The 70,512-nt window shown below is 52.1% G+C and overlaps 1 protein-coding gene across 1 annotated transcript; it reads left to right on the top strand.

Moving 5' to 3' along the window:
- The first annotated feature begins 43,359 nt into the window (after positions 1-43,359).
- On the top strand, positions 43,360-65,010 carry TNS4 (tensin 4). The gene is made up of 13 exons (XM_045986492.1): positions 43,360-43,479; positions 45,989-46,519; positions 52,890-53,304; positions 54,751-55,175; positions 57,236-57,322; positions 57,663-57,788; positions 59,073-59,165; positions 59,273-59,350; positions 60,320-60,385; positions 61,222-61,390; positions 62,299-62,367; positions 62,621-62,647; positions 63,163-65,010. The coding sequence occupies exons 2-13, from the start codon at positions 46,081-46,083 to the stop codon at positions 63,302-63,304; spliced, it is 2,136 nt and encodes a 711-aa protein (XP_045842448.1). The 5' UTR covers positions 43,360-43,479; positions 45,989-46,080; the 3' UTR covers positions 63,305-65,010.
- The last annotated feature ends 5,502 nt before the right edge of the window (positions 65,011-70,512 follow it).

The following is a 70,512-nucleotide window of genomic DNA, read 5'->3' as shown; positions in this document are numbered from 1 at the left end:
CCCTACGTGTCCACCGCAGCCTACACCCTCCCTGTCCCAGACCATGCGGCTCTGCTCTGGCAAGCACTGTCCCTCCTGTCCTGTGGCCAGGCCCTTAAGGAGCAACTTCCCTCGCCCCCATTTATAGTCCCTGTCCTTGCCCATGAGTCCAGGAGAATGAGGTACAAAGAAAAGAAATGTGGCAGCCGGTCCAAGGGAATTCAGGCAACTGATCTTTTTTAAGAAAGGATCCTCTCTGAGAGTCAGATTTATTTCTGTACTGAAGGTAAATAGTTGGAGGGAGAAGAAACAGGCCTTTGGAGGCGGGGTGGGAGTCGAGGCAAATGAGATGGGGAGTGGAGGGGAGCAGAAGGAAGAGGAAGGTGGGGCAGGGGTGCATTCTAGGGGCAACCCAGCTAGGGCCCGACTTGGAGGGCATTGTCAGTGGGTGGAACCAGTCAGGTGGGGAGAAAGGAGCTATATTAGTCTTAGAGACAGGGGGGCTCATGGCCTTCTTTGCCAGGAGGGGGTTAGAAATGGCCCAGTTTCCCTGGTCTGAGCCCCTAGAAAAACCCCAGGGAATAAAAGTGGGGGTTCTTCTCCGAGCTCAAAAGAGCAACCCAGCGAGCCCTCCTGGCCTCCTCTCTGCGAGAGCAGATGTGTGAGAGGCGCCGCAGGGAGTAGAAATCTCATCACACACATGCACGAGCACGCACACACACACACACGTGCGCGTGCACACACCACCCCCCAGCTCTGTCGTGTGTTTTGTCAGGGGCCTAGAAAGAGACACAGACAAGGGGTCTGCTGCAGAAAATGCTACACAGCCCCTTGCTCAGCCAAAGCAGCTCTAGTCTGACACATCTTAACTGATCTCCTCCTAAATCAGAAATGGGGACCCATGAATGCTCCCACGGATTCGTGTGTGTGTGTGTGTGTGTGTGCACGCACGCACTTGCACGTGTGCGTGGCCCAGTTCAGACTGTTCTTCCTCCCGCCTTCACAGGGAGGATAGATATTACCTTATTTTTGTCTCTTGTTCCCTAACCCCAAGGAGTTCACTGGCTGGGTTCCTCCATGTGTCATAATAACCACCGCACAGGGCGGCCTCTGGGTTCTCGTCTCCGTGTAAACAAACACAGGCCTGCACGAGCAGGCCTTGCCGGATTCTGGCCCTCTCCACTCCCTCCTGGGGCGCAAGGTCTCGAGGTCAGACATCCGTCCCCTTAGCTAGAGGGCTGGGGAAGAAACACGTCTTGCCCCCGACCCCTCTCGTGCCTGGGTCAGAGCCTGCTCAGGGCTGCAGAGTTCATGTTTATTCCGAGTAAAGAGCTGACATTGGGAAGTTCCGCGGATGCCTCAGATGAAATGTCCCAAATCCTTTCCCAGCGTTTAAAAGGAGGCCTGGAACTGCACGCACATTTATCTTTTCTGGTTTGTGCAAACAGTACTCGAGTAACGGAAACAGGAACACGGCCGCATGTGAAGGCCAAGTGCTGCATTCTTCCCAGGCCCAGGAGGCGTTTTCTGTGGCCGTGCCAGGGGCCAGGGGTTGCCCACGGTGGCACCAGCTCTGTCTCTTGCCTGGAAGCTTGGGCTTCGTCCCCGGTAGCTAACTCCCGGGACACTGCTGTTTGGTCTGCACTAACACCTCTTTCCGCCACCTGCCTTCAGGGACACTCAGCTGCCAAGGTGTGTGGCAGGCCACCTCCGGCCTTGGGAGTCCAGGGAAAGGGAGCGGGAAGAACAATGGGAAGCTCTGAGCCTTCGGGGGTTCAGGGAGTCCCCCCTCTGCCTTTACCTTCATCTTCAGATCAGGACACAGGTCTGGACACACCTAGAAGCCGCAGTCCCTGTCAAAGGCAGAACTTGGATTTTGTCCAAGAGCTACACCTGCCCTGCCTTCTTCTCAGTTACTCCACCCCCAGCCACGTCTCCCTACCCCCTAACTCAGGGAGACTGTGGACTGCCAGGAGCTGGTGAGACTTCATTGATGGGAGCGTCTGAGGCTGGGCGACACCAGGGCGGGGGGGCTGTCACAAAAGGACTGCAGGAATCACAGAGCCTCAGGGTAGAAAAGAACTTGCCTAGGAGGGGAGACAGGCTTTTATTTACTGAGTGCCTGTGGTGTGCCAGGGACGGTGCTGGGGATGGCACCTGCCGCTGTATTCTCTGGACAACAGGTGAAGATATTGTGGTTTATAGGAAGTTTGTGTGACTTCCCTGAGGTGACACAGCTAGGGAGAATGACTACAACCTTACCCCAACTGGATTATGTACTCCACACCATGTGGAGCGATACATCTTCACTCATTTCATCCTCACACCAACTCTGCTAGAGTCCCATTTTACAGATGGGAACGGCGGCTCAGAGAGGTTAAGCAACTACGCCACAACACACAGCTACTCCGTGGTCAATCTACTAAGTGATCTGGGCCAGTTCTAGCTGGCCTCCAAAGCCCGTGTTCTTGCCACCCGACTGCACGAGCCAACTAAATACTCTTCATTCATTACCAAATATGCACGGAGCCCCGACAGCGTGCCAGGCGTCGTGCCAACATTCCCAAAATGGACCAGCCAACATTTTGCAAGGCTGACTGGACACAAAGCTCGGACCTGGGAGGAGGAAGGATCAAATAACAAAGAAAGAGCCCCCACCCACTAGGGGAATGGGACCCCGTGGCCCCACGGCAACCAGGCTTTGCTGCTCCTTAAGGGCTTGGTCTCCCCTTCTCTTCTCCAGGCCCTGCTTCCCACCCAGACTTCCTTCAGAGGCCAGCTCCGCAGGGCTGCACGCTCTGGGAGGAAAGTGTCTTGACTCTGCCCCAGATGTACTGGGCAACGCTGGCAAGCGGTTTTCCCTCTCTGGGCCTCCAGCTCCTTAACTGGTAGGTGGGGGAGCTGGGCCAAATGATTTCCACCATTGCTTCCAGCTCCAACGGGCTGCAGTACCTCGTCTGGGTGGGTGGGGTCAGCCGGGCAGGGCTCCGCGCTCGCTGATGCCTGGAAGGGGTACTGGGTGAGTGGGTGAGGGGCTGAGGAAGCTGCCCCACCCCCAGCTGTGGTTTCTGGTGGGGCCACCCTGGCAGCAGGTGGAGGGAAGTGTTTGTCACCGTTCCAACAAAGCGCTAAAACAAAGGCCTCCCAGGGCACTATGGGAGCAGGCGGCAAAGGCGCGCTAAACGCCAAAAATAAAACACACCTTCCCTTTGATAGACACCAGCAGCTGCCGAGGGGCCTGGCCTGGGGGTGGTGAGGAAAAGGCTCAGATTTCGTGCCCGAGAGCGCGCCCACGCCCAGTGTCACACACTGACACACACCATACAGGCAGCACTCACGTACACATCTACAAGCTGTACACGCTCATATACACAACCAGCATCACGGCCGGAGACCCGTGCGGTCCCGCGGAGCCAGCCCTCAGAAGGGCCCACACTTGATTTAAGGCCCCGCGATCTCTGTCGTGAACTTTTTTTTTTTTTTTAAGATTTCATTTATTTATTTGAGAGAGAGAGAGAGCACAAGCACGGGGAGGGTGAGAGGGAAAAGCAGGCTCCCCGCTGAGCAGGGAGCCCAATGCAGGGGCTTGATCCCAGGACCCTGAGGTCATGGCCTGAGCCGAAGGCAGAGGCTTAACCCACTGAGCCACCCAGGTGCCCTTGTCTTGAACTTTTTAATAATTTTTTTTAACAAGAGGCTCAGCATTTTCATTTTGCCCTGGACCTACAAGTTCTGGCCCTAATCCCGCTGGTGTGCATTCATCTGTACGTACACTCACATTATGCTTAAGACATACACAAGCATTTCCATACAAGAGTGCAAATACTGCACACACACAAGTACAAATTCGTGTACACACCCCCACATACAGCAACAGTCCCCTCCTCCCCCATCCACACTCACTGCAGCACACATATGACCCAAAGGAACGTGACCCCTCCCCAGCACCTCTCAGACATCCGCAGCTCACCCACAACCTGGCGGCAGGTCTGATTAGCTCAACATTGCTGGGCAGCAGAACAAAGCTCTAGGGAAGGGGCATGGGGGAAAGCAGACTCATTTCCTCTATCCCCTAGAATCCCCAGAGCTACAGCTGGCTTCTCTCATCAACCTGAGACCAGCAGCTGGGACCAGACGAAAGGTAGAGCTTGCGAAGAGGAGGGATCCGTGGGAAGGGAGCAGACCATGGAGTGGAGAGGGGGACAGACAGCTAGAAAGAATGAGAACAATAATGGAGTCTCCAGGTCCCCCAAGAAATTTAAAAGATCTTGGACTCAGAAAAGTAATAGCCGTGTCCTCCCCCAAAAGCACGCCCACCCAAACCTGGAGAGGCAGTCAGAGGAGCCCCACCCCCTCTTCTCACTGGCTACGTGCCCCCTCCCCCCGCCACCCACACCCCCCCCGCGGGAAATCCACTCAACTTGCCAGCCTCAGCTTCCTTTTCCTCCTAACGGAGAAAACAATGTCCGCATTGGAGGGCTACAAGGTGCACCCGGATACGGCGGCCTCGCCTCTGGGATTCTCCCCAGCATTCAACACCTTATCTCCTTGTCAGGCCTTGCAATCTGATCCTTGGTTCAGAAACTCCAGACCCCTCATTCACGACAGATGTTCAGACGTATTTGTTTCCCACCTTCTCCTCCCCTCCTTTCCTGGCCAGACGCGGACGCGACAGGTAGACACAGTCCATCGCCCGCCATCCCCTCAAGGACTTTCAGCGCCCTGAGGCCCCTTTGGATCCCACTGCACAGACACCCTCAAACTAAGCAGGACCTCAAGGCCTTGAGCCTTTTCTTCCTCTTCTATTTTCTGTCCCCAGTCCTCACCTCCCCTGTTAAAGATTGTTCCAGGCTCTGCCACTTCCCTAAGGGCCCAATAAGCTGTTAGGTGGTACCAGACATTAAGGAGAAAACCGGGAAACAAATGCTCCAAGCAGTGTCTCTTTCTCCCTGAGATATAGAAACTAGCTCCCTTGACACAGAACAGAAGTCCCTTACTTGGGTTGCAGAGTGAGCGCAAAAGCCGTGACCCCATTGCAACCCATCCATGCGGAGGGAGGAACAGCCTGGATTTCATCAGAATTCTGACATGGGCATGGGTCCCTCCGATTGCCACACACAATCCCCTGGCTTACAGAGAAGGAAACTGAGGCATCCACGTGTAAAATGATAGGGGAGAGGGGCCTGTGGTCTTTCTGCCACGCAGCCCCCATGAAATGAAATACAGAGCGTCCTTTCCCACCGGCCCCAGCTCTCTCACACACAGCTGGTTCCCATTCCTCCGGCAGGTTGGAGGCCAGCCAGGGAAGGGGGGTGGGGTGTGATCTGGTCACCAGGTGCCTTGACAGGGAGGAGGGGACCAAGAGAGGCATCTGGCACCCGATTCCCATTCTGTTTCACCATTTACTGTCTGTGGAGCCCTGACAACTGCCTGACCCTCCACAACCTCGGTTTGTCCCTCTGAAGGTGGGCATAATGTTCCAACAACCTTCCTACAACTGTTGGGAGAATTGCATTCATTGAGAGAGGGGATGCAGGAGCGCTTTGTACCAGTAGAGTGAGGTGAAAATAAAGACTTTTTTTTTTTACTGGCTTGCTTAATGAAGGTAGAAGAAAGGCCTCGACTTGGTGGTGGTGATGATGGATATAAAGCCTCTTGCCTGGAGAGCACCTTGGGGGCAGCTAGCAAAGACGCCCTTCCCAACACAACGACGGGAATAGTCCCCTCTCTGGGCTGGGTACATGCCTTGACCATTTAGGGGTAATTTTTTCCCCGAGAGATTTGGGAACTAGCTCCCTAGTCACATGAGAACAGAAATCACTCGGCTTTGTTGCAAAGCAAGGGCAGCAACGCTGGGGAACCTGTGGCGTTCCTGGGTCACGTGGTCCTCAGCGGGTCCTTGCTGTGCCCCCTTCATGAGCACAGCTCCTTCCAGAAAGGGAAGCTCCAGCCAGTAAACTTAACAGGTACAGACCAATTCCTGATGGGCTGGTCTAGCCCAGGATCTGGCATAGAATAGGTCAAAAATGTATGTGGAAGAAATGTATGAATGGTGAATTTGGGGTCTTTCCACACCCTTGACTCATAAGGTTAAAAATCTACCCAAAATCCCCTTCGCTGCAGAGTTAATGCCCAGCAGGCTGGCCCCTCTGTGGGAAAAGCCATGAGTCAAGGCTAAAGGTAAGCAAGCCCTTTCAGACGTGCCCTCCTGGAAGGGTTCCAGACAGTAAACAGATGACCTTGCCCTCGAATGCCTGCCCCCAGCCCCCACCAGCACGGGGTCCAGGCTCTGACGCAGGAGCCTCTGCAAATAGATGCCGTTTCCATGGGAACTGAAACCCCAGTTTGTTTTTCCCTCCAAGGCACTCTGTAATTTCCAGCACATTTCTGTGCAACGTCAGCATCGTAAGCTCACGGCAAGCTGCTCCTCTGAGTGTGAGTCCAGAGCAGGGCAGCTGAGCTGACCCGGAGAGACCACAAGGAGGCTCCTCTCCCAGGAGGGTCTCTAAGGGCAGCGGGCGCCAGCCTCGGCCTGCCTCCCCACTGCACAGTGGTGCCCAGCAGGGGGGTAGGGCCAGAGATGAGTCCTCAGACCTCCCCTGGGAGGCCGGATGGGGGGTGGGGGTGGACAGGGGCTCATTTCCAGTAAGAAGTAGGAGGGAGGCACAAGGTCTCAGTCTGGCAACCTGGGCCCCAGCGATGGGTAACAGATGATTTCTGGCTGCAGGGGGAGGGGAGGCTGTTTCTCCACGGTTGGATCCTCACCCTCTATTGTCTGAGCCTCTTGAGTGGAGGACAGGGGAGCTGGAGGGCAGTGGTGATCTTAAAGGCCAGGATGAGAAGTATATTGTGGGGGTGGGGTGGCTTGCCTGAAGATGGTCTGCTTTCTGTCCTCTGGCCATTCGGGCCGAGGGTCTGGGTGGCAGGTCCTTCCCAAGTTGAGCCCGAGATGACTGGAGTGTGGGAAAGATCTAGAGCTGAAGGACCCAGCTAAGCCCGCCTGGGTTTATGGCCCAGGGTGGCTATGGTTCTGCTTCCTAGCCCCCCCACTACCCAAAAGGGCAACAGGTGCATGGCCCAGGGGCCCCAGAAGAGGAGTGTGAGGAAAGGGCAGGAGTTTGGATGCCTTTGAACTAGGTCGTTGACCTCACTCTCTCTCTCTCTGAGCGCCCTCAGCAGCATAACAATAACGCCCACTCCTGCCCCTTCCAAAGGCGTTGTGGGCGAGGTGAGGAAGCTGGTGTGAAAGTGCTCCGTGCCCTCTTTGCTCCCGTTGTTATTACCTGCGGGGGGAGCTCCACGCCACCCTGCTTCAACCCCAGAGCTCTCCACCCTGCCCACCCCTCCTGCGGAGCCCTGGCCACAAGACAAGGTGACTGCCTGCCCACCCGCCACGGGCCCAGTTCCCCGATTACTCAGCACGGTCACCCACGTAGGCTTCAGCCCTAGGCCGATGGCCGAGGCCTCAAGGAAAGGGGGAGGGATGCTGAAAAGGAATCGGGATGTGGCCTGTGTGTCCTTTCCCCAGATGGGCAGCCATGCCGCTGCTTTCTGGAGACCCCATAGTCTGGAGCGCCCCTGACCCCAGCCTCCCCCTCCTGCCCTCACACGTCAGCACTTGGAGGCCACGGCCGCTCATGCCACCTGCCCACAGCACCGTGTGGTTAACGACAACAGTCAAACCACTGACCTGATTTTCTGCAAAAAGGGAAAGATAATAGGACGCTTCCACGTGGGTGGTGGTGTACACACGCACGCGCACACTCACGCACACACAGTGGAAACTTTCTCTGTCTCCTTGACAGGAACCCAGGCCCGAGAGAGAAAGGGAGAGACCAAAGTCTGTGTACCCGGAGCTTCCTGGAGTACAAAGCTCGGTGTGTACCTGCTGTGAGAGGCCTGAATTCCCCGAGCCCTCCCACATAAGCACGGCGGGTCTGGCGGGATTCACTGGCGGGACACATTGCCTCCAACGTGATCTGAGATTCCGGGAGGTGTGGACTGTTCTGCCAGGACATGAAGCTCAGGCAGAGTGGGGGAGGGGCATGTGCCATGGCCCCCATGGATCCCCAGCTCTGGCACTGTGTTGGGGCCCGACAAAGGGATTAATAAGACCCCCAACCCCAAAAGGGGGTATAGGGCCCCAAACAGCCCTCACCGGCCTAGGGCCCAGAGATCCCAGCCTCCCCTTCTGCCCATCCCCCCGCCCCAGAGAGGTTCTGAGTGGAAATACTTGTCAAAGAAGATAATGTTTCCATCCCTGCAGTCTCTCTAAACCCAGAGTCCCAAGGACCCAAAAAAAATATCTTGGGGCCAGATTCTGCCACTTAGAAGTGTCCAAGTCTCCTCACAGTAAGTTCTCAGGGCTGGGTCACTTACTATTCTGAATCAACCATCAGAGGGCAGCTGCCTTCCCCTGCCTGCCTGGAATGGCACCCAGGGGAGCCGCTGAGCGGGTGAGCTCAGCACTTTGGCCACCCACTACCATGTGGTCTTAGCGACAGACAGTGTCAGAGGGGAAGGGACACCAGAGGTAACTGGTCAGCACCATAGGGACATCCCTCGGGCCTGGAGAGCCCCCAGCACCCCACTCCCTGTTATCTACCCTTGCCACTCCAACGTGATCCTGAACCAGCAACACCAGCCGCACCTGGGAGCTGATAGGGAATGCAGATGCTTGGGCCCAGACCTTTGGAATCAAAATCTGCATTTTGACAATATCCCCCGTGGACTTCCCAGCCCAGGCCCAGGCCTCCTCGGAGTTGTTTTCTGCCCAAGAGAGGCTGCAGTCAGCCCACCTCAGTCACCACCGCCTTCTTTCCCCGGAGAAAAGAGTCCGCCAAGGCGAAGTAGGCGTAACCTCAGAGGGTCCTAGCTTCCTACATTGAAGATGGACAGGAGAAGCTCCACGGCCTATCCTGCCTCTCAGCCCAGCTCTCTCTCCACCTTCCAGACTCAGCCCTTCTGGAAGCATGGAGCGGTGGTGGGCAGTGGGCCACATGCCGGGTCTCATCGGGTCTGACCAAACCCCTGAAGTTCTTCTAGCTCACCCACTCTCTAGCCATCGACGGTCACAAAGGTGACCCAGGGCTCCAACTGTGCCTACCCCTGACCTTTGGCATGTGTCCCCTGGTTAGCCCTATTCCGGACCCCCTTAGTTGGCTCCCGAAGCCCAGGCAGGAGCCAAAACTCAGGCCTCTGCTTCCTGCAGGCAATCAGTCCTCCAGCTGAGCTCCAGCTGGCTTCCGGGAGGGGAGTTCGGTAGGTAAGAAGACCGTTTGGCTGAACCGGAAGGTCCTTAACTGCTATGGAGTCCCTGAGGATATGAATATCATCGATTCCTTTATTGCTACTAACATCTTCATGGGAATTAGCTGCTGGCAGAGGTGGGATGGGACATCTGCCTGTGATGTGTTAGGAGACCTGGTCTCAGGAAAGGGAAAGCACAGGTCCAGCTCGTTCCTCGCCTCGTGCCCTCCTCCAGCCAGCCACTCCTGCTAGGGCAAAGGATGGCAGTCTCCACCCAGAGGTCTGTGCCCCTCTCTCCTGACATGGGATTTCAAGGGGTTGTATGAGGAGCGGAGCTGCCCCTCTCTCCCCACGTGTCTCCTGCCTCACTGCTTGCCTTCAAGGCAGCCATCAGATTGCCCAGAATGCAAGGAAGGGAGGAAAACTGATATTGAAGGGGTTCCTGATATGTGTTGGCCACCACGCTGCCCTCGGAAGCAGGAGCTCACGGGGTTCTCACAGCACCACGAGCAGACACTGTTATATTCTCATTTTACAGTCAAGGAAGCTGAGGCAGGAGGCAGTTAATAATGTGCACAAGGTCACCCGGCTGATCGGCGGCAGAGCCGGGATTAGAACCAAGCTCCGTCTGACTCCCCCACTCCCTGCCAGGTCCAGCCAGGCGGGGTCCTGAGTACGTGCGCGTTCACCCTGAGACCAGCCAAACCGGGCAGCAGGTCAAAAAGGGCCCTCCTCGTGGATTTTGGACCAAAACTGGCAAAATGAAACTCCACCCGGAAGCCTCCTCCCCTCTTTAACACTATTCCCGGAGAGAGTTTACAAAAGGAGAGAGAGATGGCAAGCCAGCCTGAGGAGCTCCCGCTGGTGCCCCAGACCCAGTGGCTGTGCCACCATGGGCTCGGGGCCCAGAGATCCCAGCACCCCCAACCCCGGAGCCTCATGCCCAGGTGATCACAAGCCCCTGGTGCTGCAGAGCTCCGGCAGGCCACATGTCACAATGGCCAGAACGGTGCAGGTCGGGGGGTCCTGGCCGTCCTACCAGGCAGGACGGCCCGTGACAGAGCCAGCTAGGGCTGGGAAGGGCGCAGGGCCTCCAGCTGCGACCCTCTTTCCCCCAACCAGAGCAAGCACAGGGTGAAAAGGAGCGGGGTTAGTTTCACCAGGCTGGCCTGCCGGCAGCACTGAAGAATAAATCCTCCCCCTCCCCCACCCATGCCGATCCCAATATTTGGGAAACTAATATTTATTGAAGTAAGCCAGGATGATCGTCTTCTTTTACCCATGAGCAATAGGTGCTGTCATGTTCCTGTCACTTTGAGGAAACTGAGGCCCAGAGGGGTTTACCAGCATGCCAAAAGTCCCACAGGGGGTTGGGGGGTGCAGAAGCCAAGAGGCAAGCCCAGGCTTCTACAGCTCTCTCTCCATTCTGGGCTGATACTTCCTCCTGGACCTCAGTCCTTACTTTTTTTTTTTTTTTTTAAAGATTTTATTTATTTATTTGAGAGAGAGAGAGCAAGCACGCAAGAAGGAGCACGCACAAGCAAGGGGAGGGGCAGAGGGAAAGAGAAAAGCAGGCTCTTCGCTGAGCAGGGAGCCCGATGCTCAATCCCAGGACCCTGAGATCATGACCTGAGCCCAAGACAGACGCTTAACCGCACTAACCGACTGAGCCACCCATGCGCCCCGGGGGAGCCCAGTCCTTTAAAAGTGAGCTGGACTTGACTCTTGAGACCAGAAGCAGCATCTCCAGCTCCCCAGTCCTCCGGCCACTTCCGTGTGGTCAGCACCACTCCAGGCCTGACTTCTACACTGCCCTGCAGGCTGGTGGAGCGTCCCACCATGGACCGAGGGCAGCTGGAAATGTGTCCCCCACATAAAGAGAAGGCACCAGTTACCTCATCATCCTTCCTCTGCTCAGAAGCTCTGCGAGGGTCCCATTGCCTGGGTGAATCCCAGCCTTCATGTACGAGCCTTCCTCAGTCTAACCCCACCTTCCTCTGTGTTCCCCTGACTCCCCATCACCCCCTTTGTTTTGGCTAGACTGGACTGGCCTGTGTTCCCCCACAGAGGCCTGAATTTCCCTTCTTCTCCTCCTTTGCTGGATTCTTTCTTCCCCCGACATCCCTGCCCAGGTACCTTCACCTATCAGAGTCCTGTATCTCCTCCGTGACCTATCGCAAACGCCACTTCCTCCAACGCACACATGAACGTGAATTCCCCTTCCCGCAGCTCCCTGGGGGTCTCCTTCACCAGGTTTACAGTTCTTTAAAGAATATCACGTTCCCCCAGTCTGCTGTGAGCTCCTAAGGCAGAGTCCCATTTGCTTTCTCAAAAGCGTGTCTTCCGGGTGCCCCCGTGCGGTGCTGGGCACACAGCAGGTGCCTAGCAGGCCTGGGTGGACCAGAATGACCACGGCATGTCTCTGGAGACAGGTCTTGCACCCAGAGAGCCAGGGTGACTCAAAAGGAGACTGGGATTTCTTGGGGTGCGGGGTGTTCCTGAGCAAGGCTCTGCCCCTCTCTGAGGCTGGTTAGAGGGGCTAGCTCTGTCACCAGGAATCATGAGAAATCTGGGAACAGTGAGTAGAGCCAAGGAATGTCCCACCCACGGCATCTGGAGCCACTTCCTTCCTGGAAGGAGAACAAAGCAGAAAGAGGCGATAACCCCCTCCCCCCCCAGAAAGTGTGGAGGGCTGGGCCCCAAGTGGGCAGATCTCCAAGAAATAAGACTGCCAGGTGACAACTGGGGAACCTGAGAGGCCCCTGGGAGAAGGGTGGGGATTAGGTCAGCCCAGGACCCCTTTTCCTCTGTTTTTTTTTTTTTCCAGCCTGTCCTCTGGGAACCCCAGACATTCCTCCCCCACCTCCTTTGTCTTTCTCCTTTTTCACCTCCTCCCCTATCTCTCCCTCTCGTCTCCATGACCACTTACTCCCCTGGACTCCGCTGCAGAAAGACCATGCATGATTCTGCATTTCCACCCCCTTATCTTGACATTCCAGGCCTTCCTAGAGGGCTGCCAACACACCTCTCCACCCCTTCCCGCCTCCAGTTCTCCCCTCCCCAAGCTTTCCTCCCTCCCGACTCTGTTCATGTGATTCCCACAGGCCACACTGAGCTTTCTCCATCTCCCCCTGTGGCTGTCCTGCCTCTCCAAGACCCCTCAGTCCTCACTGCCACACACACACACACACGTCACAAGTCAGAAGTCAGAATACACCACCCCCTTTGCTAGGCTCCCACTGTGCTTTCATTCCCCCCCAGTGCTCACCACACTCTGCCCTGGGGGCGAATAGCAATAATAATCGTAATAGAAATCCTTGTTTACCAGAGTCCGCCTCCCCTTCGGTCGCACACAGAGCCAACACTGGGGAGTGGCTGCCCACCCAGGATGACTTTGCCCGACTCCCATGGCATTAAGATGAGGCCATGTCACAAACCAACAGAATGTGAGCAGAAGTGCACTCCAGGGCCAAGGCGGTAAGAGGCTTACCGCACCCATGGCCTGCATGTCCGTGACCAAAGCAAGCTCGGAAGCTACACGTTGAAGATGGCAGAGTTGTCAGCACCTGGTCTCCAATGAGCCCCCTGCCAGCCTGGGATTTCCTGCGACCATCACAGGAGCAAAAACCAAGCTTCTATCGTCTCTGAGCCATGACACATTCTTGGGCCTAGTTGTTACACTGGCTAGCCTAACCTGACCGATACAAGCAGCTACCAAAGTATGGAGCACCCACAATACGCCAGCAAACTTCTTGAATGTTCTCACGGTCATTATCTCAGTTAATCTCCACAGCACTTCTCTGAGGGAGCTGCTGGGAAGTCCCCATCTTATAGATGAGGAGACTAAAACTTAACAAAGATTAAGTAACTTGGGCCAAGTTACCCAGTTAATAAGCTTCATTCTAACTGGAACCAGACAGCAGTTATCTACAGCAAGTTTCATACATGTCTGATACCACTTCCCCCTCCCCCAGGTTACTGGGAGGTTCAGAGTGGCTCTCTAGTCTCCCCTTCTCCCCAACCCCCGCCCCTGCCATGGAGACAAGTTCTGAGCCACACTAGATATGGCTTAAATTACTCAAATGTAATTTAAGTTTATCTAACTTAATTACTTAAGTAATTTAAGTAACTTAAATGTAAGTTACTTAAATGTAACTGCTTTTTAGTTCCTATTTTCCAAAAGCCCACTCGGTCCCGCACAGAGTGGGGGGCACCGCACATACGTTGACTCTGACCTCCCCCAGAAACCCCACCAGGTGGCTATGTACTTTGCTGATCTGGAAGGAGGCTCCAGGAAGCTAAGTGACCCAGCCAGGTAGAAGGAGCTCTGTCCCTTGCCTCACCTCCACTCTGCCCCCAGGAGAAATACTCAGCCCTCATCCCACCTCTCCTTGTCAGGTCACTTCGGACCCTCCGGCGGGGGCGGGGGGGGGCAGTTTCCAGCAAGGCAGGGTGGAAAATGGAGGAGCATGTACCAGCACGTGGGTGTGCACACACACGGGCCTACGCAGCTAAATCAATCTCTATCACTCAGTCTGATTTCCATTTCTTCAAGAAAGAGGGTGGAGTATGACGGAAGAGTAGAAGGAAAGAACGTTCCTCAGGCTGAGGAATAAAAGATCAGAAAACAATAAGGTCGACAGAAACTAGAGATATCATGGCCAGCTCACTGGCTTATCCCAGGAGGAAACGGGCCCAAAGAAAAGGCTAGCTCAGTGAGTTGGGGTTAAAATCCTCACTTCTGGGACGCCTGGGTGGCTCAGTGGGTTAAAACCTCTGCCTTCAGCTCAGGTCATGATCCCGGAGTCCCGGGATCGAGTCCCACATTGGGCTCTCTGCTCAGCAGGGAGCCTGCTTCCCCCCCCCCTCTGCCTGCCTCTCTGCCTACTTGTAATCTCTGTCTGTCAAATAAATTTTTTAAAAAATCTTTAAAAAAAAAATCCTCGCTTCTAAAACCCTGCAAGTGCTCTTTGCACAAACCCCTCTGCCCCAAAGCTCGGGGAGGGGCTACAGCATCCACAGTTTCATGGCTCAGCTCAGCGGTCTCCTCCTCCAGGCAGTCTTCCTTGGCATCTCTACCACTTCCCTGTACTGCAATGGTTTACTCATCTGTCTCACCCACTAGACTGGGAGAGGGCAAACACAGATCCTGTCTTTGTCTCCGTTGTGTCCCCAGACCTCGGGAGACCTGGCATACAGTAGGCACTCAGTAAATATTGTGGAGCTGAATGTCCAAATGAGCGTATGGATAACCTGAGTGATTATATGTGTTCTTATACATAATAACGGCCTCCTGTCTACACAGTGCTTTCACTTCTCAAACCAGATAATCTCAGTGGAACCCCATGAGAGCCCTGTGACAAGGAGAACAGTAGCGAGCGTACGCACATATGCACACACACGCATGTGCAAATCAGCACAAGCCGTCCCCATTCATGTATATGTATAAGTAGGTAGAGACCTATCCCTTTCTAGACACTGAGGAGGATGTCACGACGTGTGATTTCCTGGTTTATCTGCAGAAATGGAGGCCTCCCCCACCTCGACACACACACACACACACACACACACACACACACACACACACACAGGCATCTGGTCCCTCACCTGGTTTTCCCCTTTGCAGGGGGAGGACAGGGAGAACAAGAGAAAGCCAGCTGTCCACAAGGGGGCATCCAGAGACTATTGGACTCAAGGACTCAAAGCCAAGATGAGACAAGGAGATCTGTGGGAACAACTCAAAAGCCTGGTGGGGTCTTCTGCAGAAGCCCAGAGGAAGAGATGGTCATCCGCTAGAGAAACAGGACTGAAGGATGAAGACAGTGCCCCAGTGCCTAGATAACAGAAATGGTAACAATGATCAATATGAGGGATAAACAGTAATATGTACTCAGTGTTTCCCATACGTTGTCTCACACGCTGACCTGATCACCTACCATGTAAGAACTCATTTAATCCTCGTTTCACCTCGGCGAGATTCAGTGTTGGCTATAATTCCCGTGTGATAAGTGACAAAAATGTCTCAGAAAGATTGAAGAGCAAAGTCAGAATTTGAATTCAGGACCTGTTGCCCACGGTTGGCACTGTTAACAGCTCGGCCCTTGTTGGCATCAGAGCTTCAGACTGCCTACTTCTCAGCGCAGGACCCCACACTACACCCCACTGGCCTCGTATGTGAGGTAGTTTGGGAAGGTCCCAGAGTTTGGGAAGGTCCCAGAAGCTGATTCCCCGGAGAGAAAAGCTTGTTGCCTTGAAGCTCCCCATTCCTGTGCTCTAAGCTGTTGATGTTGGTTGGCATGGTTCCTTTGAAAGCAATAAAGCATCTCATAGCAACACCCATAAAGCTGTTTTTCTCCCTTTGACCCAATAATCTCATCCCTAGGACTTCATTCCAAGGAAATAATTCCAACGGAAGCCCAGTGTTATCTGCATAAATGTGTACACTGGAGTCTTTTCTTTAAAGGTCAAAAATTGGGAACCAGGGTAGGAAAGTGGTTTAGTAAACTGGGACATCAACACAATGGGCAATCAGGCCTAGAGATCCGCAGCTGGGTGGCTGTGATGGGAATGGGGAAAGCTCTCACTGTTCGCTGTGCCACCAGCACGCCCCCCCCCCCCCACTAGCGAATTCAACTAATCACGTTGATCAGAGACACAGAGAGGGAGAGAAATCTCTGCTCGTGTTCAAAATAGATTCTTAGCCTCCACCGCCCCCGAGGAAATGGCAGAGAAGCTGAAATGCGGCAACAATCTCAAGCTAAATGATTCGCCGCTTTTGAGTTTCCGAGGCCCCAGATCCTGACTGACTTAGAGAAATTTCACAGGGTGATTTGGATGATTGGTTATTGGCCATTTTCACCTTTCGCACTCTGTTGTGATAGAATTAAGTGATGGGATTCTTCATATTAAATTCTGTGAAAGTGAAAAAATTTTAATGTAGTTTAACTTAATTTAAATTAATTCTGCAAAGGTTAATGGCGCGGGTTCTCTTTTCTGGCTGGACCCCGGCGGACACATACACAGACCATGGACCCTGATGTACGACATCTCTCCCTTATTAGTAAGTGGGGGGAGAAAAGAAGATTTCAGAATTAGCGTCCCCACCATGATTTCAAATTCCAAGAACGCATAGGTTAGGATGGTGACAAGTGTGGCCGGCCTTTTCCAAATCATGGTTGGTATTAGTGACCCATTACTGCAAATCACCCTAAAGCTTAAGTGTCTTTAACCAACTTCTGTTATCTCGAAGCTTCTAAAGGTCACGAATCCCAGTGCAGCTTAGCTGAGTCGTCTGTTCAGGGTCTGTCTCCCGGCCACCAAGGTGGTGTCCTGGGCAGTAGTCAACTAATCACTTGGGAAAGTGCCAAGCTCACTCACGTGGTTGTTGGCTGGATTCAGTTCTTCGTGGGCTGCTGGGCCCAAGGCCTTGGTTTCCTCCCTGCCTGTTGGTGGGAGGGCTCCTCGGCCCCTGGGCCCCTCCTAAAGCCGCAGCTGGCTTCAGCAGCACGCAAGGGAGAGAGGAGAGTCACAGAGAGTGTGTTCAAGCAAGATGGAAGTCACAGTCCTTGCTCGCCTAATCTCAAAAGTGACATTCTTTCACTTTCGCCATGTTTTATTCATTAGAAGCAAGTCACCGGGTCCAGCCCACACTCAGAGGGAGGGGACTACACGGGGACGTGCGGTAGGCCTACCACATACTTGAACACTTTTAGCATCTTCTCAATAACAAAAACAGTATTTTCAACATTACTTGTCTAATATGGAGATTTTCTAAATCTGTCGGCAAACTCCCACACCCTTTTCCCCACAGACTGCCGTCCAACCCCCCCTGCCCCCACCGAGCTAACGTCCATGCTGTCGTGGCATCTAATTCCCACCTCACCTAGCAGAAAGGCCCAACCTGCAGGGAGGGGCAGGGCAGCCGTGTGGGGGAGGGGACAACCAGATACTTGCAGAAGCCAGCAAGGCCTGGTCAGAAGTGGCCTCATCTCTCTTGGGTTCAACTCCCCCTCCCTTTTCAGCCCTCTGCACTCCAGCCACACGGGCCTCTTCCCTGGTCTCAGACAGGCCAGGCCCTTCGTCCTCCCTGCGAGAGCTTGTGCTCTTGCCTCTCCCGGACCCTGACCTGCCCCAAAGCCTCGCCGGCCTAACCCCCACTGAACCTTCAGCCTGGACGTCATCTCCTCTGCGGCGGCCTCCCCTGGGCCTCCACACTAGGCCAGGTCCCCTCCCTGGAGATTTCTGATGCTGACTCAGTAGTACATTTTCTACAAGCCCTGGGGGATTTGCTAAGGAGTACAGGTTTGGGAGACCCTGCCCGGAGCTGTCACAGGCTCCCACAGCACTTCCTTCTCCATCTCACTGGACACGTGGGAGACTAGTTAAGTAGTTGCCTGAGGGCCAGGTCCACGTGTGTCTTGTCCAAGCCCAGTGGGGGTGAATGCGGAACGGAAGGGGCAGGCCAGAGGGAGAAAGGCCAGGGGAGGAGGGAAGCAAAGGAGCACTGATCTCTCCAGAGCAGGTGAGAGGGAGGCTCAGCTTGGTCCTGGGAGAGGCAGGCCTTACAGGGCATCTGGGTTCCACTGAGAACTTGCAAGGTGCTAGGGGAGAGTCAGAGATCTAAGACAAAGAGAGATCTTCCAGAATTCCTGCAGAAAATCAGGATCTTTGGGTTCTTTCGGGTACAGGGCGGGTTGCCCACGGCCCTGAGATTAAGGGTGGCCAGATTCAGCAAATAAAAACACAGACGCCCCATTAACTTGGAATTTCAGGCGAGCAACAGATAACTTTTTGAATAGTTCTATCTCAAATAAGACACAAACATCTTGTATTTTATCTGGCAACCCTGCCAAGGTATGAACAGAGTCTGAGGCACCGAGGCTGGAGTCTATGATTGTTCTGAGGGGTTTCTAGAAAAAAGAACTAATTCTAGGGCTCCCCTCTCCAAACAGGGCCAAGCCCCAGCCAGACTGCTCAGAAAATGGCGGCAGTCACCACGATTACCTCACAACATTAGAAGCAACCCAAATATCCTTCAAGAAGGGTATTCGTGGGGAGCCTGGGTGGCTCAGTGGGTTAAGCCTCTGCCTTCGGCTCAGGTCATGATCTCAGGGTCCTGGGATCCGTGCCCTGCATCAGGCTCCCTGCTCAGCAGGGAGCCTGCCCCCCCCCAATCTCTGTCTGCCTCTCTGCCTACTTGTGATCTCTGTCTGTCAAATAAATAAATAAAATCTTAAAAAAAAAAAAAGAAGAAGAAGAAGAGTATTCGTTTCCTAGGGCTGCTGTAACAAATACCACAACCCCGGTGCCTTAAAATAAGAGAGATTCACTACCTCACAGCTCTGAAAACTAGAAGTCCAAAATCAAGGTGTTAACAGGGTCATGCTTCCTCTGGAACTCTGGGCAGAATCCTTCCTTGCCTCTTCCTAGCTTCCAGGGATGGCCGTCAATCCTTGGTGCTCCCTGGCTTGTGGCTGCGTTTCACCAGTCTCTGTCTCTGACGTCACATGACGTTCTCCCTGCATCTCCCTCTCTTGTCTTCTTCTTTTTTTTAAATATTTTTTTAAGATTTTACTTACTTATTTGACAGAGAGAGATCACAAGTAGACAGAGAGGCAGGCGGGGGGTGGGGGGAAGCAGGCTCCCTGCTGAGCAGAGAGCCGGATGTGGGGCTCGATCCCAGGACCCTGAGATCATGACCTGAGCCGAAGGCAGAGACTTAACCCACTGAGCCACCCAGGCACCCCTCCCTCTCTTGTCTTCTTATAAGGGTACCAGTCATATTGGAAGAGGGCCCATCCTAATCAAATGCGGCTTCATCGCAACTCAATCCCATCTGCAAAGATCCTATTTCTAAATAAGTTCCCATTCCAGGTACAGGGATTAGAACTTCAACATACGTTTTGGGGAGGGAGGGGTCACAAATCCACCCATAACAAAGAGAACAGATAAATTAGGAATCAGTACATGGAAGGAAATTCATTATGGACTTTTGAGTGTAAAAAAAAAAAAAAAACCAAGGCCAAGGGAAAAAGCATACATCACGTGATCCCCTTTATGATCTTCTACAAAACCTGTATTTGAGCCTTTATGTGTGATTATTACTTACATGTTAACTCATTCAACGAATAGTCACTGAGCACCCACCAGGAATGCTGCAGTGAATAAAGCACATCCCATCCCTGCCTTCCGGGAGCCTCCAACTGGGTGTGCAGCTTGATGGAAGGAAACACATCTACCCATTGCTTTTATTTCCAAGTAAGCTTGGAGAGGGAGAAGGAAAGATGTTCTCTCTTCAATTTATTTTTTCTGTACTGCTTGAATTTTTATAACAACCATGTTATTAATTTGCAACTTTCAAAAAAAAAGTGCTTAGCCATTTTTTAATCCGAAAGGTCGTCCCTTTGGAAGCTGCTGTCTTCTTGAGCACAGTGGTTCTGGCACAGTCACAAACCTTGTGGTACTGACTTGTGGGGCTGTCGGACCAGCCATCAAGGCTTTACCTGGGTGTAGATAAGTGATACCCAGGAAGAAGTCTCTATACAATCCTGTCACTCACTTACTCAAATTGTATTGATGAAGAGCGAGATATTGCAACTGTATACATTTATTTATGTGCTTATTTTATGTCTGTCTCTCCTACTAGATTCTAAACCCCAAGATGGTGGGGTCATCGCTTTTTTTTTTTTTTTTGTACAATATTGTATAACCAGCCTCCATCTCAATGTTCAACACATATTAATTAGCTCAATAAAACTGTGTTGGATGAATGAAATAATATCAAAGCTTGGGTTGGCTCCTATCCTTCACCTAGTCTAACCCACTTACTTTATAACTGGCGAAACTGAAGCCCCGAAAAGTCAAGCCACAGAGCAAGTGAGTGGTAGCAACACCTAGAAGAGACTCGTCACTCTCAATCCAACCTCTGTCCCTGAAAAACAAAATGTACGCATTTTATAGTGAGATCAAGACATAACCAATTAAGTATAGGGAAGCACTGTCTAATAATTACCAAAATTTTAAACCACTGTTTTCATCTAACTGTGGCTTTTCCCACTGGGGCTGAGCAGTCAACAGATGTTGGGTATTGCGGGTGCTAGTTAATCACACCCCTCGATTTTCCAAGTTCTGGTCCAATAGAGAAATAGTCACAGGAGACAAGTAGGGATTAAAATGTCAGCTTTATTGCTGGTCCAGATGGATTGGAGGATGTGGCTTGGACCCAAGACCCAAATGGGCTTCCTTTTCCTTCTCCCCTGATTTGACCTTACCCACCCACTCACAGCAGAGCAGCTGGACCATTGAAGTCCTCTCGATCCAGGGCCTGCCCTGGTGCTCATCGCCTAGAGGAGGCAGGACCAGAGAGAGCAACATGCCGCTTGCACTTAGGTCAGTCCCAGAGCGAGAGCCAGGAACAGGTTAAGCAATGCACCCTGGATCCTTTTTCCCTGCCACGCCAACCCAAGAGGTCACTCCCCCTCTCACACGGAGGAACCAGGAAGGGGGTGGTAAGAAAGTCGGAAGGTTTCTTCCCAATACTTCCAAGAGGATGTAAATTCCTGTTTTATGGGCTGATGAGAGAATGGGGAGAAGAGAAAATTGTCCTCTTTAATGACAGCCTTCAATTCACCCCAAGACCTTTTCATAGAACCCGACCACCTCTGTGTTCCAGAAAGCAGTTCTGAGGTTAAAGATGGGGTCAATTGAAAGATGAACTTGCTGGGGGGTTAAAAAAAAAAAAAAAGGCACAGAAAATTGAACTGAAATAACAAAGGCTACATTTTTCCTATGCAACGGGAAATGCAGAGGTGGGAAGTCCTGGGTTGGTGTGCAGATCCACAATGCACCCCAGATCAGCGCTTATTCTGCCTTTCTGCTGCACTTTCTTAGCAAGTGAAAGGTCATTCTTGAATGACCTTTGTCCTCATGCTCACAGGATTTCTACTCCATGTCTAGGCATGCCATCTACATTCCAGGCAAAGGGACAGGTGAGTCAGGGACAGACTGGTGACAGTCTCACCTGTCCCTTTTATCAGAAAAATGATAGCTTTCTCGACAAGTCCCTTCGGTACATGTGTGTTTTCTCATTGGCCTGAACTGTGTCACTCGCCCTACCTTTCTGCAAGAGGACTTATGAAATTTAATTTCTAATTGGGCAAAATTGAGTTCTTTCAAATAAAGGAAGACTAAGGTCCAATATTGGATAGCAGAATGACCTGCCACAAAGGTCACCAAGCAATGATGAAAGAAAACATGGAAAATACTGTCAAAGAATTGCTTCTTAAAAAAAAAACACAAAACCTGGAGGTATGGCTGGCTCAGTTGGTGGAGCATGAGACTCTTGATCCTGAGGTCATGAGTCTGAGTCCCACACTGGATGGAGAGATTGCTTGAATGGATGGATGGATGGATGGATGGATGGATGGATGGATAGGTGGGTGATGGGTTGGGCTTACTGAGAAGGGGGCAAACATTCGAGAGAGAGATTATCCCCTGTGCAAACACTGTCAGAGCATAAAAAGATTGGAACTTTAGTTCATTTTACAGTTGCATAACCTTGTTGCCTAAACCTAACAAAAAGAAAACATAATTAATTAATTAATTAATTAATACCACATACCAAGCTAACCTGCAGGCTGACAAAAATTCTGTTTTCCCCTACTTGGTTTCCCCCGTTTTACTTCACCTAATCTTCAAATAATTTCCTAAGAAAGAGTATATGGCAAGTAAACTTCCTCAGTAAATAAACTTCCTTACCTGTCTCCATATGTCTTTGATTTGCTCTGGTGCTTAATAGACAGTTTAGCTGGGTAATGAATTCAAAAGTGAAAGTCACTTTCCTTCAGAATTCTGAAGATCCTGTTCCACTGTCTTCTGGCACCCAGCACTGCTGGTGAGAATCTGGTGCCTTTCTGATTTTCATTCCTTCACAGGTTACTTTTTTCTCCCTCTGGAAAATTTTAGGAGATGCCTTCTCATTTTCCTGAGTATTCAGAAATTTCTAAATCTTGTGTGTTCTTTATGGAGGGGGCTTGATGAGCTGTGTTATTCTGAAGACTTAAGTCTTTTTGGTCTGGGAAATTCTGTTCATTTATTTACTTGAAAATTCTTTCCCCTGCTTGCTCCCTTCTCCCTAAAATATTTACTCATCAAATGTGGACTTCCTGCATTTTTTTCTCTTATCTATTCTCTAATAAAATTTCGGCTATTTTACATTATGCTTTATTTTTCTGCGCAATTACTCGGACTTTAACTTTCCAACATTTCTACTGAACATTAGTTATGTTTTTCATGTTCTGGGGCCATTTTGTTCCCTAATTGTTTCCTTTTCTTAACACTAATGTTTTATAAATTCAGTGCCTTCTTCAATTCTCTTTTTAGCTTCTACCTATAAATTGTTTTTGATTGCCTCAGAGGTCTTATTTTCAGTTTGTTTATCTTTGTCTTTCTTTTTCACATTTCAGCTTTCCTTAAATAGCTTCTGGCTTGTGATTGTCCATTCATATTTAAGAATCAAGCAGTAGAAAATTTTCCTGGAATCTTTGTGCACATGGGTAAAAAGAGATGAATGGCAGGCTTTGTTTCAGAGTGAGCTGGTCTTCATGCTTTGGGACGTCCAAATGTCAGCCTACAATGTGCTTTACTGGAGGATACCACTTTCGAATCCAGCTTTCCTAGTCTTCCTCAAACCATTCAATTTCTTTAAAGAAGACTCTCCCTTTCAGGGGGAGGGAGTAATATAGGGATACAGGGGAGCCAAGCACTCTGCATGCTTGGCTGAGCACTTTGCATACAAGGGTCAAGGAAGTTGATCTCCCCATTTCTAGACTTTCAATTAAGCCCCCATCTTCAACCACATATCCCCTTGCCGCCCTCCATTGCAACCAGCAAATCCAAGTCCCAAGCTTCTTCAGGCTTCTATGGGCAGCTCAGCCCCCATCTTGGCTGCAGACCCTGCCAAGTGTATTCCAGACTGCAGCTCCCTCTATCCTGCTTCCTCGATCCCCACTCCTCCACCAAACCACTCCTCCAGAAATGTGTTGAGGTTTCTCTTGTCCACAGGTACCCTTCCCCTAACCCTTTTCTTTGGAAAGGTGCCTATGTTTATTATTCTTCTAAAACATTTCTGAAGAAAGAGACCATGCGCATTTAGCTGACTATCATGGACTTGAAGTCCCATCTGCCTTGTAATGAAGGGTGGTGGGCGTGGGCGTGTGTTCTCTTTCATAATTTTACATGGATGGACCTCAGCAGACTGTGCAGTCTTCCTAATCAATGACACATTTACAAGAAATTCCAAAATATGCACACACATGGAAGGAAAACATTTTTATTACACAACATTTGAGTGTGTGTTGATTAAAATACATTTTAAATATGAAACTCAAATCAGACACGTCCCTAAAGCACCTCCTCCTCAGAATCCGAAGTTTTGTAGAATATGCTCAAGAAACCACTGGTCTATTAAAAAGAACATGATTATTTGGATTCAGACCAACTTGATTCAGAATGTGGCTCAATCATCTGTTCTCTCCAAATGTTAGTTTCCTCATCAATACCTACCTCTTTCATTCCTGGGAGGATCTGATGTGATAATACATGTGCAAAGCACCTAGCACAGAACCTGAAGATTGGTAGGTGCCCAGCAAATGTTAATTACTCTTCCTCCTTCCACCTCACGCTGAGCTATTCTCCATACTCCCCTTTGTTCACACTATTCCCACCTCCCTCTTCCCCACCTCCTGAGTGCCTGCTCAGTCTTCAAGGTTCAGCTAAAACATTCCCACATTGACAAGCGTCTTCTCTGACCAGCCAGAAGATTCATTGTTCGCACCTCTGTTGTCGCATCTCTCTGCTACAGAAATTGCTGTGCACACACCTGTCCCTCTGGTGAAGGATTCCTGAAAAACAGCGTCTTGATCTGGTTCTTAAGATTCCTCCCTAGCACCCAATTTGGTAGCTGGGACAGAGTAGGCACTCAATAAATGTTTAAATAAATAACTCGTTGAATTGCAACAAACTCCACTGGATTATGGACAGCCTTAAACAACTGCCAGGCGGAGACTCAAAAACCAAGCCATGACCCAGACAGACAGATTCGAACTTGTCCACGTTGCAAACATCCCGTTCCTTTCTTGCAGGAGTTTCTGAGCTGTTGTCATAATGACCTGGGCTTTCAACCCTGCCACTAGGCCAAACACAAGTAAACACGTTCAACTCCACGAGACAGAATCTTGGTTTGGCTTGGCCCTTGCCCTGCCCCATGAGACAGAGTCAGGAAGACTAGACAGCACTCACCTGGATTTATGAGAACCCGATGGGTGGGGATAGGATTTTTCATTCTCAAGAAGGACATGTTTTGCCCTGGGGCTGGGCTGGGGCAGGACGCTTTCTCTGTTATTCTCTTTACCTTCCCCAGGCAGCATATGGCTGAAGAAAACATCTTGAACCTGGACCTCTCCCCTCTTCTTCCCTCTACCTTCCTCTCCTACCCAGGCAGGGTCAGGCCATTAGTCGGGCAAAACAGAGATGTGACACAATCTGTAAGCAGGACCCTGTTCCAGGGCCTCACACAGAGCCGGGGGGTGGAAGAACACGACCCAGGCTGGGAGCCGCTGGCCTAATGAAGAACACAAAGTCCCTAACTTCAAGAAGCCCCCAGTCTAGGGGCGCCTGGGTGGCTCATTCAATTAAGTGTCGGACTGTTGATTTTGGCTCAGGTCATGATTTCAGGGTTGTGAGATGGAGCCCCACATCAAACTCAGCACTGGGTGTGGAGCCTGCTTAAGATTCTGTCTCTTCAGGGCGCCTGGGTGGCTCAGTCCGTTAAATGTCCGCCTTGGGCTCAGGTCATGATCCTAGAGTCCCCAGATGGGCCTGGGAACGGGCTCTCTGCTCAGCAGGGAGTCTGTTTCTGCCTCCCCTCCAGGACTCCTGCTCTCTCATTTGCTCTCCATCTCAAGTAAGTGAATAAAATATTAAAAAAAAAAAATTATCTCTCTCCTTCTCCCTCTCTTAAAAAAAAAGCCCCAGTCTAATGCGGTGAGGAGACAACGCATAGCTCCCAGGCTGATGTGGTCACACCCACATTCAGGAAACACCCAGTCCAGAGTGGGAGACAGTGCGCATGCGCACAAGCATCATCCAAAACCGAGTGGACACCGTACAGGTCGCGGTGCCTCCTGTGTCCCTGCCGTGCGCCAAGCATTTGACATATGTATCACTTTCAAGGTCATTACCCAAAGGGTCCAGCCTACAGCGGTATCGTCCACGAAGGCAACCCCCCAAAAAACGATAATTTCAAAATAACTCAGCTTGTCGATTTGAATGCCTTAAGCCCCACAGAAGGGGTTCACAGGCCACAGCACTGCTGTGTAGATCGCCTTGCTCTCCCAGCCTCTCCTCCTGCAGATGTCCCTCCTCTCCTAGCCCTGCCCCGAACCTCTTTCCTCACCATTCCACATCGCATTTGCCCAACGATTATTCTGACAAGTTGGCACCATTCTGAGAGGCTGAGGGAGGCAAAGCCATGGAGTACGTCAAACGGGATCTGCTCCAACGCGCAGGGAGGAGGGAACGCCTGGGAAGGAACACTCATGCCCTAGTAATTTCCACCCTGTCACACACACATTATCGCATCTAAGTCTCACAGCCACTTTGTAAGGTCGGAGCTAGCATCTCTATTCCATAGATGGAAAAACCTGAGGTTAGCAAATAACCTGTGGCCAGCGGCGTACCATTGCAAAGTGGCAGAATGAGGACGTGCCCCGACGGCGACTGTGGGGCTCCCGTGCACAGGGACACGTGGTCACTCAAAGCACAAATACCAGTCAGCAGGGTGCCCAGAGTGCAGGAGTTGGGTGACTCAGGACTTTGAGGGAATGTTTGGTGAAGAGTCTTCTCCAGGGTGTGGCAAATTCTTCAAGACCTCAGGCTATGTATGCGGTTGTGTCTGTATGTGTCTGGGAGGCAGGTGATGACCAAAGGGAGTTCCCTTCAGCCACGGTCCACTTCTTATAGCTCACGGGGTGGGAGGACATTTCATGCAGAGCCACTCATCCCGGGGAAATGCAGCAGGGAGGGCTGTAAGGACACCTCCCACACTGAGGAAGATACGCAGGGATGCTTACTGAGCAGTCAGAGTGGGCCAGGGGGGACTCCTGAGTGTAGAATTCACTCAGGGCATCTTGTCACAGAACGCGGAGACTCTGTCTCTGACAACAGGAGGCTAGTGGGGCAGGGAGGGTTTTTACAAGCGAGGAAACTGGGGTCTATCAAAGTTTCACTGCTGCAGAGGACTTGGGGCCAGGCTTCTACCCAGACCTTCTGATCCCACCACACGCTGCAGCCAGTCCAGGCTGCCCAAAAGGACCAGAGAGTTCTACAGCCCACTCCCACGTCTCCAAACCCACCCGAAAACCGTAGGTCAGATGGGGCTTTGACACTTCCGTCTTTTCTTTCAGGGGCCACCAAGTGACTCTGGACGTGGGTTCATTGGGGTGGTTTCATGGTTTCTTGCAGGATCTGGCAAGAGAAGGAACTCAGTGAATGGAGGGGTGCAGGGAGTGACGACAGATGGTATAGGGAGAAGGGTGCTGAGCAGGAGCCCACAGGGACCTCTTCCTGGTCTGCCCCAGCCCAACACCCAGGACAGCCTTCCATCACTGCCTGGGAGGAGGCAGGAGAATGTCACGCTGCACAGAACCCCTGAGAAGGGGGAGGATGGGCAGGATGATGGAGCAGGCCAAACAGTTGGGGTGCCTATGCTTTTCTTCAATGCCCACCCCCCTTCAACTATATTAGCTTTGACTTAACTGGTTTACTCATCCACACTTACTGGCAGGCCTCTGTTTGAAGAAAGGGTCTGGCGTCCTATCTTCTTGCCTAGGAAAAACTTTGTATAGGGTTTGTTGGCAATCCTTTTCCGTTGCATGTGTTGAAACCAGGAGTCCCCTGTCCATGTAGGAGGAGGTTCCCAGGCGGGGGTGCTGGAATGGGCCAGGGCAGTTTTCTCACCTTCGCTGCTCCTGGGTTCCCCCACTGTCGATCTCAGGAGTCTTGAAAATGTGGCTTCTCCTTGAGGCCATCTCCGCCAAACACCTCCCCCCTCAGTATCTGAAACTTCTGAACATCTCTCTCTTTTTAAAGATTTATTTACTTGAGAGAGAGAGAGAGAGAGAGCAGGAGGAGGGGCAGGAGAAGGGAGAATCTCAAGCAGACTCCCCACTGGGCACCGAGCCCGATGCAGGGCTCGATCCCACAAACCTGAGAAACCAAGAATCAGGTGCTCAGCCAACGGAACCATGCAGGCACCCCTGAATGTCTTTTTTTTTTTTTATTCCCTGTGGTTCCGCTCTGCCAAATTTGGGTACTATTCCCAAATTTTTTCTTCAGTCTTTCAAGAAGGGAGTTTGTGGGGGATACCGCTGATACTCAAAGACATAGGCTTGGGCCCTCGGATGTTCTCACTGCCCTTTGTGCCTCCCCCATCCCACAGGGTCTTCTGGACTCACCGGCACATTGATGCCTATGGAGCCATCTCCCGGCCCTGCTACTTGTAGAAGATTCCAGTCAAATGCTTACTGGCAATTAATTCCCTTTTCCCTTCCTCACCTCTGCACGGCCGGCCGTTAAACCGTTGCCTTCTTGAAAGTCCCACAGCCCCATGATACTCCACCCAAAGATGCAAATACCGGGGAAAGGGGGTGGGGGGCCAGGTATCTTATTCTCCCAAGCCTCCCTCCCTGTGATCTGAGGAGGTTGAAGAGACAGCTAAAGACAGTAAGACCAGAGCAAGAATTGGAGGGCCTGTCCACAGCTCGCATTGCAAAGACTCCGTCCCTGGCAGGAAGACAGGGAGCTAGGTTGGATAACCTTGAACTCTTAGCCCTGGGGGACAATGGTGGGGCTGCCCTGGTGCTGGTCAGCAGAGTCTCTTTACCCTCTGACCTTCCAGAAGGCAGCTCTTCTTCTCCCTATGCAGGTCTGTTTCCTGGTCTAAGAAGGAGGCCCATGAGGCTGGGCAGGAGGTAAACGAGGGGGTACATGCTGTCAGCACCCCAGAGCAGATGTAGAAGCCACCCTGAGATCAGAAGCCTGAATACCATGCCATGCATCCCCAGCAGTCCCATAAATCCTGCTCCCTTCCCAGTCACAGCAGGGAGTGGGCCCTGGGGCTTTATGGATGAAATGGGCAGAATGGGGAAGCACCCAAAAGGCTGCAAATGCTCCCCACAGCCCAGGCCCCGCGCGCTGCTGGAACCCCCTGACAGTCCAATCCTCAGCGACCAAAGGACAGATGGGCCTCTGGGAGGGAACCCTCCTCAAGACCTTGCAGGAGCCCCCGTTTCAAAGCAAAGAAACATCCCTGCCCTCAGAGAGTTCCCACTTCAAGGGGGGAGACCCAGGCCTGACTTGGAGCAGGAGGCCAGGCTTCCCAGCCCAGACACCCCAGGCCACTTCCCAGCTCCCTCCCCCAGGGAAGGGCAGGGCTGAGGGTGGAGACTGTGAGTAAGCAGGTTTGGCAAGGACAGCACTTCCAAGGAAGGTGACTCAGAGGCCGGAAGAGAGTGAGAACTGGGCTGGGCCCTCACCTGGCCTGTTGGGTGCAGCTGCCCAAGGCACTTGGGGGAACCCTGTGTCCTCCCATACCTTCAGGCTCCCCTACTCCCAGGGCCTCCTCAGGGAGGGGTGTCAGGGAGATTCCTGGGGTCAAGACTCCTGCAGATGCCGGCAGGCTGGAGAGGGGACTGTAACAGATCCCCCACCAGAACGCTGCCCTCTCTCCGCCAGAAGCTCAGACAGCGTTTGCAGAGAGCACCCCCTCCAGGTGCTCACTCTCCCTCTGGGCGTGTGCCTTGGGGCATGTGCTGTCTGAACCTCCCACAGCACTTTGGACTTTCAACCTGGCTGAGATGCCTCTGGCTTGTCCTTCAAGAAAGACTGAGTTACCCAAAGGCAGAGACCAGCCTGACTCTGGCTCAGGGCACTTAGTACAGAGCAGACTCTCAGTAGGTGTTTAAAAGTGCTGAATGAAACAATGACCCGCCAGGTGCAGTGTTCCTTAAGGCCTTATTTCTCCACTCCATCTCAGAGATGTCGCAGCCTCTGAACTGGTCCCCTGGCTTCCTCACTTTGGCCACCACCTCCGTCCTTCAGCCATAATATAGCCAAAGGATCTTTGCAAAACATAGTGCCATTTTACTTCTTCAAACACCGTTGCTTGAGCCACTGCTCTTGGGAGAAATCAAAAATCTCTAACCTGGCCCATGGGACTGATGCCGGGCTACATGTCCAGCCTTGTCATTGAAAGCCCCTCGTTCTTTGGGGCACTGAGTTTCCTTTGGCATGTCAAATAAACGGTTATCACGCCTACCTCAGGACCTTTGCACTTACAGTCTCATCCCGACCAGCTCTTTCTCCCCCTTTATTCCTCTTCACCTGCCTAAATCCTGTCATCTTCAGATCTCAGATGAGTTATCTCTTTCATGGGGAAGCCCTTCCTGATGCCCCAATGGAAAGTTTCCCATTACATATCCTCCAGGCAACCTCAGCTTTTCCTTCAGAGTATTTTTCACAGTTTGAAATTATGCATTTGCATGGTTATTCCATCAATGTCTATCCACCATCATTGTGTCGCTCCTACCCCAAAGACCATCAGCAGCATGTGCTCCAATGCCCAGCCCAACCCAGGGATGCACCTGACCTAGAAATGCCCTGTACCACAGGGGGACGGAATTCGGGAAGTACTTGAACCAAGAGGTCAGCCCCACCCTGTGCCAAAGGTGTGGGGCAAAGGAACTCGGGGATGGGGTGGGGGGGGGGGGTGTTATGTATACTCACCCGGAAAGGGAAAGCTGCAGAATATTTAGAGAGAGAGATAAGGCAGGAAATGAGCTGTGGGGAGCTGTTGGCTGAGGCAGGGCAGTTTAGAATGAAGGCCGCCGATCAAAGCCACAGGAAGTGGGCTGGTTTTTTCAGTAACGGAAGAATCTGATCAAAGCCACACTTTCCTGTCTGGGTGGGGTAGACAATTCATTCACTTATTCATACGTATTTGTACATTACCATTTGGTCATTCGAAAAATATTGATGGAGGACCTTTCTCCATGCCAGGCACTGTACTATGCCCTGCAAATACAGTGTGGAGTGAAAATGGGCCTGGGGGTGCCTGGGTGGCTCAGTTAGTTAGGCGTCTGACTCTTGGTTTCCACTTAGGTCCTGGTCTCAGGGTTGTGAGATGGAGCCCTGCATCGGGCTCCCGCTGAGAGTCTGCTTTGAGATTCTCTCTCTCTCTCTCTCTTTCTCTCTCTCTCCCCTTCCTCTGCCCCTCCACCTCATGCTTTCTCTCTCTCTCTCTCTCTCTCTCTCTCTCTCTCCCCCTCTCAAATAAATAAATCTTTTTTTTTTTTTTTAAGTAGATCCGGCCACTATCATGAGTTTACAGGCATTCTGCTTAGTGTCCAGATGAGTTTCGAACCGCGAACCTGCAGTCCATTGAGTGGGTTACGGGCAGCATATTTAAAAATGAAATACAGACTGGAATGGAATGAGATGGGATGGAACGGGATGGAAAGTGTCAGCATACCCCACAGAGTAGGGAAAAGCACTGTTTCAGCTATTGATGTATTGTGTGAGCTGGGTCCCAGCATAAAATGTACTTCCCACTGTGGGTCACAACCAAAAATTTGAAAAATACCAGTCTAAACATATTTAAGTAATTCCAGAAGCCTGGAACTCACGTGTCTGCTAGGGAGCATGCAGAGATACCCAGAGTGCTATGGGGGAGTAGAGCAGTAGGACCCTACTGAGCTGGGCTGGGCTGGGCTGGACAGGGTTGTCTTCCCTGAGCCGGAGTGCGGTTGGGGAAAAGGAGCAGAGGCAGAGAAAACCACGTGTGCCATCTGGGAGAAGGAGCATGGAAAATGTAAGGGGAAGAGAGGGAAGGGGCCCGGAGTTCGGCAAGTGGAGGGGAAGATGGCATGACATGAGGATGGAGAGGAAAGAAGGACGCTCGTGCGACTTGCTGAAGAGTTTGCTCTTGACCCTAAAAGCAAGGAGAAGCCACTGATGGGTTTATTCCTCCCTATACTCAGCAGCTTGCTGAGCGATCCCTCGACCGGGCTGTCCTGGTGCTGGAGGCACAGAGGGGAACACACCTGCAGGCCACCTCAAGGCCCACTGAGAGTCAGGGTACTGGTAGGTGGGAAGCCAGTACTCCAACAAGCAGACTCTCGATCTGTTTCAGAAAACCGATGTCTTGGGTTGAGTTCCCTCGGAAGCCGACTCTAAGACAAGAATGAGCATGTAAGTCATTTGCTTGGGAGATGAGCCCAGGAAGCACTGACAGGAAAATGGAAGTGGCCCAGAGCTGAGGAGGAAGCCCAGACTCGGCGGGCCAGTGTGAGAACTTCTGGGAGATGGTGAGGGGAACACTTCCTAAGGGGCAGGGACTGGGACTTCCATACTCCTGGGGATACGCTAGCCTGTCCCACACACAGGCTGGGCCACTCCCACTGCAGAGAAAGCCATCTGGCGAGGTTGCAGGGTCGCTGTGCCAGAGGGATATGGACAGGGCACTGACCATTTCTGCCAAAGTCATCCTGTACTGCTTCCAGAGCATTCTGTGGTCCCTTAACGCATCTGCATTTGATTTAGGGATTACACCCAAATCTCTAACTCCAGTCCTAACTTTCCCCCTCATCTTCAAGTCTTTTTATCAACCAACCATCACCCAGACCTCCCTCTTTAGATGTCCCACGAGCACCAGAAATCATCAAGTCCTAAATTTAATTCAGATGAGTCCCCATCCTCACCATCAGACCTACCCCTCCAGTTTCCCTGTCGGGAGGAATGGCACCTCAATTACCTTGTCACCCAAGCCACAGACATACTCCCTTCTCCCCAACCAACAGACAACAGTCCCTTGGGCCTGCCACTCCCTTGTCCACACCACCAGTGACCAGCCTGAGGACTCCACCCCTCCTTTCAACCAGGTCACATCAGCTCACTGGCTGCCCTCCTCACCCCCATCAGGCCATCCCAGGTCAGCCTTCCAAAACACAGATCTGGTTGTGCCCTCAATTGAAATCTCTCCAGCCTCCTCACTGCCCCGAGGACACCTGCTTACAGACAAAGGCTTCCACGTAGGGCATCACCCCCAGCCCTCCTCCTGTCTCCATGCTGTCATTACCATCGTCCGACCTCGTCCGCTCCAACTACTCAGCTAATCCCTAATTCCACCTCGGATACCCATTCCTTGGCACTCGTACCCCCCCCCCCCACTCTCAACTCAGTAGCCTCTGCTTTGTCCACCTGGCCAGTGACTTCTCTAGTCTCAACACAGGCCTGCGTCCTCTGGGGAGCCCCCTCTGGTCTCCCCCCACTGCGCCTACACGCCCTCCTGTAAGCAAGGATGTCATGAAATTGTCATGGCTTCTCCGAAGATCTGCCTCCCCCACACCAGACCATGAGCTCTTTGAGGCCAGGGACGTTATTTCAGCTTTGTTTCCCCAGCACCTAGAGTGTAGGCTGTTCCCAGAAAGCCCTCCATAAACACTGGCCAACCCATCAGGTGACCAGGCTCAGGTGACACTTTCAGACAGTGGCTGAGCTGAAGCCATCGGAACAGGTGACTTACACCTCTGAGGACAAGACAGCATAGAGTGGGCCCTCCTCCACCAGCGTTGCCTTCCAGAATCCTTTCAACCAGAGCTGGAATTGTTGCCATGCTGGTGAGGCCAGGGCGCACAGAGCTGATCACACTCTCCAGGACCGGAGGTAGGATCAGACCAGCAGACAGGCTTCGAAGCCGGCAGAGGAAAAAGTTTCTGTCCTGCTGGGTATTACAGACAGCTTCGGACACTTCTCTACCCATGTGGGCCAAGTGGTCAGTGAGCATCGGGCAATGGATCTGCTACCTGGTGGGTGACTCTGGGGCAAGTCCCTCCCCCTCTGTGGGTCTCAATTTCCCCGTCTGTAGAATGGCCACATGCACCAGGTTCTATTGTAGTTCAAAAGAATTGGGACTTTGACTATAATCCCAGCAAGAAACAAGCCTGAGGACTGAGTCGGGTACCCACGACAGGGTGTGGAGAGAACAGTATCTGGGGAAGACGGCCTCTGTCCAGCCTCTGGCTTTGCAGCCTGTTCCTCTGGGTGAATCCCTTCACCTTCCTCAGGTTGTTCGTCTATAAAAGAGAATAACGGTCTCCACGTCAAAAGATTGCTGTAAGGAACGAGGCTGTGAATCAGTAAAGTACCTGGAGCAGCACTTGACCCATAAGTGATGCCACGATCGATGCGGGTCCTTTCCCCTGATACAAGACGTCACCTGTTAGTGGTGGGTGCATCCCAGCTCAGCCTCCAGAGCACCAGCCTAGAAAATTCTTCCCTTGCTTGCCTCCTCCCATGTCTGCCTGTCCCTCCACCCCTCATGTGACTTCCCTCACCATGAAGCTCAGCTCCTCACCTCCATCCGGCTGAGGGCCAGAGCGGCCAGGTGAGCTTGGTGAGCCCTGGATGTGACCACCAAGATCCTAGACCAGAGTGGCAGAGCCTGGATTCACCCTGAGTTCTGTGGCCCCCAAGCCCAGAGCTCCCATGCCGGGAGAGCAGACCCCTGTGTGACCCAGGCCCACAGGCTTGCTGCCCACTCACGGTCCAGCCACCCTCCCTCTGTCCCCAGGTGACCCCGCTGCATTCTTGTGGTTTGTGGTTTGCAGTGGTGGTGGCGGGTGACCAAAGGCTTGGCACCCTCCCACCAGCAAGTGGGGAGGGGGCTCCAGGGGCCAAATTCTTCTTCAAATGAGATTCCCGTGGTTTCCTCAGCTGAGGCGTCTGCGGAGCAGAGAACAAACAATGTGGAATTAAATTTCTCTGGAAAATGGGCTCTGCGAGTGAAGATCTAAGCATCCCTTTGGGCGTGGGGCCGACTTTGCCGGGTGCCAGGCTGGACTCCCACTGCTTTCCAGGCCTAGCAGTTGAGCAATCCTAGCTCCTGAGGCCACACACCCCCTTCCCCCCAGCAGCCTCCCTACCCTGCGTGACCTCAGCACTGTCACCAGAGAAGGCCTCCAGCTTTCCCTGGACTCAGCTGGGGCGCCGTGATCCAAGACAGCCGAGAATCCCCCAAACAGGAGGATCCTCCTGGGATGGGTCCACACCAGCTGCGTCTGATGCTGCCGCCACCACTGGGTGGGATTTCGGGATCAGGTTGCAGAGACCAGGGGACGTGGTGAGACTGGCTGTCTCCCTGGGTCCCCAGGCCCCAGCAGCATATTCTAGAGTGACAGACCCCAAGAGGCACAGAGGAGAGGAGAACAAAGAAGCAGAGCCAGCAGCTGATTTCCCCAATCCCCTGCCCAATATCATCTTAGATCCTGGCAAAAAAAAAAAAAGGTCCCCTGCAGCCGTGATGTATTCATACAAGAGAACATCCTTTGGCCCTAATAAGGTGTGACGTGCAGATACGTGCTACAATACAGATGGTTCTTAAACTCATAATGCTACGTGAAAGGAGCGTCGCAAAGGCACATATTGTGTGACTTCCTTTATACCAAATATCCAGAAAAGGTAAATGAATGAAGACGGAATTCAGATCAGTGGCTGCCAGGGCCTGGGGGAAGAAGGAATGGGGAGTGACTGCTTCGTGGGAATAGTGTTTCCTTTTGGGGATGATGAAAATGTTTTGGAACTAGGTAGAGAGAATGGTTGCACAACATTGTGAGTGAACTAAGTGTGCCCAGTGGTAAGTTTTGTATTATATCTATCTTACCACGTTGAAAGGAGAAAAGAAAGGCCCTTTCCCTGGGTCTCCCGCTGCAGAGGGATCCTGCTCTAGCTGCCCTCCGCGGAAGGAAGGGTCCAAAGATCTGAGTGGATGTACCTGCCAGAAAGCCATGGCTTTCTGTTGATGCCCTTGATGTATTTCCTGCCTAAACACCCTGAGATTTCTCCGAGTTCCTTTTCCCAAAGGCAAACTCCACCCTGGGCCCAAGGGGCAGACAAGGGACAGCTGTTTGCAGGGGAGTAGTTGGAATTTAGCTTATCTGGCTGGGCCGTCCACCCCTTCCAGTGTAGGATGGAATGAACGAGAAGAGGGGTCAGACCACAAACCAGGGATTGGGACCCAGGGGCCACCCCTCCCTGGGCAGTTGCCTGCTGCACCGAATTTTAAGTCATCAGAGAACTATGAATTTGACCCTGGCCTTCAAGGTCATTATGAACATATATATGTCAAGATGGATGGATAGAACATACTTTATTAATCGTGTATAAGCTGGACTTACAGCTTTTGAATGTTTAGGCTCAGGGTACTTGGGCACCTGTATTTGTCTTCTATTGCTGTATAACAGATGAGCAGAGACATGGCTGCTTAAAAGAACATCCATTTGTTAACTCACAGCTCCACAGGTCAGGAGTCCAATGGACCTAACTGGGTTCTCTGCTTGAGCTCCCACAAGGATGAAACCAAAGGGTCAGCCAGGCTGGGCTCTCATCTGGAGGTTCTGGGGAAGAAACTTGGAGGCTCACTCAGATTGTTGGCAGAATCCAGTTCCATGGGATGTAAGACTGAGGTCCCCATTTTTTTGCTGGTTGTCAACTAAGGGTCACTGGAGTCAAATCCTTCTCATGTTTCAAATCTCTATTACTTCCCATTCTGCTATCAAACGGGAGAAAACTCTTTTCTTCTAAAGGACTGGTCCCATAAGGCCTGGCCCATCTAATTCACCTCCATATTTGAAGACCAACCGACCTGGGACTTCATATCTATAAAATCCTTCATAAGGGACCTAGATTAGTATTAGACTGAGTAAGCAGAGGATGGGATCTTGAGATAGGGGCATCCTAGAAATCTGCCTACCACTCCATCTATTAGGCATCTTTCTCCAGGCCTTGAAAATTTTAGGGGGCAACTGCTTCAGCCAGGCGGGTCCAGTTCCCTCTACCTCAGGACTTATCTCATGGGAACTCTGCTTAAGCTAGACCAACCATGGTCCACCTCCATGCTCCAAATGCTAGCCTTGCTCCTCCAAGGACCTGCTGAAATACCACCTCCTCCATGAAGTCTTCTGTCTGAACCAGGGAGCACTTTGCTGGTACCCCTCCTCTATAGCATGCCCCACCTGCCTGGGGTTAGAGCACAGAGCTGAGTCCTCCTTACCCACTAGCCAGGAGCAACCCGTGGCAGGTGTCCCCAGGCATCTGACACTGTACCGGGCCCAGCAGGGATCCAGAGAGTTGAGCCGAATGTGGTCCCTGCTCTGGAGGAAGCCAAGTCCAGCAGGACCTATGAACCTAATAATAATTACCATGTATAAATGCTTACTGTGGGGGGAATCAGGAATCCTTACACATACCTTTCAAACATCCCAGAAAAATGAGGCTCGGAGATATTAATTAATATTCCCAGAATCACATGGCCCACCAACTGGAGAAATTGTAGAGTCTAACTCCTATACGGTGTTGCTTCACAAGATCCTAAAGAATTCAAGCCCTTCCTCTTCTCATCTGGGGGCAGACATGGGGTTAATCTGGTTGCCGCTGCTGTATCCACTCCAGCACTCCCATGGCTGCACATATAAAAATTCTTTCTCACACAGGCCCAGTGGGTGTGGGCTCCACTCCTCACAGCATTGTGGGGACCAGGACCCTTCCCCCACCCCCAGTCTCATGAAGGCCTTAACATCCTCGCCTGGGTCCTCCACATCCAGCCATTGGACAGGCGAGAGAGTGAGCCAAGGTGAGTTTTTCAGGGGTCAGACCAGGATAAGACATGGGTTGACATTTCGTTAGCCACCTTCCACTGGCCAGAACTCAGTCCATAGCCCGTTTCACTGCAGGGGAGGCCAGGAAATGCAGCCGCACTATGTGCCCAGGAGGGAAAGGAAATTGAATCTGGGGAACAGACAGTATGGTGTTGCCGAGGAAAACATGCTCTTTGGCCACGCGTGGCTCCAGGGATGCGGCGGGCAAAGGGCTGGCCAGGTGCAATCCATGGCAACAGAGCTGAGCTGGGGAAGTGAAGACAAGGGTAGGCATGAGGGCAGAGGTTGGTGGTAGGAAGGTGTGAGAGCACAGCGTGTCCTTTTACTCACCTACTAGGCTCAGCAGGAAGCCTTGCTCATGCAATGAGCTCACTGGGCACCTAGGGCTATGCAGGATCACACAGCACCTTCTCCCGTCCTCCAGCTGCCCGGGGATCTCTTTGGGGATTGGTTTCCTCCAGATCAGGAACCGTATAAGGTTCATCTCTCTGGATCCCTGCTGGGCCCAGTACAGTGTCAGATGCCTGGGGACACCTGCCACCGGTTGCTCCTGGTTAGTGGGTAAGGAGGACTCAGCTCTGTGCTCTAACCCCAGGCAGGTGGGGATATACCATAGAGGAGGGGTACCAGCAAAGTGCTCCCTGGGGGAGATTAATTCTGCCTGAGGCTCAGACAAGAAGACTTCATGGAGGAGGTGGTATTTCAGCAGGTCCTTGGAGGAGCATGGCTAGCATTTGGAGCATAGAGGTGAGCTGTAGTTGCTCTAGCTTAAGCAGAGTTCCCATGAGATAAGTCCTGAGGTAGAGGGAACTGGAGCCTCTGGCTTGGGTCACTGCTGTTCCTAGTCAGGGATTGAGCACAGACACAAATGTCCCTAGGAGTGTCCCGCCACCTCCACTCGCCCAGGGAGAACAAGAAGCCCACCCTGGACCCCAAAAGGTAGGAATTCCTAGAGCCACAGGACCCTTGGGCAGTGGGGATGTGGACTGCACAGACCAGCCTGCACGGCTTTCACATGCCTCTCTTAGTATCAGGGGAGAGCCCTAGTGGGCAAGAACCTTAGTTTCAGTCTGACTCTGTCACCACCTGCCATGGGACCCTCAAGTCACCCCTTTCCCCTCTGGTGTCCCTCTCTGAGCCTCAGTGACACACCATTCCAGTGAGATCCAACCTTCAAAGTAAAACGTATGGGGGTGCCTAGGTGAAGTTGTTGTCTGCCTTCAGCTCGGGTCACTATCCCAGGGTCCTGGAATCAAGCCCCGCATCAGGCTCCCTGCTTGGTGGGAAACCTGCCTCCCTCTACCACTTCCCCTTCTTGTATTCCCTCTCTTGCTCTCTCTTTGTCAAATAAATAAATTAAATTAAATTTAAAAACAGAGTAAAATGTACTCCTAGGGTAATACAGAAAGATCTGCTCGCATATGGGAAGAAGAATTTTAGAAGACAAGGTATAGGGGTGCCTGGGTGGCTCAGTGGCTTAAGCCTCTGCCTTCAGCGCAGGTCATGATCCCAAGGTCATGGGATCGAGCCCCACATCGGGCTCTCTGCTCAGCAGGGAGCCTGCTTCCCCTTCTCTCTCTGCTTGCCTCTCTGCCTACTTGTGATCTCTCTCTCTGTCAAATAAATAAATAAAATCTTAAAAAAAAAAAGAATACAAGGTATATGCAGTATTCCCATCTAAAAGTAAGAAAGGACTTCGGCCGTCGTAATAGTTAACACACAGATGTTATGTACCCCTTCTTGGTTAATCATATCCCCATGCATCAGTCAGTATCTGGAGGGAGGGGCAGGTGCCCCGTCCAGCCATGACTGGAGAGGGGCACACTCTCTCTGTTGCTCACTTTGCAACAGATTTTAACAGACTGACGCTTACATATGCCCAGTTCAGTGGAATTTGCAGATTGTAATGTCTGATTCAAACTAAATTAACCCTCCTTCGAGAAAAAAGGACAAGTGACCTAAAAAGATTTCTGCAAAGAAACAGCAAGAAAAGAGCAGTGCTTCCCCCTAATCCTAGGACATGATTTCATGTGACATTTCATAAAGAGAAAACAAGGGCTCTCTGTTGAGTGCTGTGGTTGTGGTTTCCAAAAAACGCAATCTCTTTCATCAGGATAAAGGTGAACTTTAAACAGTTGTTGAGGAAGTAACTTTTTTGGAAGGAAAATAATATAGAGAGCATTTAGAAATAAAATTTGAAAGCGTTCCCATTGTTGCAAGATTTTGTTGCTGAAAATCTTGTGTGTGCCACGATCTTTCATATTGGCGCCTTAAAAAAAAGGAGTTTTTTTAACTTGCTTTAAAATCTTCCAAATGAAGAGTTTGAGTGGGTTTAAAATCCATTTGCTGGAAGTATTAAAATGCAACATATTCCAATTTCTTTGCAAGAACAACTGATTGACATGAGAGAAGATGGAAATTTGAAAGTCAATTTTGAACAAAACCTTTGCATAATTGGTGGATGGCACTGAAAACTGAAAAATGAATGTCAAGACTTAGTGAGCAGAGCCCAAAATGCACCCCACCCGTCTGGATCCAGGTATCTCGGTGAGGCCCCCTTTTCAGCTGTGACAATCTTGAAACCTGAATATTAAGTAAACCGAATTTAGTACCAGACATTCAAGTCACTGCTCTACAAAGTGTTAAACCAGGCTTTTCAAAAATAAAGAAGCATCTTCAAAGGCATTGCTCTTGCTGTGCGAACAAAAAAAGGGATTCTACACCATGATTAAATGAAAGGCCATAAACATTACTTTAAAACATGGTTTTTATTTATTACATTTTTCATTTCTATGTACACGGCTTTATAATATACATGATATAATAATATACATGATATCTGACTTGTACAAATATGAATAATGTACATGATGCATTTTGTAATGTCCATAGGTTTATGTAATATACATACTAACAGATATTCATGTATATAGTTCATGTATATAAAGTTCTATGTATATAATTTATAAATTCATAGTTACCAGGAGTGCTAAATATTTCTTACTGATGGGATGTATGAACGATAAAGTTTGGGTTCAAGGATGTCTACAGGGCCAGGGACCCCCTCCTCTAGCTCTGGCATTAGAGACAGCATGGGGCGCCCTCTGTCCCGGGTAGGGGTATTCATAACAAAGATGTTCCTAGACTGGGCCTCACCTGGTCTGCAGGTGGAGTTTCAGGCATACACATTTTGTAGCTAAGGAGCCAGAGGTTTGGAAGAGTAAGACCTGAGCCCACCCCACCTTCTGAGGGCAGCCCCTTCATAAGGACCGGAATGCCTACCCCTGCCTGAGAAGGACCTCACTCCTCTCCTCCTCATCCCTCCCACTGTAACAGCGGAAGGAAAACAAAACTATCCTCCTCCTGCTCAGAGGGAATCAGGAGGTCCTGAGAAGGCAACTGTCTTTCCTGGAGCATCACAGCAAATTGGCAATGGAGACTAGGTGTGAATTCAGGGATCCAGAGGGCCAGATCCGGCCTTTTACCTGATTGGGCCTCTCTGGACCTTGATGCAGAACCTGGTTTTTAGGTACCCAAACTCTATCATCTCTGTTTGGGAAGCCCTTCCTGCGCTTAATTTTTAGTCTTGCATGCTGCAAATAAAGCCTAGAATGTTCAGGATGCTAACCACCCAGGTCAGTTCTCTGCCCCCACCGGAGCAAACAACATCCCTCCCCAGCATCTTTCGCATCTGTCTTAACCCTGAAGAAGAAAGAGTTCCAGAGAAAAGTGAGGCCTGCCCCTGTGCCATGCTATCAGGGCACTCAGCACCTCCCTGAAGCAAATACCTTTCTATGGCACGAATATGTGCATGTTATTCCTCCCCTGGTCCTGCTCTGCTTCAAAGCATCCCCTTGTATCTCCACTGCCCACAAGAGAACAGCCAGGCGGCTTAGGCCAACCCACATACCCTTCTCCCCCAGCCCAGCATCACCCACTGGCAGGAAGCAGAAACCACACTAGCTAATTTAAGCAGCAAGGAATTTCATGTGTTCTGTGCTTACAAAATCATCAGAAAGCCTAGAGGAACAGGCTGCACCTGCAGGAATCGTTCCCAGAAAAACACGAGGCCCCCGCTTAGGAACAGCTCCCTCTGCCCTCTTCAGGAAGGTAAAGAATCAGGGGCTACCCAACGTCTGTTGACCTCAAGAACCATCACCTCACTGATTCAGGATCAGGAAGCTGTTTCAGCAACAACCTATCCACACCCATAAAGCCGGACCCTGGATGCTAGAAGGTAGCAGCCGGCCCCAGCATCCCAGTGTCTCCCCAGCCATGCTGACTGGCAGCCACAAGCCATATTCCCAAGCCCACAGGACTGACCCAACCTGTTGCCTAGCCAGGACTTCAGAGGCAAGGGAGTGTGAAAAATACAGAAAAATGCATGTTCTGCCTTTTTGAAAATCAATCAACATACTTCATCCCACCCACAAGCTGAAGAAGAAAAATCACACAATCATATCCATGGCTACATTTCTGTCCCACCCCTTGGGGACACTGATCATATCAGGGGGAAGGAGAGGAGCAGAGAGAGGTTGGGAGAGAGGCAAGGTGGCATGGGGATGGCAACTGAGACTGGAATTGGTGTTCCTAGGACTGGCTTAAGGTGAGGAAGTGGCCAAATGTAAACAAAAAAGCCACACCTTTCAAGAAAGACTATGACCTCAGGCACAGGGTCATAAGGCTGGGGAGCCGCTCCGCCCTGAATCACTGCCACAAAGACTGCCCTTTGTGCCAGCCCCCAGGGTTAACGGAGAACCCTACAGTCCTGGCCCAGCACGATCAGCTCCCCGTGACCTGCCCTTTCCACAGGTCCCTCTCCTCTCCGCCCAACCCCCTCTCCCACCCACTCCCCATCCCTGCCCCCCATTCTGAGCTGCAGCCCCGTGAGGGAAGCCGCTGTGTGCCATGCACCCTGGTTTGTTGCTTGCAGCTTGCATCCTCCCCACTTTCTTTGTTCAAAGACACAACTGCTCACCAAGTCACGTGCCCGCCGGGCTGCACAGATGTCCAGAGATGACTTTCAATGCGGCCATCAGGAGGGAGCACCTTTTTATAACTTTGCCAGCTGGGCTCCCTGGCCTCCCATGACCCTGGTTCATCAGGCCTCCACAAAGCCACGGGGTGTCAAAAACTTTCAGGCTGGGGTGCCTGGGTGGCTCAGTCAGCTAAGCATCTGACTCTTGGGTTTGGCTCAGGTCAGGATCTCAGGGTTGTAGTAAGATCCCACCACGATGGGGTTCGGCTCAGCGTAGAGTTGGCTTGGGATTGTCACCCTCTTTCTGTCCCTCCCCTTCTGCAACCCTTCCCTCCCCACCCCGCTCACAGGCTCATGCACTCTGTCTCTCTCTTAAATAAATTTTTTAAATCTTAAAAAAAGAAAACTTTAAGGCCAAAAGCCTTTCCATTGAGCATAATGGGGGCACTGAGCAGCCCATCCGCCTATCCCCAAGACCAGCCACTGCTGGGATCACCATGAGTCCCTGGGCTAGAGACTTGGCCGGCTCCCTCACTGCAGACCAACCTGCCTAGACCTGGCTCAGCTCTAGCACCGGGGCTTTCCCCCCACCATGACGGGATGTTGCCTCGCAACACTCTGGGACCCTGGCCCAGAACAAAGAGGGAGTTGGGGCCAGGGAGAAAGGATGCTTAGACTTCTGGTCTCTCTGCCATCACCCTCACAGGGAGCTTCTGCCTTGGGGCACAGACCAGACCATGCAAAAGACTAGCCGTGAGTGAATTAATGAAGTGAAGCAAAGCTACACGCCCCTTCTCGAAGTCCTCCGGACACTCAGAGCCTCCTTCCCTTAAGTCAGAAGCCCCATTCCCAGGCAAAGAAGAAAAAAAAAAAAAAGTAAGATCTGTGCCCAGTCTTAGTTCCAGTGGGCCCCTACCCTACACCTGCCGCAGGGCAACCCACCCCGGACAGCACAGGAGGGGGGTGTGGGAAGGGGCTCCTGCCCACTGGCATCCTGCTTTCCTAGGCCAGCGCCTTCACTGTCTGCTCGTTCTGCACCCCGTGGTGCTTTCCCTGGCTGGCACATGATGGGCGGAACGCCCATTAGTCCCAACAAGGTCCTGTCTCCATGACAGAGCTTGTCTCTAACAAGCAGGACTCCGCTGATCATGTGGTGCATGGACCCCTCTCCCCGCCACAACACAAGGCAATTAGGAGGGGTGAGGGGGACAGGCAAACAAGAAGCTTGGGAATCACATACACACACATACGCACACAGCCCCAGCAACTGCCAGGGCTGGTGCCCTTGCCAGCCCCACCTGAGCTCATCAGACACAGGAGGGGCGGGCCTGCAGGCTATCAGCCACGTGTAGGGCCTGGAGGGGAGGAGGGAGGGAGGAGAGCCGTCTGCTCTTAAGGCAGGTCTGGAGGTGAACCACACCTCCCCTTACTCTACACCTGGACTTTGAGCAGCCTTGGTCCCAAGAGCCAGGAGTGAACACAGCAATCTGCCTGCCCGGACTCCAGGTACGTGCCTTTATTCTCCAAAAAGAGAGGAAGATTCAGCACAGAGGCCACCCTGACTCATTTAACCCTTTGTCTTCAGCTTCTCCACCTGTCCTGGGGGCTGGAAGTCAAAGCAAAGAGAAAGGGGAGGAGGCTGGAGATGAGAGAGGTGGTCTCAGGACCACAGACCCTAGAGGTTAGCACTTTAAGAGAATGAAATCTGTGCCCCTCAGTGCACAGATGAGAGAACCAAGGTCTGGGGGGCATGGAGAGGGGTGGGAAGAGGCTTGCCCGAGGTCACAGAGACTTGGGAAGGGAATGGACACAGAACCTAGGCCTCCTGCCTCCCAGCACAGAGCACAGAACCCAGAGCCTGGCCCTGAGTGCTCCCCCCTGCCCCCCTTCACCCGTGCTGGGCACCTTCCCAGGCTGCCGGGAATCCAGGGGTGGGGGCTGTGGCCAGGTTCTGTTTCACTGCATCTGGGTGGAGGGGATGAAACAATCCGAAGGCATTTGTCAAGGATGGGGGGAGGGAGGCAGTGGGGTGGGCTACTGAGGCAAAATGCTTTTGAGGAGGCTCAGGCTTCACCTTCCCTCCCCTGACCTGGGCTTAAGATAGGAGGGAGAGAGTAAGTCAGTGAAGCGGAAACGGGGGTTTGCCAAGGTTTCAGGATCTGCCTGTCTCCGGAGCCCTTGGGAACAAAGAAAGATATTTGAGTCAATCTGAAGGGTGAATGTACGGTAGAGACCTATGAATAGTGCAGAGCTGGCTGGAGCCCTCCCATGTACACAGGCAAGTACACACGCATACACACACGCCCCTGCCCAAAGTCTGGGGTCCCAGGGGCCCTCCCCTCCACCTTAGAGCAGGAAAGAAAAAGCTAGAGAAGTGGGCTGGTGAGGGTGTCCAGGAAAAAAGGAACGAGACGCAGACTCAGCCCCACACCACTGGTGGCGTGATTCAGGGAGTATTCAAAGGGAGAAGAGTTTGAACAAGGGCCTGCCTGCCTTTTGCTCAATCCCAGGCCTGTCCCACTGGGTTCCAGAACCCCAGAAGGGGCAGACGTGAAAAGGGTCTTAAATCTCTGAAGTAGTGATATAGGGTTAAGAGTTTGGGACTGTGGAGCTACGAGCCCAGGTTCAAAGCCACTGGGTTCAAACCCGCGTTCCACCAGTGGATTCTGCAGGTTCTGTGACCTTAAGCAAATCCCTGAACCTCTCCAGCACCACAGTAAGAGTACCCTCCGCACAGAACCACTGAGAAGATGAAACAAGTAAACTTAAAGTTGTTATTATTATATCCCCATCAAACAGATGGGACAACTGAGGCCCGTAGAGGAAAGGGTAGCACAATAGCAGTTTCCAGTCAGTAAGCAGGAATCCTAGATTCTGGTCCTGAGTGATGACCCAGGCCCCGAGTGTGCTCTCCAAGTCAGTAACCTCCTCTCCGGGGTCCAGCCAAAAACCCTACAGGATGCACTGAGATCCTGCCCCAAGGAACTCAGACCCCTTGGAGGATGTGCGGAAAGAGCCACAGCCCCGTGTCCTCAGCTGCCCCCAGGAAGTTGCTTGGAGGCCTAGTCCCTTCCAATGCCATTTACTGACAGGCCAGTGCCTGGGACGCACCGCCCGCTCCAGGTCTCAGCCAAGGAGAGGTCTGGCAACAGAGCCTACGGGAACCATGGGGGACAAGGGAGCCTGGCTTTTCCCATTAACTTACAATGCAACCTCAGGCAAATCATACACCCTCTCTGGGCCTTAGATATCCCTCTGCATTTGAACCCCATGAGGTATATGGAGTTAGGAATCCAAGTCCCTTCCTCCAGGAAGTCCTCCCTGACCTCTGCACTAGTGCTGCAGAGTCTCCTCTGTTTTGCCCCTCCATGGTAACACTGTTTATAATTGCTCACCTGCTTACTCGTCTGTTTCACTAACTGGCCCACACACAATAGTAGCTATGAAATGCAGGATTCCTGACATCAGGCAGCCTGAGGTCCAGTCCTGTTCTGACACTTGTATGACACAGAATGAGGCTTGGGCAAGTTACTAAACTCTCTGTCTCTCTATTCACACATCATAAAATGCAAAATAATAGTATCTACCTCAGAGGTTTGTTAGGAGGAGTTTAAAAGATTTTATGTGTAATATAGGTGCATAGTAATCGCTCAATAAATGTAAGCTGGTATTTATTTAATAAAGAAGGCTGTAACAGAGCAGATATTCAGTAACCTCTGTTGAAGCGATTTTGACAATCACCTGCATAGTGCTTATTGCGTGCCCTGCACCATCCTAAGCATGTTACAAATCTCAACACATTTTATAGTTAAGGAAAACTGAGGCACAGAGAAGTTAATTAACTTGTCCAGCATGGTACAGCTAGTAAGTGGTAGAGCCAGGATACAAACCCAGGCAATCTGGCTCCAGTACCCATGTTTTTAATGAATGAATAAACGTGCCTTTGCTTGGGGGGAGGAGTGGGAGGAACTTCAACTACCAAAGTTACTCAGTTCCCAACCCTGACCTCTTTCAGATTCTGGGAGCTCCTGGTTGGCAAGTGACATATCTGGGGTGTAAGTGAGGCTGGTTTGAAGCTAGAGGCAAACAGAGAGCACTGCCCCCACCATGTCACAAGTGATGTCCAGTCCCCTGCTGGCAGGAGGCCATGCAGTCGGCTTGACTCCCTGCGAAGAACCCAGGAGGACGCTGCACCCAGCACCCAGTCCTGGCCTGCCACCCCAATGTCCTTACTACACCACAGAAGGCTGGGGAGCCCAGGGCCTAATGGCCCCCATGCCTTTCAAGGGGCCCCCCAGCAGGCTCCAGCAGGGCCCAGAGGCTGGAGCCAAAGCCAGCCACCTCCTACAGTCCCCCGCTGAGCAGACCTCGGGGACCCTGGAGGACCTCAACTCCTACATTGACTTCTCACTGGAGAGCCTCAACCAGATGATTCTGGAACTGGACCCCACCTTCCAGCTGCTCCCCCCAGGAACTGGAAGCCCCTGGACTGAGCCCACCCAGAGTACTACCTCAAGGAAAAAGAAAGACGACGCTGAAGCGTTGGGTAAGGATCTGGGACACAGTGCCATGAGGGGGTGCTTGGGGACCAGACCTCATGAGGAAGAAGGACTTTTCTATTAGATCAGAGGAGTAGGAGACAATGTCCTGTTGGGAGGTGCTGTGCAGCCCTGAACAAGTTACTTAATCACTCTTTTCCTTCCTATATCAAAGAGATATATACAGGCATCCCTCACTATCCAATGCTATTTTATCCCTAAGTTTGGAAAAATGATGAATACCTGTTTTATGGGATATTTCAGGAACTTTAAATAAGCTAATGTATATGTATATATATGTGTGTGTGTGTGTTGTATATATATATATAAATAATATATATTATATATATATATATATAAATGTCATACAATGCCATACATGTAAATAAGAGCTCAAGAAATGTGGAGTCCCTGAACCTCACTGTTCCATAGTAGATCTCTTTAAGTCCTAACCTGGGTCCCCTGAAACTTTCATAGGATTGCTCTCTGGGCCCCTGTCCCTTTTTGGGGGTTATCTCTCTGGAGAGCTGGAAGCAGTAGTGTTGGAAAGACACAGAATTCAGTCTGTTTAGGGCGGGACCCCGCTGTGGGTAAGCAGTGGCGTGCTGGTAAAGGTTTAACAACAAGCTCCATGCTGGGGTGCGAAAAGGCTCCAGCTGGAAACATCTACCAAATTTCATGGGATAGATTCTCCTACCGTGGCCAGTCTCAGGCTACCAGCATGATGTCACCGAACCTAGCACTGGAAAGAGATAACCTGTAGACGGTCATTACGGTCTACACAGTATTTCTACCAAATAACCTCTGGAGTTTAGATCGTACTGGAGCACCTGACTGGCTCAGTCAGAAGGGCATGTGACTCGCGACCTCGGGGTCATGAGTTTGAGCCCCATGCTGGGGGTAGAGAATACTTAAATAAATAAAATTTTATTTTTTAAAAGATTTTATTTATTTATGTATTTATGTACTTATTTATTTGAGGGAGAGTGTGAGCACATGAGGATACAAGGAAGGGGAGGGGCAAAGGGAGAGGATCTCAAGTAGACTCCATGCTGAGCGTGTCTCAGTCTCACGACCCCGAGATCATGACTTGAGAGTCAGACGCTCAACCAACTGAGCCAGCCAGTGCCCCCCGAAAGAAATAAAACTTTTTAAAAAAAGAATCTAGATAATAGCAACATCTAGTTAAATAATTGGTATATGATGAATTGTATTTATTACTTTTGTTTTTATTGTAAGTTATTTCATTGTAGGCTTATGTAATTTAATTTTTAATAACATCTGAGTTTAGAAATCAGCTGGACAAAATCCTAAAAAATTTAACAGTCTGCTCTTGCAAGCTGGTACAAGTCGGCTTTAATACACCACTGCATCCAAGGGAGTCTAGAAATCTCTCCATCTGGTGTCAGTTTCCCAAACAATGGGTTTCAGGTATATTCTGAGGATGAGGGTCAAGGAGCAGCAGCCCCATTAGACAGGCTGGAAGACTGAGGTCTCCGGGGTTTTAAAGGATCAGCATGGGTTAAGGGGTACAATGAGGATCAGTGATATGGTCCATGAGAATTTCCACTTATTGAGATCTTATAATATCCAGACTCTGCTAAGCACCCTACAGGAGAACATTTAATCCTCCCAGTCTATCCCCATGAAATATTTCATCACCATTTTAGAGATGAAAAAACTGAGGCTGATCGACTTCAGTAAGGAGTCGGTCTAGCCTCATCACTGGAGGTGGGCAAATCTTTTTTTTTTAAGATTTTATTTATTTACTTGACAGAGATCACAAGCAGGTAGAGAGGCAGGCAGAGAGAGAGAGGAGGAAGCAGGCTTCCTGCTGAGCAGAGAGCCCGATGCGGGGCTTGATCCCAGGACCCTGGGATCATGACCTGAGCCGAAGGCAGAGACTTAACCCACTGAGCCACCCAGGCGCCCCTGAGGTGGGCAAACCTTACACAAGCTAGTGACCTTGCTCCTCTGTTTCATATTCTTCATCTGTAATACAGAGATGAGTTCTTACCTCCATGAGGGTTGCGGGGTTTAAAAGAAATAACACTTGGGTGTTTATCAGAAATCCTGACATGCTGTTAGTCATTATAAATGGTAGCTGTTTTCATTAAACACTGGGGTGGCATTTAGGACCTTCCCCAGGGGAGGCTCAAGGACTGGGGTGAGGTGAGCCCAGCACCCAGGTACTTTGGTGCCCCAGTTCCCAGTCTCCAGCCTGCCTTCTGCCCCTCCCACTGAGCATTGGCTGCCAGGGCTGTTGAAAGAACCACCTCTACCCCCCAAGATCTTCCTGCCTCTTGAGGCCAGTCACAGGCATGTCTCTGCAGGGAAGGTGGCTTGGGTCTAATTATCACTGGCAGGAGCAAGCTCAGGGCTTTAATGTTCATGCCCCAGTGTAGGGGTTCCACACACTCAGGGCCTGCAGGGGCAAGACCAGCCTGTGTAGAGCGTCCACATGTATGGGGTAGAGATGTGAACAACATCCCCATCCTCCAAGGGGCCAGTGGTCAGTAGTCTGTGTTCCCAGATGCTCTGGACATGACCTGCCATAGTGGGGAGGTGTCCACCTGACTCTGGGTGGCAGAGGGGTTCGGGGGATGAGCGAGCAGCCAACAGTGGTCAGAGAGTTCTGATGAAGCCCCCTAGTTCTGCCCTAGCATCTTCTGATGCAATAAGTAAATCCTCTCCTCTAACCTCTGCCTGAATGGTGGTGACACCTAGGAATTTACTACATCCTGAGACAGCCGGCACAGTCAGCTCCCCGTTAGAAAGTCCCTCTCGGCATTCCTTGTGATACCTAATCGTGTGTCACTGTGATGGGTGGCACCTGTCCCATGCATCTCAACCTGCCAAACTCCCCCCCACCCCCAGACCACGACTACCGGTGACAGAGCGCTTGCCAGCCCATGGCAGCGTAACTCGTTTTGGGCACCGTGGTGAGCTTTCACTGGGCCAAACATATCCAAATGTGTGGGACGCCCTCCCTTCGCCTCTCATCCTTCCTTCTCTTGGGGTGTCAAAGGGAAGGTGTTCTATAATTGTGGTGCTAGCAGATGTTCACTGTTTCTCTTTGTCCTCACTTGGCAAAATTAAAAATTAAGCATTGGCGATCCTATGTTTCTCTCTCCCCTAAATATATATAGATAGATTTTGTAGTGTGTGATCTCAGCCTCTGCCTGGGAAGAAAACAGCAGTAGCCTCATTTTACAGAGGACAAAGTGAGGCTCAGGGAGAAGAAGTAATGACCCAGGGTTACACAGCCAATAGGTCATAGGTCAGGCCCCAAAGCCTTGGATTTTGGCCTCCAAAGTCTGTGTTCTTGCCTTTCTCTCTCTTTTTTGGAGCCAGTTTCCTGCCCTCCAGAGCTTCGAAGAACAGATCTGTTTGGAGGCAGCCTTCAGGCTCCTCTTCTGGGGCTCTCCCTCCCCCAGTGCTCACAAACCTCCCCCAGCTTCCCTGCCCCTGCCTCTTGCTTACCTTCCTTCAGACTGACCCTGGGGGGCTCCCAACCCACACGGAGCATGGCTATTCCAAGCAAACACTATATCCATCTCCGCCACTCCCTCCCCTCCCCATCTTTGGAACAGGCACCCACATTTCATTTTCCAGCAATTTCTGCCAGGCAAGGCTGTTTGCCAATCCCAAGGGAAGGGTGTCTAATAACTGTCTCTCTGCCCCCCGCCCACGTGCCCCTTCCACCAGCCCAGCCTGGCGCTGGCGCCTACAGCCACCCAGCACTGCTGGGACTTGCCCCACGGGCTTGTAAACAGCGGCTGCACCCAGGTGAGGGCGTGGGGGGCCTCCACCTCCCCTAGCCACGTGCAGCTCGGGGCAGCAGAGAGAGGTGACTCACAGCTCCAGGACTCCTTCCTTCTTCCCTTCCCACCCTGCTCTGCTTGCTCAGTCCCCTACGCAAGGCCTTTGGTCAGTGTTGAGATGACCCTGTAAGCAGGAAGCTCAGAGCTTCACCAGGCTGAGAGACCCTCCCCCAAGGCAGCCAAGCACCTTTTCAGAGCACAAGACCTTGGGAAAGTACCCTGAGGAGTCCCTTGTCCTGGAAGAGGCCCTCCAAACACAGCACAGGAGCAGGAGTCAGATTCCTCCGCTCTGGCTGTGTGGCATCGGATAACTCCCTTAACCTTTCTGAGCCTTGATTTCTCATCTATTATATGGAATTCATAACATTTTCTAGTTCAATAGAGTTGTTGTGGGGGTTAAATGAGCTAGTACAGGTAACGTGTTTGCAACAGTGCTGGCGCACAGCACTCAGGAAATACCAGCCTTAAAAACTCAGCAGTAAACGCCAGCCCCATTGCCACATTTCTCTGAGCCTCAGTTTCCTCCTGAGGAATGTTGGCATTGGGCATAAGGGCCGAGAGGATTGTGGGTAAAAACACGATGAAGTCCTATAAAAATAGAAGTTGTACTTGCCAACCTTCCAGAAGAATCCACCCCATTCTAAGACCTCTACTCTTTCAGAACCTACAACACATTGTGCCAAATAGTCTTCTCTTACCCTTGGCAGAGGGACTCCCCCCTTAGCTGGACAGTGTCAGCCTCTGGCCAATACTGGTCTCAAAAAGCAAGCAGGCAGGAGGAGTTCTCCAAAGCTCACCACGGGCCAGGATCCAGGCACCATTCATCAGTGTCTTTTATCCTTACCACAACCTCAGGAGGTTAGTTTTAGATCCCCACTTTGCAGATAAGAAAACTGAGGCTCACAGTGTCTAGGAAAGTTACCTGATGCCTCTTGGCGGGAAAGTGCAAAACGAGGACTCACACCCAGGTTTGTCTGATGGCAAAGCCAGGCCTGTTCCTACACCCCTTGGAACAGCATGCCCGGGTCATCCTGCCAGCTCCCCCACCGTCTGATGTAATCCTCTACCCCCACCCCAGCCTAAGCAGGCTCAGACAGAAGCAGTAACCGCCAGCAGGCTCTGAGGTCCTACCCTGGAGCGGGCTGGGGCAGGCAGGGGTTCCACAGAGTGGGAGGGAGTTGGTTCATGGCCAAAGCCCAAGGTGGGGTGGGAGGCTGGCAGACAGGGGCTGAAGGTGCAGTTTCCTGCTGACTTTGCCCCAGTTTCCATCCTGGGAAGCCAGAGACAGGACTCGACAGGCCTCTAGGAGGGAGAAGCTAGGTAGCCCCCATCTTCTCCCACCTTTGCTGGAACAGCACCAAGGACAGTCCCCCTCCCCCAGGTCAGGAGGCGGGGTGTCGTACTCACCATGGGGAAAACCACAGGGTACCCCACTCCAGGGAGGAGCAAGTTCTCAGAACAAGAGCCCTGGGTGCCCACACTGGGGAATAGAGGCATCAGTGGAGTGAGTCACAACCCTGGGCAGTGTTTGATAACCATCAACTGCATACCAGCTAAAAGCATGGCCTGGAAGGTCCACAGCTGGATAGTGTAGCAAACCCTGGCCTCTGGGAGCACCTGCTCTAAAGCAGAGTTCTCAGACTCTACAGTGCTCTCAGATGCCAGGGAGTCTAGCTAAAATGCAGATTCTGCTTCAGTGGGTCTGGGGTTGAAACAGATTCTGCACATCTGACCAGCTGCCAGGTGACATGGCACTGCTGGGCAGGGGGGCACCAAGTCACAGCTCGGTGAGCTGTGGCTTGGTGCCCCGTGGAATCGGCTAGGGAACTAAACCAGCCTGATGTCTGGGTCCACACTGAAGATTCTGATCTATTTGCCACAGAGGGTAGCCTGAGTATCAGGACTTTGAAAAGCTCATCAGGTGATTCTAGTGTGCAAACAAGCATGAAAACCCCCTCTGTGCCTTGATTGTAGGCACAGATGTAGAAACAGCCTTCACCAACCCTGAACAATGGAGCCATCAGAAGATGTGACTGGCACCCTCTATAAGCAGTCATTTCAACCTGGGGAGGGGGACATTCACACAGGAAAGGATTTGCTATTTTTAAAGAATTTGCCATGTGCCAATAACAGTGCTATGCCACCTGCATTCATCTCATTTCATCCTTACTTACCAAGAGACTGGATATACTCAGCTCCGTTCACGGGTGTGAAAGCCGAGGCTCTGGTTGGTGAAGTCGTTTGGGCAAGTGCTCTCATAGTAAGGGGAAGAACCAGATCTGAAACCCAGATCTACCGGACCCCCAAGCCTGTGTTCAATTCCACTGCATCCCCCCACCAGAAGGAGAAATCACAAGGAGGGTGACTTTGGAACTGCACCTAGAAGGGGGAGCCGGGTGCTAATCCTAATCCAGCAAACTTGTCCTCTCTTGGAGCATTGGTTTCCTCACCTGCCTAAAGGAGGGGAGACCAGAGGGTCTGGAAGACTCTTCCAGAATTCCTGTTCTGGGAGTCCAGGCTCCTGGGTTTCACCAGTGCTCTGCTCTCTCCCCAGACATAAAGTACATCGAGGTGAGCTCCACCAGATCAAGGGGTTCCGATGGCCCCCAGTGCTGCTCCAGCCCATCTGCCACCCCGCCCTTTGGCTCCCCACGCAGTGGTGGCCTCCTCCTTTCCAGAGACATCCCTCGAGAGACTCGAAGCAGCAGTGAGAGCCTCATCTTCTCTGGGAGCCAGGGCAGGGGGCACCAACGCACCCCTCCTCCTTCGGGGACTCCCTCTTCCCATCCTCCACCCTCTCCCAGCATCTCCATCCCCTGCATGAGGAGCAAGGCCTCAGGTTCCCACGGCTTGGGATCCCCACTGGCAGCTTCTCCAGGCTTGGAGAAGGGGCTGGCCCCACAGCGAGGCAGCCGGGTCTCTGTGCTGTCAGCCAGCCCAGTGTCCGATGGCAGCTATGTGTTCGGAAGGTAGGTTGCTCCCACTATAGCTTCTGATATTGTCTCTGCAACACACACACTCACACCCATGCACACACCCTAAAATCATAGACAGGCACCCTGTTCTAGCTAAGCAAAATCAGGGTGCACACCAAGAACAAAAGAGTGAATATTCTTTTTTATGCCATCACGGCCATTTGGACCTCAAGATTTCCTTAAGCACTTAGACTATAACTCAATATACAAAATTTTTGATTTATGCTGACCTCTTGGTAGGAGAACGGTTACATTCATGAGGCTCACCTGTATCCTTTCCAGCACTCATACAACCAATCTCAAAGAAGGGATTTTTTTCTCTTCTTTTTTTTTTTTTAAAGATTTTATTTATTTATGGGGCACCTGGATGGCTCAATGGGTTAAGCCTCTGTCTTCGGCTCAGGTCATGATCTCAGGGTCCTGGGATCGAGCCCCACATCGGGCTATCTGCTTGGCAGGGAGCCTGCTTCCCCTTCTCTCACTCGGCCTGCCTCTCTGCCTACTTGTGATCCCTCCCTCTCTCTGTCAAATAAATAAATAAAATCTTTTTTTAAATCTTTATTAAAAGATTTTTTTAAAAAGATTTATTTATTTATTTGACAGAGAGAGATCACAAGTAGGCAGAGAGGCAGGCAGAGAAAGAAGGGATTTTTTTAAAACGTCAAAACACAGGGGTGTAAATAAAGTTTGGAGGCCTAGGGTAAACCATTAAGGAAAGAAAAGCCTCCTTCCTTCTTCCCTAGCAGGAGGGAGGCAAGCTTGCCTGGGCATTATTTGTTGCTAGCAAAACCTAGGTGGAGGGAGGGGAAACTGGCCAGTTTGCTGGCCTCACAGTAGAGCTGCACACACACACACCCAACCTGCGCATGAGGACCACACCACACGACCTCTGTCCCCCACACCGACTCCAAAGCTGATGTGCCAAAGCAGTCCTTGGCAAGGAAGCCAGGATTCCACAGCCATGGCCGTTGGCATGGGCCTCCGAGCTCAGAGAGAAGTCTGGCTGGATGCAGAGCTGGCCTCCTTCTCTTCCTCCAGCTGGGGAGTTCCCTCTGCATCCGCCATGGACGTGGTCCAGCCAGCGTGCAGGGCTCTTGCGAATTTCGGGTACTTGTGTGATAGCTCAGTCAGACCTGCCCGGCTGGGAAGGCAGAGGGAATCCAGTCCAGCCTAAGCCCACATGACCTGCAGGGGATCGGCTCATTAGCTGCTTTAAATGACCAAAGACTCTGCGGTACAGGGACATTTCTGCATCCTTCAGCATCCCTTGGGGATGAGGTGGGCATGTACCTTGCTCTGGGCTGTGGGGGGGTGGAGTACGCAATACTCGATTTAAACAGAGCTGTGGGCACCCGGATCAATAGATTCCGGAGACTGGCTCTGGCTCCTGTGTGTCCACTGACACCCTAATACCCTGCCTGTCTGGTGCCCTCCTTGCAGCAGCCAGTCCCTCCTCCACTCCAGCGTTTCCAGCCATCAGTCATCTTCTAGATCCTTGGAAAGCCCAGCCAGCTCTTCCTCCAGCCTCCACAGCCTTGGCCAAGTGTCCCTGTGTACAAGAGCCAGCGATTCTCAGGTCCCCGGCAATCCCACCCCAAACATGGGCCGACCCAGAACAACTCACTCCCCGCCAGCGGCCAAGGAGCATGCCAGCAGCTGTCCGCCATCCATCACCACCTCCATGGTGGACATACCCATCGTGCTGATCAATGGCTGTCCAGAACCGGGGTCTCCCCCAACCCAGCAGATCCCAGGACACCAGGACTTTGTCCGACCTGGGGCCACTTCTTCCAGCAACTCTTGTCTAGCCACCAGGAGCCACAGCCAGACCCTGCCAGATGCCCCTCTCACCACACCCTCGGAGGGTATGTTGTAAACCAGTCCTTCAGCCATTGTGAGGTTTGGCTTGGGGGCATAGACAAAGCATCAGTGGGTTTCTGCAACAGCAGGTCCATGTGCTGAATACCTACTGTGCGCCAGACAGTTCACCAAAGAGTAGAGACAGAGATGGACACAGCTTCTAAAGAGACAAAAACCAAGGATCACTATAGAGTAGAATAAACACAGAAGTAGAGATGTTCTAAGTCTTATGGGGCCACAAAGGAAGGGGTGATCTTTTTAGTCTAAACAACTCCTTGGAGTTTTTTACTCCTTGGAGGAAGCAACATCTGAGCTGGATCTGGAAAAGCGGATCAAATGTCTAGAGCCAGAGCAGGACAGGAAGGGCCTTCCGAGCAGAGGGAACAAGTCCATGGTCATGGAGGTATAGAGGAACAAGCATGTTCAAGGAATGACTAGAGTGTTGGGTATGGGACGAACTGGTTGAGAAATCTGGGGCAAGATTGGGAAAGGTCTTGAACACCAAGCTAAAGGATGGATTTTCCCCATTAGGCTGAGGGGTGGGGGTGAGGAGTGGCCTAGCAGAGAGTCTCAAACAGGAAAGTGATGGGGTCAGAGGTATACATTTAATAGATCATCCCAGCAGCTGGCAGTTGACTTGCAGGGCCCGGCCTGGCCAGGGAGAGCAGCTTTATTTTGATTTTCATCATGAAGTGGTCCAGACAAGCTGTAATGGGGGCCTGCACCAGGGCAGGGCAGGGCGGAGGGGAGAAGACAGAGCCAGGAGACCCTCGGGATATGAAAACAGCAGGCTTGATGACTAGGGAGAAAGAGAAGGAGAGTCAGTCCTACCTCTGACGTTCGTGGATGACGAGTACACAGAGAGCCGACGGAGACAATGCATTCCAATTCAGACAGCTAAAAACCACAAAGCAGAAAACACCCTCCTTCCCGTAGTCTGTGACTACAGGCGTCCAAAAAGAACAAAACCAGCCAGAACCCAAAGCAGTAAACACAGAGGCTCAGGCTTAGCACCCGCAGGGTACACGTCTCCAGAGTAGAGCTCCCGGCAGAGCCCCAGGGACACTGTCCCCACTCCACCATCACTCAGCCACAAGCGTCAGGGTGACTCCTAGGGGTGTGAGGTTCAGTCTGGCCCACACTGCCATGCAGGAAGCCATGTCAACATAAGCAAAAACGGCACAACAGGTGTGACTTTGAATCTGCTCTGATCGTTTTCCCAAGACAAATCATTTGCAGATTTTAGTACTTTTTTTTTTATAATGAGTTACTCTCAGCTGGCCACAACACATCTTTTCAAGGTGCCAAAATTGAGAACAACTCTTCTCTGCCTTAGGGACCTGGGGAGATGGCCATTGTGTCATGGCAGAGAGCACATCTACTTAGTCCGGTGATATTCCCATCCTGGTTTGGTGATGTCCCGGGATATCACTGATTATACCCTGGGGTCTTATCAAATTCCACAAACTGTTCTCAAAACAAAATCCACCCTAATTGCCTAGGCTATTGGAATGTCAAAAACCCTCAGAGAACTGCTTAGTACACTCAGTCCCCTCTGGGCTTTAGGAGCAAGACTGTTGTCCCAAATCAGAGTCAGGAATCCTGTCTCCTGATTTCCGCTCAGGCTCATCCAACCAAATCTGCCACCTTTCTTTCCTCAAACTTTTCTTTCGTTTTCTTCTCCAAACTTAATATGCCCTCCAAGAGCCTTGTAGGATTCTTAAGGGGGAAGAGAGGGTAAAACCAAACACGATGCCTCTCAGAATCCCTCGTCTCTTCTTTCCATCTGCACCAGACAACACAAGATTTGAGAAACTGTTTCTCATTAAAATGAGATTTTATCTGTTTGTGATTCATTACCAAGGATACAAGGGGAGACTCCTAGGTCCTAGATGTGCCAAGCCCTGAATTCTTCTGTTGGATTTTGCCTCTTGTAGTTAGATGGAGATACAATGGGGTTGGGATAGGGTAGGGTAGGTTGAAAGGGACCACTGGGCAGAGGTGGGTGAAGGGTGTCTCAGCTCCCCTCTGTCCAGCCTAAAGTGTTCCCCTTCTCTGTCTCCAGGTCCCACGAGGGACATGCAGCCCACCATGAAGTTTGTGATGGACACATCTAAATACTGGTTTAAGCCAAGCATCACCCGGGAACAAGGTAAAAGGAAGTGCCGTGTTTCAAGGGATGAGTGATCCAGGCAGGAGTCAGGTCTGGGTCTTGTACCTTGTCTCAGGCAGATGGGGCCCTGGGTCACAGTAGGGGAGGGAATGGCAAATGGTAGGTCCAGGGAAGGACGATATCATGCAACCTCATGTCCTGAGGAAATAGGGGCTGCAGCAGGAAGGGTGGAGATTAGACAACAGGAAGGACTTCCTGGGAAAGCGAGGTGATTCTGTAATGTCTACTCTATGAAGATTCTATGGGGCTGGGGGACATGGGGTGTCCCCTGCAGGTGGAGGTGGGTGGGTAACTCTCTCTGACTCAAGGATTGTTCTAGCAATCGAGCTGCTGAGGAAAGAGGAGCCCGGGGCTTTCGTCGTGAGGGACAGTTCTTCCTACCGAGGCTCATTTGGCCTTGCCTTGAAGGTCCAGGAGGCCCCTGCACCTGCCGCGAACCGGTCAGGTATGCACCCGCCTCTTCATTCAAGGCCTCACAGAGGCAAGGGGCTGTGGGAGGTTCTAGTCCTAGCTCCCCCGCTACCCTGCAGCCCGCCTGCAAGGACTCCTGGGAGGAGGGCCCACCTTGGCGCTCTTCCAGCTGCCTTCCTGCACCGAGGCTCTGTAAGGAGCTCCTTCCATGGCAAGGCTGAGCTTCCTCTGCCTCCGGGAGTCCCCAGATTCCCTGCTCTGCTCTCATGGGGGCAAGAGGAGGGAGTTCCCAGCCCCTCTTCAGGATGCTCTCCTCTGCACCCCCACCCCGCTGTCCAGACCAGCCTTATTGTGAGGGAACCTGATGTGGTAATAACGTGTGTGTCCCAGGTTGTCACATGTATGCGAGGGTTTTTCACGTGTGATAGCTTATCCAGGGTATGCCCTGGCTTATTACACATGCATGATAGCTTATCACATATGTGCTGGTTTATCACACTTGTGATAGCTTATCACATGTTTTCCCGTGGTCTCACACACGCAACACACATCTCTGGGGCGTCCCTCCTACCTTGGGATACCTCGCTGGGGAAAGAGGTATAATGAAATGTACTATAATGAAAGATCATTATAGTATAAGGTACCTAAGTTACAGCCCCTCCCCAAATCCCAGAGTATAGCTCTCATGTAACAAAAGGGTCAGGTAAATGGGGCTCCAAGAGTTAGTTAATGACCGCCCACCCCACCCTCTCCAGAGCAAAGACAAAAACCCCAACTTTGTGCTCTCTACACTATGCCGCTCCGGTTAAATCAGAATGTGAGATCTGGAGCAGGGCTGGTTTTCAAGGAAGCCTTGCCAACAAGCCCAGAGAGGAGGAAGCCATGGGCTGGTGGAGAAGAGCAGAGGGGTACTGTTTCCCTCCAGGGCCAGCCAGCTCCAGTAGGAACCATCTGGTGGAGAATAACAGCCCCCGGGAAGGACTGGGTAGAGGGAGAGAGAAATCAGGCTGATGGATTACGATTTGATCCCAGTAGTTGTTGGGACCATCCCCGGTAGCCTTGAGACGAAGAGAAAGTTCTCCTAAAAGGAGAATTACTGGATGCAGAAGCCTTGGAGCAAACATGTTGGGACCTCCTTTGTGGGAGACCTTGAAGATAGGGTCCCACCTAGCAGTCCCACCCCAAGGCAGGTGACGAACCAGTTAACCTCTGGGTGGACCAGGAGGAGGCGGGTCAGGGGATGAGCGGGTCAGTGTTCGGCGAAATCTGGGCTCTGGAACTCCTATCCACATGCACTCTTTCCTCTGTCCTTGTCCAGGTGAGGACAACAGTGACTTCATCCGCCACTTCCTCATCGAATCTTCTGCCAAAGGGGTGCATCTCAAAGGAGCAGATGAGGAACCCTACTTTGGTGAGCCTCTCCAGCCTGCAGGCCACTGCGGGTAGGGGACGCTCTTCTGAGCTGGGAGACTGGTCTGGGGAAAGCTTTCTTACGCAGGGCTGTCTGTTTCCTCACAGGGAGCCTCTCTGCCTTTGTGTGCCAGCACTCCATCATGGCCCTGGCCCTGCCCTGCAAACTCACCATCCCACAGAAAGGTGGGTCTGGGCCCCAAAGAGGCAACACCATGGCACTAGAAAGACTCCTAGTGGTCACGTCCCACCTTATTTATGGATTAATGTCACAATTAAAAGTGATTTGCCTAGCATCCTCTAGCATCTCCACTTCCTGGCCTGAGAATTTGAGAATATCGACCTCTGTGAACCTCTGTTTCCTCCTCTATGAAATGGGGACAGCCGTCATCATACTTACTTACAGGATTGGCTGGAGGTTAAAAGAGCTGGTCCAGGCAAGGCTCTTATCACAGAGTATATATTTGATAAACAGGAGCCTTCTTTGAGAGGATGAAAGGAGCCTAAAGCAGCCAGTTTGGAGAGGGCAGGGTTTTTTTCTCCCAGGTCCAGCCTTTACTGGGCGCTCCCTTGTTCACACGTCCCTCACCACAACTGTGTCAAATAGTGTTATCCCCCTTTCACGGATGAGACAAGGAGGGCTCGTGAAGCTGAGTAACTTGCCTAAAGACACACAGATCAGACCTCAAATGAAGATCAGGAAGTCCCATCCAGAGCCCCAACCCCCAGCCAGAGTAGATGATCTCTGTCCAGGACAAGCAGCTGAGGGGTTCTGGGAGAGGAAACAGAGCCCGGGGGCGGGGCGGGGGGGGCGGTATGGTGATGGGGAAAGCCTCCCTACATTCTGCAAAGAAAGGTGTGGGTTTGGGGTGGGGTCTGAAAGAAGGATCAGAGGCGTCTGAGGACCCCGAGGCTGACTGCCCAGTCCTGGGGCTGGAGGAGGTGCAGAGGGAAAGGAGGGATCAAAAGGCTTGCAAGTCAGGCATCTGGGGAGCCCCAAGTGGCCCCGTTTGTCTAATTAGGGTAATCACACCGGGTTTCTCAACGGCTTGCTTCCTGGGGGCGGAGGTGGGAGATGTTCAAAGGGATTAATGTTCCTTCGTTCACTCCACCCCCCCCACCCCCTTTGGGGCCTGTTACTTTGCTTTGGCTCAGAATTGGGAGGTGGAGTCTCCTCGGACACTACAGACAGCCGGGCCTCCTGCCTGAAGAAATCTGCAGGTGAGCGGTGTGGGGGAGGCTCCAGGCTTGCCTGCGCCCCCGGAGAGTGCCTCCCAGCCCCCCCCCCCCCACACACACACGTGCACGCACAGGCCCACACATGTTCCCACTCCAACTCTGTTTCTACGTCCTTAAAGAGTTGCCCCATGGTCCTCCCCGTCCCTATAAACCTAGAGGTGAGAGTCTGCAAGCCTGGGGGTGAGGGGTGCAGGGGCGGCAAGAGGGGGGGGTTGGTGGGCTTACACCCCATCCTGGACACACATGGGCACATATGTACGTGCTGGGGTCTCTCTGGTTCTGAGGGACCTGCCCTAGAGGAGATCTCTGGGTCCGGGATCCTCTGTGGAATGTCGGGTCCAAGTCTTGGGGGTTTCAATAGGGGAAAGGTTGCTCCTCTTCAGGGCCCGATGCCAGGCACAGATCAGCACTTGTCTGAGTGCCTCCACCCCATTCTTTTGTTTTCCACCTTCTCTTGACAATGAACCAGGGCCGCAGGGTGGGTGGCGGTGGTGGCAGGGCCAAGCATGCTTCTGGACAGAAGGAAGGTTTGCCTGGACATCCCTACACAGAGGGCAACAGCCCCTCCTTTACTCGGTCCCAGAGGGCCAGAGGCCAGAGCAATGCAGAGCAACGTCCACTGGAGTTGGCCTTGAATTTCAGTCACCTCCACACTCCTGCCTGCCTGCCTGGTGGCTCAGAGGAATCCCTGATTCCTGAACAACGAAGAGCCTGGATGCCTGGCTCTGGGCAGAGGGAGGACCAGGGCCGGGGAAACGCTTCCTGCCCCTTCATGGTGGATCCTGGCAAGGCCTGAGCACAGCGTTTACCTCCCACAGGCTGCCATGCCCTGTACCTGACCTCTGTGAGCGTGGAGACCCTGAGCGGAGCCCTGGCCGTGCGGAAGGCCATCTCAACCACCTTTGAGAGGGACGTCCTCCCCACACCCACTGTGGTCCACTTCAAAGTCACTGATCAAGGCATCACCCTGACCGATGTCCAGAGGAAGTAAGGGACTTCCTTTGCCCTGGGGCTGCTGGGCGGGGCAGGGAGATCTGGAGGGGATAGCCGAGATGGCTGTGGATCACTAATGAAGGTATGATCCAGGATCCTGGACCCCATACGGTCGGTGGCTTGCTGAGTGATTCCAGACAAGTTTTCTGCCCTCTCTGGACCTCATGCCAATGACCTCCTACCAAAGTCCCCCTTCCCCAAAGCTGATGGAGATGGAATTTACCAGTATTCATTGGGCACTGGTTAAATCAGCATCCCCTGATGGAACAACTGCAGAAGGCCAGACTCTGGCTGCCCACTGGGACACAGTGGATGGAATCCCTCCTTCCCAGGGCTCAGGGCTTCCCAGTCTAGGAGGCGCCTGGTCCTGGGCTGGAGGAACAATAGATGAGCAAGACATCATTCCCATCCTCAAGCCGTTAAATGACATCGTGGGCAGAGGGCAGAGAGAGGGCAGAAAACCTAAATATATAAGACGCAAGGCAGAGTCACTCCATGAAAAGAGAAGTTCAGGGCACCTTGGTGGCTCAGCCAGTTAAGAGTCTGCCTTTGGGCTCGGATCATGATCTTGGGGTCCTGGGATCCAGCCCTGCGCCAGGCTCCCTGCTCAGCGGGGAGTCTGCTTCCCCCTCTCCCTCTACCCCTCCTCTTGAGTTCTCTCTTTCTCTCTCTCAAATGAATAAATGAAATCTTAAGGAAAAAAAAAAAAAAAAGGAAAGAAAAGAGAGAAGTGCAAACATGTGCCCCAGGGCCCAGTTGTGGGAAAGTTCGTGCCAGGCTGTAAGGGGTCTGATTGGGAGGCTTCTTGGAGAGCGGGGCATCCGACCTTTGAGAGAGCTGGAGATGATGGAGGTAGGACATGGCACTGGGACCAGCTCTCACCAGCTGTCCTTCTCTTCCAGGGTGTTTTTCCGGCGCCATTACCCCCTCACCACCCTCCGCTTCTGTGGCATGGACCCCGAGCAACGGAAGTAAGTTCAAGCCTGGGCCAAACTCACAAAGACGTCAAGGGCCCAGCTGCCCACTGAAGTTCCTTGCTGACTCTGGGACTGGGGTCACAGACAAAGCCTGTGAACCTCGAGGGGCCAGGAACAACAGGATGAAGGGAGGGGGACCTGGTGGGGCGTGGTCACAGCTGGCCATTTTCTCCAGCTGCTCAGCCAGAGTCCTGTGGAATGTAGAGAAGCCTCAGCACTCATTCCTGTCCATCTTCCTTTCCCACAGGTGGCAAAAATATTGCAAGCCCTCCTGGTAAGGCCTCCCTGTGCCCTGTTAGTCACCCTGAAAGGTTTCCCTGGGTCAGAAACTGGGACCCCACAAGAGGAAGAACTCGGGGAAGGAGGGAGGCCCTATCCTGACCTTAAGAGAGCCCATGGTTTTGATGGGGGTGGCACAGGTCCTCAGAGATCCTCCAGTCTGAAGGGGGAGACATGAGCCTGGGAGCCCTCGGTCTTAGGTAGGAGGCACAGGCTGTAATCTCAGGGAGCCTTAATTGATGGGGATGCTGCAGTCCGATGGTCAAAACACGTCCTTGCCCTCAGGAAGCTTCTACTCTGATGAGGAATACATAGTTCCTGTCCTGAGGGAGCTCTCATTGAAAGGAGAGAAACCCAGGTCTTAAACTCAGGGATCTCCCAGTCTGACAGAGGAGGTCCATCCCACCCTCAGAGAGCTGGGGAAGGGGCAGGGCAGAGCACCGGACTGATCTCACCCTTCCCAGCCTCTCTGAGACCCGCCGCTTCACTCAGGCTATGTTCTCCCACCAGGATCTTCGGGTTTGTGGCCAAGAGCCAGACAGAGTCACAAGAGAATGTGTGCCACCTGTTTGCGGAGTACGACCCGGTCCAGCCAGCCTCCCAGGTCATCGGCCTCGTGGGTGTCCTGCTGCAGGACACAGAAAGGATGTAGAGGAAGGGAGCTGCCCGCGCACCTGCCCGGACATCCCAAGGGGGCTGGAACTCCTGAGCAGGAGCTTGTGGCCAGACTAACGAGCTAATCTATTGGACTGGAGGAGAACGGTACCAAGTTGAAACCCTGGGAACCCTATGACCATCAGCGATGACCTTCATCCAGACCCAGCTGTCTCAGTTTCCTCAACCATAAAAAGAGGCCAATAGTCAGGACCAGCTGTGCTTCTCAGACTTTGATGAGATCTTAACAAGCTCCCTGTGATTCGGAAGCATGCCCACATCTGAGGACCCCGCATGAAAACAACCTCTGAGGACGCCTGCCTCCATCAGCTGGGACACTACCGACAGAGCACAGAGTTAGAGACCTGCGACTCTCTGTCATGGCGAACCGCAGGTGCTGGGTCGGGACCCATGGGCCCCTCACCCAAGGCTGACCTGGGAGAGATGATATGCAAGGATCGACCGAAGGATGGATGGATGGACTCTATTTCCCTCCAGATCTGTTCCTTTCCCTGCTCCCATAATGGCTTCTTGGGCCGCTGTTCCCAGGACAAAGCAGAATCTGTCTGTCCTGGACTCTTTAGGCCAATGTGGCCACGGTTGTCAGGGCAGCTTAGCAAGGGGGAACTTGTCCCCAAGGTCAGAGACCACCCGGCTGCCCTCACGTTCTTGAGGTCTAACCCCCACCACTGCAAATGAGTATCAGGCCCATCTTTTCTCTCAATTTTTTGGTAAGCAAGTGTCCCCCAGCAGGCGTCACAACGGCCCTTGTGCTGTCTTTGTAACCCACAGGAGGTAGGTGGGGGCAGGGAGATCCCCGGGTTCTCCGGAGCAGACACAAGGACCAGCTTTCTCTCTGTTCTGCCTCAGCTCCAGACCTGCTGATTGCCCCCTACTCTCCAAAACACACACATAGACACATACACAGGCCCAACAGGAGGGCATCTACTGTCCTTACAACCACACGGGGGCAGCAGAGAGTCATGAATGCGTGCAGGCAGCCAACTCAAGAAGTTTGGAGAATCTGGGCGGTCTTTCCCCCACCCCCACTTCCATTAAGATTCCCAAGAAGCTGGAATCATTTGTGCAATAGGTCTGGGGTCCTAAGAAAACCATACCGTGAGGATGGAAGAGGAGGCTCAGAGAAGAAGCCCACTTTTGTTCTACAAGGAGCAAGTGCCCGCCCCCTCCCAGCTGTGGGCCCTGCCACCCATCGTTATCATTATCTTTGGCCAAAGTTGGGTCTGACGGATTGTGATTTCAACCCAGGAAACCAAAACAGACTGAGGCTGCCCTGGGCTGGCGCGACTGGCTGAGAGAAGCCCACCCAGCCTGTGCTCAGGAACTGCCCCATCCCTGGAGAGTAGAAAGCACTAGACAGGTTCTCAAGGTCATATTCAGGAGGCGGGCAGAGAGCCCCCCTTTTACCCATGGGTGCCTGTGTAGCTCCTATGGAAAATAAAGTGTCTGTCTTGGCATAACAATCTGTTCTAAGACTTTCAGGGCAGCCCACTCAGAGGTGGAGACCTGAACAGAGAGGGGACCCGAGTTGGCAGGCGGTGGGTGTGTCGTAGAGAACACTCCCTCCGGGTGCCTGGGTGGCTCAGTGGTTTAAGCCTCTGCCTTTGGCTCAGGTCATGATCTCAGGGCCCTGGGATCGAGCCCCGCATCGGGCTCTCTGCTCAGCAGGGAGCCTGCTTCCTCCTCTCTCTCTGCCTGCCTCTCTGTCTGCTTGTGATCTCTGTCTGTCAAATAAATAAATAAAGTCTTAAAAAAAAAATTAAAAAAAAAAAAGAGAGAGAGAGAACACTCCCTCCAACACCCCTGGTCACAGCAGTACAGTCTGCACTGGCTTCCCTTCATAAACCATCTCTTCAAACCATTCCGTGCCCCCACATGGCCCAAACACGCGGTTTTCTTCCTCATGACTCCCTGCTCGCCTTTCTGCCAGGAAGACGAGTTGAGATCTCGCCCATGTCCCAGAGCTGAAGGTGAGTCTGTGTGGCCCCCCTGTCAGGTTCCAAGGTCACACTCAGGCTCCCTGAGGGCCGAGGAGAAGCAGGTAAAACAGGGGCAGGAGTTGGGAAGGGTCTCCGAACCCAAATGAGCCCTGAGCTACCAGCTCAGCCCTAGAGAGATAGACAATGGCTTCTTCACCTGCCCTGGGCCTGGGGGTTCTACCACCAGCTTCTGCCGGCCGGCCGTCCAAGCCTTGCCAAGTGGTATAAGAGGGGCCTCAGGAAACTACTTTCCCAAGGGCCTTAGGAAGGAGAGCTGCTGCTTCTGTTTAAGCCGGGTTCTGTGACTCAGTGGCAGGAGCTGCCCTGGAGGGCCTGCAAAGAGACCCTCCCAATGGCCTTGAATGGCTGTTGAGGAGACTGCCTCCCCTTCCACCACCAAACTTGAATTCCGTCCTCCCACCCCAGCCCCCTCGACCTGGCCATGGACCCAGTCCATGGAAGGTAATGTCTTGCTACATTTACAACAGCTCATCTTTCCTCCAGGAAGATTTAACAAAGAACTTGACTTAGATTTTTGCTGAGCAGCCAGCCCAGCAAAGATATGGGGGGTGGTGAGCAGAGGAGAAGAAGGACAGCCACCAGGCCCGGAGCCAGGAGGGGAGGAGTCTTCATACCCCAAGATTTTTCTGTTCAGGAGGTCCCAGGCCTTGGAGCCCTTGTTCTAAAGCCTCCCTCCCCAGTACCTTCTAAGGTCACCCCTCCCAACTTTCTAGCTCTCCGCAACCCGCTGTCTGCACACACATACACCACCTGCCCAGTCCTCCCTCATTCCTCCCTCCCAAGGTTCTCCTCTCCCTCATCTTTCTCTAACTCATTCCTTCCTGACCTTCCTGCCTCAAACCTGTCCTCTCCCTCTTTACAGAAAAACCTTCCTCCCTCTCCCTCTTGTCCCCTGTAATTTCCACAGGTGGCTGGACCCACAGCAAGGCCTAGCTCGAGTCAATGGTTGGTACCTGCACTGCCAACCATTTTGCAAGCCTCAGACTGCCCCCCTCTCTGAGCCCTGCCTCCTTTCTGGCTACAGAGTGACCTCCCCCAGAAGGCTGAAACACCCTCACCCTTCTACCAAACCTCACCCCACCCCCTCTTGTGTCTGCCCACCTCTTCTCTTTCATCTTCTGCTTCCTGTCCTGGACTCTCAAGCTATCCAACAGGCTGAGGGCTTAGAGCCAGGACAGGCCTGGGAGGTGAAGGACTCCCAACCTGGAGATTGGTGCCTTGCTTCATGCAACAAGGGTTTTCTGGCTGGATGCTTTGTTCGTGTGAGCCAGGAAAACAGATCAGTACAACAGCATTCTAACAGAGGTATGCGAGTGCCATGTGGGACTGGCAGGAAAAGTAGAAACAGGGAATGTAAACTTTATCCATTTGGAGGGAATGAGGGCAGTGTTACCAAGGAGGGAACATTCGAGCTGGGTTTTCAAGAATGAAAAGGAGTTTAGCACACAGAGACGTGGGGAAACCAACTGTTATTGGGAGGTTCTTATGTGCTAAGTGAATTTGAGGCACATTATATATGTTTAATCCCATTTTACTGCGGCTTGGAAGGTTAACTTGCCCATATTCTCCTAGCTGGGAAATGGCAGAGAGATGGGATTCCAGATCTGGGCCCATGCTGCCTCCGCAGTGTCAGACAAGCTGACGGATGAATGTGTGTGTGAAACACACAGGTATGACACAGTACCATGTTCAGTGTGGCTAGAGTATATGGTACCCAAGGGAATAAGTGAGAGAGGAAGCAAAGGAGAGTCTGGAGCCAGATTATCAAGAACCTTGGGTTCTAAGCTGAGAATGTCTAGGGAATGAATACTTGTTAAATGAATGGATGAGTGAGTGAATGAATGAATGAGGTTGAACTCAAGACCCCTCGTGGACCGTTGCACAGGTTGTGCAATGCACAATCATACATGGCACCTTCCTTGGATTTCATTCTGTAGGCAATGAGGAGACATCAGAGGCTTTTCAGCCAAGGAGTAAGTGACCAGATTTGTGCTTTAGAAATACGGCTGCGGGGGCAGGAGACAAGACCTGAGGCCTGGGTTGAGGAGAAGTGGGATCAGAAGAGAAAGCTGTGAGAACTTGGAACTTCAGGCCAGGAAAAGGATAAGAGCTTAAGGAGATAGGCTGGGACAGGAGCCTACTTGATCTAGGCCTGGGTCCTGGGTTCTTCAGGCCTGAAGGGCCACGTGGGAAAAAGCAGGACCAGGGCCTCCCAGTCCCCCTGGTGTTAGTCTCCTCAGGCACCATAACGCAATACTAAGTGACTTAAACAACAGATACCTAAACTTTGTCCCTGTTCCAGAGCCTGAGGTGACAGCATGGTTGGGTTCTAGTGAGAGCTCTCTTCTCAGCTTGTAGATGCCCACCTTCCCGTTGTTTGCGCACATGGCCCTTCTTCACTATGGGATCCTAGAGAGGGAAATCTCTCTTCTTCTTAACAAGGCCCCAAGCCTCTAGCATTAGGACCCCACCCTTCTGATCTCAGTTAACTTTAATTAATTCCTAAAAATACTATTTCCAGATACAATCACACTGGGTGTTAGGGCTTTTGAATTTAGAGGGTCACAATTCAATCCTGCCCCAGCCACCTCCCCCACTCCCATAGCTCCTCTGTGCTGGCTGGGCCAGGGCTGTCTTCTTTCTGAACCTTGCCCTGAGAGGCAGCCGGGGCCTTGTTTTGTAAAAGCTTCTGCTTCCTAGAAGGCATCTCAGCCTTTACCTCTCTGCAACCGGGTCTTATTGAGGAAGTCAAGTGGAGCGTGGCTTGCTGCAGGCCTGGAGGTCAGGGAGGAGAGCCAGGAGGAGGAAAAGGAAAAGGGAGAGTGTTACTCACTTCACTCATCCACCAAACATTCACTCATTCACCTCATTCACTCATTCACCGAACATGTGCCGGACAGGGCCGCATTAGGCATACTGGGGCTGGGCAGGACACGGAGAAGAGGCCTGCATGTGCCCCACAGATGTTCTATCCTCCACAGCATGAGATGTGACACCCGTGAACACTAAGATGGGACATGTCATTTGTCCAGTTCTCGCCGCTCTCGCCTACACACACACACACACACACACACACACACACACCCCACAACTTCCCTCTTCTGCATCAAGAATTAGAAGCCTGGGTGGTCAAGGCAGATGTGGGTGGCAGGTCCCCTCTGCCATTGACCAGCTTCATGATTTATCCAGAGTCGGACGCTCAACCAACTGAGCCATTCGGGCGCCCCATCTCATTTAACCTGGACAGCAGTACTGCGTAAGTACTATTATTTATGCTCATTTGGTGGATATAGAACTGTGGAGTAGAAACTAAGTCAGCCCCTTGGGGTCCAACCATAATAAGTAGCACACTGAGATTTGAACCCAAGCAATCTGGACCCAAACCCATGGTGATGATGACAATAAGAATGATATTTGGAGTTTATTGAACCCAAGGTCATCAAGTTCAATCGGCACATCTCCCCCTATAATCTCCCACCCAGAATCCCAGAATCTTCCCTCAGGGCCTCCTTCCTTCCTCTCCAACTAGAGCCCTTAGTTAACTTCCCCTTTCTGGTATCTGAAGAGTTTCCCATGGAAAGGGTAGGTGCCCAGACATTCCCCCTGCACTCACTAGGAGATGGTACAAATAGAATATTTCGCCCTGAGTTCTAATCCACTTCTGCCACCAGCTCTTTTATGGCTTTGGACAAGCCAGTCACAGACCCCAGTAAGCCTCCATTTCCCATCTGTGTAATGGGTGAACAGGAGAAGAACTTAAATGCTGCTCCCAGCCCTAGTCTTCTCGATAGTGACCTTTCTCAGCCACCAGGCTGGAGCCATCCTCTCTCCCACCACATGTACCCCCTCCCCAGTGAGATACCGCCCAGCTCTTCCCAAAGCTTCCTGTGTGGTCTTCCCCATCGCTACCTCCCACCCTAGGGCTATGGGATCTGCCTGTGGACAGCCTCTGCTCTCCCCCCATTCCAGACCTTCCTTCTACTTTGGATTGTGCTGACCCTCCCTTCCTCTGCCAGAGCCCAGAGTCCCCTACAAGGCCACCATCTGCAGAGAACACAAAGGGAGACTAGCTCTTCCCCAGCCTATGGGCCGGTTCCCCTCATTTGAACCCCAAGAACATCCCCACACAGGGATTTACAAAATCCCTTTGCATTTTAAAGGCAAACTTCCCCACTCCTCTCCCAAAAAAGAAAACTTATCAAAACTTTCAAGGTCCCAGTTTACATTTCTTACATAAACCCTTCTGGGCCTACTGCCTGGGATTTGGGACTCACCCACCCCTAAATTCAAAATCTCTTTTGGGGAGGGTTTTTGTTTTTACCAAAACCCCTCCCTCACTGCATAGGCAAGCAATGCCCAGGGCTTTTGGAAGTGGGGGTGGTCATAGTTCCGGGGTGGCCTGGCATGACCCCTCACACAGCCAGCGATCAGGCCAGGGTCACTGAGCAGTCACATGTCACTTTGAATGGAAAGCCTTGAACTGAGGCTGAGAAATGAAGTTGGGAAACAGCTCGGCCAAAGGCAATTGGACTTTTTTTACTTGTGTTTTTTGGGGGGAAAAAAACCTCTATTGTCCGGCTAACCTTCCATGATGCTGGAAAATTAAATTTATTTCCTGAGCAGTCTGGTCCAATTTCCCCTGGGTGGGGACAAAACTGGGCTTCCCTCCCTGCTGTTCCAATTTAGAAGCTCTGGCTGTGCTCAGAAACCAGGACCCAGGAGGGAGGCAGGGACCCTGAGCCCTGGCCCTTCCAGGAAGCACGACCCTCCCCCACCCCACAATCCTTTCCCAGGAAGCCCCCATTCCAGCCCCTGCAGGGTAAGGTAGCTCCTCCCCCAACCCGCCCTGGAGTCTCAAGGTCCCAGTGTTCATTGCCATTCTCACTTTCCCAGCAACCTGGGTTTGCTGGGCATCCGTCCTGGCCTATCCCAGACCTACCCCAGCAATCCACGTGTGCCCCTCTGTGCCCCCCCACCCCCAGCTTCCTGCCTGTCTCCAGTCTCTCTGGGGCAAGCCAGTAGAGGTACAGCTGTAAGGCATTTGTGCTGGCCCCCAGGCTGAGGAGGGAGCCATCTGCAGCTGAGGAGCTGCCAGGCCTGCAATGACGGGAACCCTGGGCCCCAGCCCTTTCACCCCAACCCCCAACACAGGAACCTCTCTGTCCACCAAGGCCTAGGAGGCCAA

Source organism: Meles meles, chromosome 18 (genome assembly GCF_922984935.1).
Source record: "Meles meles chromosome 18, mMelMel3.1 paternal haplotype, whole genome shotgun sequence".
Taxonomy (NCBI): Eukaryota; Metazoa; Chordata; class Mammalia; order Carnivora; family Mustelidae; genus Meles; species Meles meles.
Note: the sequence above shows the minus strand (reverse complement) of the source record. Positions and strands in the feature narration are given on the sequence as shown.

What these genes read in the sequence shown, in the direction of transcription:
- TNS4 (XM_045986492.1), top strand. Translation starts at nt 46,081, where the DNA reads ATGTCACAAGTGATGTCCAGTCCCCTGCTGGCAGGAGGCCATGCAGTC. An exon ending in AGACGACGCTGAAGCGTTGG is followed by an intron (nt 46,520 to 52,889) that starts GTAAGGATCTGG and finishes CTCTCTCCCCAG; the next exon opens with ACATAAAGTACATCGAGGTG. An exon ending in AAGCATCACCCGGGAACAAG is followed by an intron (nt 57,323 to 57,662) that starts GTAAAAGGAAGT and finishes GGATTGTTCTAG; the next exon opens with CAATCGAGCTGCTGAGGAAA.